Below are 68,534 nucleotides of genomic sequence, written 5' to 3' on the forward strand. Positions count from 1 at the left end.
ACTCCTTAGCTCTCTCACAAAGATTCCTACAACAGCCAAAAGCATAGCACTGTCATTTCCACAGAAATCATCAACGAGTGATCGAATTTCATCTTCGTCCAAATTGGAAAACAGAACCAGTCCACCAGACTCGACTAGAAAGCGATAAACCGTGACTCAGAACGTAAAACAGTGTCGCGCATGGACACACAATGGGATCTCATGCTACAGAAGGTAGAATAAAGGGTGGAGTCCGTTCGACTGATACAATGCTTCTTTTGTCGCGTGCACAATGCGTTTCCACGAAACTCTACTCGCTCGGACCTCGACAATGACATCGCGATTCCACTCCGTCCACGTGTTTCGTCGTCCATCGCAGACAGGTGAACATCGCGTGGAGGATTATCGTCGTTCTCCATTTTTTAAACGAAAGTTAGACATTTTCTCGTTATCGTTCTTTCTTCTTGATTTTCATCTTATTTTGGTATCATCCCTTAAAATATTTATTATCAGCAGGCAAACCCCAATACTATATAATATTTAGTAATTTATCCTACTAATTATCTTTCTATCTATTGAAACAGATAGTATTACGTATACTGAATTATGAATCAATATATCAAATATATAATCCATCATCCATAATATATTAATTCATAACAAGCACAAGTACTGAATTGCGTACAATATAAGTATGCAATTCAATATAAGTCTGTAGCATCGCTCAAGAAGATTGATTGATGGGCATATAACTTGAGAATGATAGCCTGTCTATATTAAATGCACTAAAAGTCAAAGGGATTATGGCGTAAAATTAGATTTCATCGGTTGTCACGTGGCGCAGAGCGGCATGCAAAACGGTCGTGTCCCGAATGTTTTGCGGGCGAGAATGAGAGAAATGGAACGAAGAGCTGGACGGTAGAAAGGGAAGGGGGAACATCGTGAAAAGAGGGAGCGAGAATGAAGCGTTGGTATGTCCGCCGTCCGATCGGAATCCTATATGAGCCAGACCGATCGTCGCTGCCGCGGCGTGATAAAGATGTCGATACTTCACGCCGGTTGAAACTAATCACGTACGACATGTTTTCTATGCACCAGGGCCCTGCTGGTCCGAACCGTGCATAAATAATTTCTTCAAATTAGAAATCGCCGCTGCTTTCGAAGCTCGACACCACGTTGACGTACATAACCATACCCCATAAACCGAAGAAAGGAGTCACAGGTGTCAACTTTACTCCAAACCATCAGTTCCGCTCCTTCAATTTTTCCAATTACTGAAAGTTTAAATTTCGATTCTGTTGTTGTCTTTAGTGCAATTTTTTAATCGATCTTGAGCTATTTTTGTTTCTTAAGGGTTTATCGAGAAGAGACAACGTGTGTAGGAGTATGATAGCGGAGAAGACAAAATGGACGAAGAGGAATTGCTACTTAGTAAATGAAAATCGAGGTCTATTGTAGGGTACAGAATTCCTTGGTGCTCGATAGTGTGAAGGTAAAGAATAGGAGTCCAGGACTGCCTAGAATAGTAAGCAGCTTCTGAGTGTTAGATGAAGAGCTGAGGAACAGAAAGCCTCTTCAGTGACGAGGTTCGACATCCTTTGAAAAGTTATACTATGCAAATGAAGGTCGTGAAGTATCTTGGGTTGAAAGCTTGTGGGTACTTGATGGCACGAAGATGAATTACAGAAAGTTGCCTAAGTAGTCCATCTTTCTTTAGGAGGATAATATGAAACAAATGAAATTTCAAATCCATCTAACATAACAGACTGTGCACTTATTTGTCACTTTAAAGAAAACTCCCAAAGCATTTTTGGTAGAAATAATTTATTAATACAGAACATAACGGAATAATTTACGTGGCGTATAAATATTAAACTAGCAGTCGAGTGCGAGCCTGAGGAATCCCTAAGGACTCTCCGGGCTCGTGAGATATGGCTTCCAGGTAGCCTGGATCCTGTCGTTCACCACAGATCGTTGAGTCGAGATCGTTGCCTTAGTGAGCCTCGTTCATGATAGGTGCCTGAGCAGCGTACGCCATCGAGTGAGCGTCCATCTTCTCGTCGAAGCTCCGCTTGTAGTATCCTTGGGATTGGGTCGCAGCAGAGGCTGGCCAAGGCTGGCTACCGCTGTCGAGCCACGCAGGGGCAGGCTGGGTGTTCTTGCTGAAGATGCTGGCGGCTCCCGAGCTGCCACTGCCGAACAGCCTCTGGAAAGCCAACACACCGGCTACCAGAAGGGCGATCTTGCCTACGAACAGAGCCTTCAGGACCAGGAGACCCAGACCTCCCAGAAGGATGGGCACCAGGGCGAAAATCTTGAGTGCTACTGCGGCGATTATGGGAAGAATCATCTTCTTCATCTTGCCGCGACCTGGAAAATAGAATTGGAATTAAAATTGGCTGTTGAATAGGTCTTGAAGGTGTTCGGTAGGTGATTATAGAAATTGGATGGAAAGGTTTGAGCTTGAGTAATTGGTACTGGTTGCATGAAGATTGAGATTTGTAGAGACTCTGGGTACTTGATGCAAAGGTGAAGATGCTACTGACCGTTGAATAGGTCCTGAAGGTGTTGGTAGGTGATTATAGAAATTGGATGGGAAGGTTTGAGCTTGGGTAATTGGTACTGGTTGCATGAGGACTGCAATTTGTAGAGACTCTGGGTACTTGATGTAAAGACGGGTGCTGCTACTGTGGTTTGCAATGCTTTGAAATTGAGCTGCTGCGTAAGAGATGACTGGAGACGTAGGTTGCATAAGGGAGCTTGGAGATTCTTGTCTTTAGAAATGATTGGTGATGCAGATCTAGTAATCAGGAATTGAATAAAGAGTCTCCAGTCGACATCTTTCGATCTCAAAACTAGGTTCTACTGTGATGAATCGAACATAAGAAACTTTATTCCAAGGCAAAAATAGGTAAATCCCACTTGAAGATGTATAAAAGTGATAGGTCTTCTAACTGAACTCTAGGAACTACTGACCTAGAACAGCCCATGAAATCCACTCAACAGATCTCTCGAAAAATCGGTGAAGCATCCTGGCTCTCTAGCAATCAGGATCAAGGCTACTTCCTACGCGAGCGTAAGATCGTAGTCGCAAGAATGTCAAGATTCGAGTAAACATTTCAAAGCAAATACCCCGGAGCATATTTGTTCACTCGCGCTGGCGAACTTGGTTCCCTAGCGAATGAACGCTATCAGGACCATAGATCCTTTTTCGTAGCCGAGTAAGACTCCAGGAGGAAAGGGAATCGGTGGTCGAGCGAGGAACAAGTTTACACGGGAACAGGTTGCCGCGGCGCGTATATCAAGAAGGTGAAAGGCTCGTTGAACAGTTTATTCGTTCACGCCGGTGACGCTGTGGATACGTGACGTTGGACGCGTCAGGGTATCCTCTGGCAAGGGAGGGATGCATTACGCAACGGGCGGCTCTATCATAGCTAAAGATGGAAAGTTACCTTCGCTGAGAGCGCGAGAAATTGATCCCTCGTCGGGCATGCTCAGCTTCAGGCTGTGGGACTTCATGAAGGACATCGCCGACTCGTAAAGCATGCTGACCAATTTCAAAGCTCTGTCGGAGGTGTCCCTGGGCAGCTCGTTCATGATGTCCATCTCAGTCTTCAGGTCTTTGCCGTTGCGTTCCACTGGAATTAGTAATGGTACACTTTGGTGAGCGGTGATAGGACGGACGTTAAAGTTTTTATAGCGCCAGGTTCCATCGAAATGAAGGAAAGGAGAAAGTCTGAGATTGCGCAATTTCGACGATTAGTAGGTTGCCTCTGAGGGATATGCTACACAAGTTTAGGGACTAGCATGTTTTTCAGAGGCAGACTAAGTTAAATTCAACTAGATGGTTGGTTAAAGTTTGTCGTGCTCCTCAGGTACTAATGATAGTGCTTCAGATAAGTAATTTCAAGGACGTCGGTCAACACTAAATCTTCACTCGAATGATTTTAATGGATTCAACCAGGGACAGTCCATCCCCCAGTGATTCTGAGGAATTCAATTAGTGGTAGTTCTTCAACTAATAATGCTACTTCATCAAGTGATTTTAAGAGATTCTGGCAATAATGCTACTTCACCAAGTGATTTTAAGGGACTCTGGCAATAATGCTACTCCATCCAAGTGATTTAAAAAGATTCTGTCATTAATGCTATTTCATCCTAGTGATTTTCAGAGATTCTGGCAACAATGCTACTTCACCAAGTGATTTTAAGGAACCCTAGTCAACAATACTTCTCCCAAGTGATTTTAGTGCCATCCTCGAATGCTCCTTCAACCCACCTACTCCTAACAATCCTGACAAATATCCAACTCACTAGGCGTATCCCGCACGAACTTGACGCCATCGATGATGTCGATGTCGCTGGACCTGGCAGCCCTGTCCAGCGTGCTGACGGTCTTGACGAAGACGCAACTGAACAGCGCGTTCTCTTGCTCCAAGCAATCGAGATCCCTGTTCACCTGCACGACGTTAGGGTCTGGCATGGGCACTGCCACCGCGGACGCCACCAAAAGTCCCAGAATCACCAACTTGTTCATCTTCCAAGGTATCCTCTCGAACTGGCGCGAACGAAACAGCGAAAGATCACGGTCGGAGACTGCGAGGTACGTTGCTCGGAAAATTTTCGGGGCAAAGTGTGATCTGACCCTGCGTACCGTCTATCTTTATAGGTGTGCACAAGCATGGGACCCTCCCCAATATCCCCACTCCGTTCGATGACGCGTACGACGACGACAAACGGCCGAAGGCTCGCCGGGCCGTCATCGGAGGCGACGCGTTTGCCCACCTCCCCGCGGACGGAGAACTTTCTTCGATAATTTTTTAAACAAACGGCCGACCGACTCTTTCGTGAGCCGACTGCGTCGGAGCTGGGCGGACCTAAGTCTAGGCGATCCCCGATATTGGTGGTCCGCGTGGGTCCTCGAGATTTGGGTCAGTAGGGGAGGTAGCTCTTCGACGCCTGGATCGTCCGGGATCTTGATGCATCGTTAAGTCGATGCACAGACCACGCGAAGAGAAGAGGTTCAGGGAAATGGTACATCTTGGGTCGTTTTGAAATGCTTTGTGCAACGTGGACGAGGTAAACGCAAAGGAAAGTTGTTTGTCGCATAAGTGAAATTGAAGCTTTAGGTTCTCGAGCGGGGTTCAATATCTTATCATAATCTTTCTTTTCAACGAAATTACAGATTCTTTGCGTTTTATCTGGAATGCGTAATCTTACCAATATTTAGATGAATTTTTATATCAGAATCATGTTGGAATATCGTCGATTAATTAAATATGATTTACTAATCATTAAAGAGCTTCGAACACGTGTCAAATACTATATCTACTTAAAGTAAAGCGTTTAGAACCGAGGTAGGTTGAGGACGTTCGCGGAGACTTCAATGCCTGAAACACGTGGCATCAAAGTCTCCACGCGTACTAGTTCAAAATCATTCCCCAATACTCTACCTCGGTAAATCTTGTACCGACGCCAATCCTGTGACCTAAATAGCACCAAAAAATTCGAAGGCATACATCTAACTCCACCTCGTCGTAGAATTAATTCCTAATCACCGAGAGGCTATCGACGATTCGTCTATCTTTAAAAATTCTCCACCCAGAAGCTTCTCAACGCCTGTCCCTCCGGCTTGAGAGTTGCGACGAATAATTAAATCGGGATTCATTCGCATTTAGTCACCCGAGAAATCAACAGGCTCGCTCTTTGGTATTCATACTTCGCATTCCAGGCTCCAGGTGTTGCGCGACCCGCTAGAAGAATTCGACGGAAGCGGACGCGTTTCACGAATCCCCGCAAACGTGTTTTACGAGCGGACAGGTAAACGCGAGACATTTGTCCACGACTTTAAAGCCAGAAAGCGGTGCCATCGCGACTTGACGTTGGGTAATGGTTATGGTCTCCTGAAAACGCTACGACAGCTGGAACGTATTTCAACGAGGCTTCTAGGAAGCGACACTTCTTGAAGTTTTTCGACGTCAGTGCACGTACCTCCTAGACGCTAGAATCGAAAATATTCCGTGGACCGGATCGGTGCATTCGGATACGTTCACGTGCAACTAGCTGTTCACCTTGACCCACAGACACTGGTCGTTTGAAAATACGGATTACATCGGCGATGGGGTCTCTGATATAACACCCAACAATTTCCCCTTTTTTGTAATGTTTCTGAGGATTCTCGTTAATTTTTGTGATTTATGAAGTTTAAGATTAACTCTGCTTTTTAAAAAATCTTAAATTTAAAGCATTTGGTATAGTCAACTTTATATATTTATAATGACTTTCCCGAATAATAATGAATGTTCCTAAATTAAACGACAAAATTAGTTGGCCATTGAATAATAAATAATTTATTTCAGAGGCCATTTTCATCGCATTTCTCGAATTTTTGTTTTATGGAGTTAATCGATTTGTGCAACAAACGAATACGTCTTATACACGCGAGAACTATAAATACATAATTGACTTTGCGAAGGTGTGGAATAATATTCTCAGTAAAGCATAATTTATTTCGCGATACGTGCCCTGTATTAATTGAAACACCCTACGCGAGAATAATTCAACAATCGCCGAGAAGTAGCCCAGAGGATGTCGTGCGCCTAACAAACAATGTACAACAATGCGTATCTCATCGGGGACATTTGTCGAACGGCAACCGCCTCGGAATGGCAACTGCCTTATTCGCGAGAGGCCGCTCCATTGTGTCGTTCCGGGGCTCTTTAAATATTTAACAGTCTCGCGGAACTTCGTCATCTCTCTGTGTAACGGTGTCGACTCTCGAAACCGCGGATTTTCGCGATTAATTTTCTAGGTTATACTTGGCGAACGAAATTCTCATCTGGATACAAAATTAGAATAAAAAACGAACAACTTCCAACGGTGCGTTTGTCCAGCACAAATTCCAATGGACAGAAATTTTTACTGGATTATTAGAATCGACGAAAAAAATATCCTAAGCAAAGGTACGGTCGTTTGCAGAGGGAGAGAGTGACGGACGGAAGAAGAAAGAGAAAAGGGGATCCAGAATGGTAATAGTAACCGTTAAACAGAGAAATTTTTTCGCGGCTACTCACGCTGCTTTCGACGATGATTCAATTTTGACGACTGTTGCGTCCGAATTACTTTCTTCCTGTTATCGCCTTCCTGCTCATACGAGCCTCAGTCGACATAATTTAGTTCCGATAGGATATATTAGGTAAACTGAAAAATTATTGTCGTTCCTTTTACATTAACTTTAAACAAATATTTAATAAGTTTCTATTTTTACTCAATTATCTAACCGCCCTTATTAACAACAGCTCCATGAGTGATAAACAAGTATTTAAAATTTCAAAAACGACGTTACTTTCCAGTCCACCTAATACAATGAATGTCGAAGCATAATTTTCATCGGGATTTACAATAACGTACGAAAATTCAGTGATAAATTCCACGGAAGAAAGCGAAAGGATACATTTCTTCTTAAATAATGTTATTTTATTTATAAAGATTGCCACGATGCTCGAGAACTTTCGAAAGGGGGGAAGATCGTCCGAAGTCGTTTGATCGAAGGGCGGATAATTTTCGAAGGTGTTCCACTACTAGTTAGGGTCCGAAGGATTAGGGTTACCGACCCGATAAACCAGTTCTATTTCACATTGGTCCATTATAGCTTTGTCTTTACTATTTCCTTGACCTACATTGCTGTAACACTTTTCTTATCTGTTCGTTTCGCGTTTCCTTCTTAGGAAGATGAATACGAGAATAAGAATTCAGTAAGTATCAATATAAAATGTTTTAAAAAAATGTTTATATATCACACAGATCATTTTTGACCCTTAGAATCATGATTTTCCAAATTAAATTAAAAAAAAAAAAAAAATAACAGTATATTTATTATTCGAACAATTTTGACAGCTGACGTTTATTTTTTTAACTTTTGTTCAAAACATACAGCCAAATATTAAAAACAAACCAATTGCAAGTGTACAATTCGATTAAAAAATTCGGTATCAAATTTGAAACTTAGGCCATTTAAGGGTTAATATAAATACAACCGGAACATTGCGAATTTTGGCTGAGACGAAAAGTTTATTCTACTTTTAACCAAAAATTTTAAGGATTGACTTTACTATTTAACAATGATGAGAGTAAGGTGTCTCTGGAAGTTCAAGGTCCGTGACCACGCGACCTCGCCACGCAGGTTCTCGATGTGGTTTATAATTCAAGGAATACGAAACGAACTTTCTCTCCGCGACGAAGTCACTTCGATTACGTAACTCGCAGTCGAAGTTGAGTCGATTAATTATACGCATTGTTCGCGCTCGTTTCCACGGAATCGAGTGACTCGCACAGGAAAGTAAGTCGCGTGTCGCTGATCGTAATTACTTTCTCCGCCTTTTGTTTGCACGCGATTCGCAGCCATGATTTTCGTCCATTTGTCGAAATGGTTAGCCGAATGCCAATTTCGTAGGCGATAATTGAAAAAGCAAAGTATGTTTGACAACCTAACGGCCAAAAATAGCTTCAAGCACGTTTGTCTTCGGGGAGAAAGTGAATAAATTAAGGTAGTCAATGAGACCTTTTCAATAAGATCTTCTTGGACGATTTTTACGCTAACCGGTTTTTCACTCAAATTCGATCGATTCTTATGGGAGAAATCTTCTTTCACGTGTCAATGTTTAAAGATCAAATCAGGCGATTGAGAAGAAGAGGAATCGAGGATAAGAATAAAACGAGAAAGACATTTTCAAAATAAATACAGATATCGTTTACTTTCTTTTACGTCGTTCTCTATAAAATTTATAAGGCTCCGACTCTGCAGTGTCGTCCGCCATTTCGAACACATCCTGCCTCCTGTATTTACCCAAGGGCACCACGTCGTAGCCGCCGCCTGAGTGGCTCTGGGCGACCTTCTTCAGGCCGACGATGGCTGCTAGGATCAGACTCATTAGACTGAGCACCACTGCTTTGCCACTCAGAATGGCTAGGGTCTTCAGTGCAATTGGTAGGAGGATCGACTTGATCAGCATGAACCCCACGATCAGGGGTATGAGGTATTTGTTCAACTTCATCTTCTTCTTCTTACGGGCTGCAACAAAGTAATCATCATTTCTCTCCTCTCAGTCATCTATAAATATTATTCTCTGATAAACATGGATTAATTTAAAAATGAGTAGAGAGCCCAAGCAATACTGCAATTGGTATCAGAGAATCTTATTTCGATACGTTTCATTCGATCCCAGCAAGATTAGGTTCTAACAGATTCACCTAAAGAAAACAAGGAGCTCCCACGAACAGTGGAGCCGATAAATTGAAAAGGACGTTAAACGAAACGTTTACCCTCGCTCCAGCCGAGATGATGGCTTTCTGGAGCGAGACCTGTCCTGTTAATTAGGCACGATGCAATAAAATTGCGTACCGTTGTTATGGGTTCGGCGATGCACCAGATAATATAGGACACCAGAAGCAAAAAGGAAGCGCTCGTTATTAGCGATGTTCGCGAAATGAACAAGGTAATAGAGTGAACTGGAGTGGAAACCACTTATGGTTTTTGTGTCGGACAGTCACGTGCCGTGAACGATCGTGTATCGTGTTATGACATGCATTAGACACCAGCAACAAGCTCGGCCAATTACACGCACATTTAGTAGCCTGCGATTAACGCTACAGCGTTATCTTTTTCACGATCCGATCATTCAGTATCGAATGAAGTTTACATAGCTTATGGCTTATGTAACTCGCGTAATTAATGATGGACGATTCAAGACTGGAGATGGTTGTCAGGTATCTCTTGTAATAGAAATGCAAGTCAAGATGGATGTTAATCGTTCGATAACGATGAGGCACGACTTCTTCAAACCTTAGATGATGTCCAAATTCCAATGAAGAAATAGTAATCAATGCTTTATCTCTAAGTCTTCGAGTTCAGTTTCATCTACCTTCCACAGAAGATCTGGACACAGGTAGAACAGTGTCGACGACGTTCAAAATCCCATCACCGATCCACTCTGCAGGACTCCTCGCGTCCTTCGATTGCAGCCTCCATCCGTCCTCCATCATGGTAGGCTGCGTGGTCTCCGTCGCCGTCAGCAGAGGCAGGAACAGCAGCAGGAACAGCAGCAACATCCTCCTGTCGCATCTGACACTGATCAGCGTCACGTCAGGGTATCAAAGATGACGTTCGAATCCTCTTGACTCTCCAACAAAAGCTCACGATAGTGGATCGAAAGGTCACTTGACCTGGAGATCGGTGGCTCAGAGTCAGAATTATCTAATTATACTATTGGCTTTCAGGGGAAGACTCGGAAACTCGAGAGATGTTGAATATTTGTGCAGAAATGCAGTTCAAGTGATTTTTATACCTTGGTTTCCTGGATATTCACGATGGTAGTACCCAGACTCACAATTTCTTTGAGCTTCGTAACTTTGACACCTTCGAACCTCAGAATAAATGATAGTTGCATTAAAATTTCACATGCACCACATTTCAACAATGATAAATTGTTTGTAAATATTCCCCTGTTACTACGGAAGTGATTTCGTCAGTATCAAACATCGTCAAACAAAACAGTTCAAGAGGCTCTGGCTCGTGAAACTAGATAATGAATTCATTTCGTATCGTAAACATTACAAACATATATGAGCCGTTCACTGCACAAATCGATTAACTCTACTTTTTGAAAAGTCATAAATTTAAGTGTCAAAGCACTTGGTGTAGTCGTAACTTTTTTCAATATTTATTTGAATTTATATTATAAAGTGAATTTTAAAAAAACAATGTACATTATTTCATTGCATTTCTCAACTTTTTGTTTTACGGAGTTAATCGATTTGTGCAATAAACGGGGTCGTACAGTGATCTAATATATTCTCCCGTCACTGACGGCGACTTCATAACAAAGCCATCTTGTGAACATCACAAGTAGCCCTTGACCTGTTTATATTTGACAAACATCTCACGCCAATAAAAACCACTTCAGAACCGAGCCAAGTCAATAATTATTTACACCCTCCTAACACTGAACCACCGAAATGACGTCAATTCCGCGACTCACAAGAGGAAAAGGAATCGAGTGGTATCCAGGAAGAGTACCACGCGGCAGTTCGAAGAGGAGTGCTCGTGGCTGGCACGGGATTGGCCCCGAGCTGGATGACACTGAGACAGATTCCACGGGCGACCAGCCTGCTCGGCAATTGAAATGTCAACTGACATTCGTCCTGGGCCGGACCATTAGTTTATATAGCTGGATGGCGAAAAGCCCAGGGAAGGAGACCATCTATGTTGGTACTGACGCGTGACGAAGGATTCAACGACCATCCCCGTCCACCTCCGTCCTCTGTTCTCACCGATCATTGGACGACGTCGTTAGCGGGGCAGCCCCCCCGAATATTTCCAGGTGGACGATGTTCCCGTGGAAACATCCTCGGTGTCTCGATCGCCGATCGAGGTTCGTTTCACACTCGAGCGACCCGCTGGATGGGTTCACGGCAGCAACCGTGGTCTGTTTACTACGATGAACTGCATATTGCCAGGGCGACACGGAGAGGGAAAGGGAACGCTCTGGGACTGTGGAAACACGAAACTGACAGTGTCTGGGGCTGACCGGGGATCGCTGTCTACTATCGAGGAAAGAGTCTTGGAATGTAACGTTTACAAAAATTCTTATTTATCAACTTTGGGAATTTTTAAACCTGAAAAGGATTAACGTACTCACATTTTGCATCAGATTTTTCTCGATACACCCAGCAGAACTTCAGAAACCATTGGACTCATTAACTTATAATTTTCACAATATACTCTTATATGTATTATGAATCTATAACGTAGAAAAAAAAATTTACAGATTTCACAACGAGCGTAAGAATCAGGTGATTGAAAATCAATACAGGAAAAGGACATGCGAAATCATTTTTGAGATTTATTCTATTCTAACATCTTTATTATCAAGCATACTGTCGACTGTTCTAAAAATCGATCGCCTTCCCTGACAACTCATCAAGCGTTACGTCAGTGTGACGTGACGTCAGATATGCACCCATACTATTTGCAAATGATTTTCAATCATAAAACAAAGTGAAAGGGTGAGGTCCAATAATTTGGTTCTTTGTAGCGTATACGATATAGCGTCAGTCTCATAAGTATTCATATCCTTTAATGTCTATTAAAGAAATTCGTCTAAATTAAATCATGAGTTTGATGTTTCCAAATAAATGTTTCATGGTGAATATTTACACGAACAAACTTTTCACATATAATTTAGATAAATGTCTTCGATAGACATAGGGAGTACGAATATTTATCGGACTGACTGTAAGTGGTACATAAAATTTGTCTCGATTGTTCACTTTCTCATCTTTCCAATAATTGATATAATTTCCGAATGCTCGAAATGGAGGAATCAGCACGCAGCCATCGCTTCCGTCGGTTTTGAGGAAAAAAATTATCGTCTTCTTGCTCGTGTTCTTTCTCTATACCGAGTAAATTGTCCCGCGAATAAAAAAGGGCGCCTAGCCATCCCGTTACTATGAAAGTCTCGCAAGAAACAGAGGGAATCTCACGATAAAAAGTTCACTAGGAATGCTTCAATTAGCATTCGAGGAACGTCCGCCTAATAACAGACGCACGCATAACTGGGACCACTCGTGAATCTTCAGGTCTATCGAACTACGCCTTTGAATAATTGCAGACAACAGCCGTTCAGGATGACACCATAATTTGACATTTTCTTCTAATTTTTAACAGAATTATTATTAATCGTTATTAATCAAATAAAACTCCTCGCGAAATTAATCCTAGAAGTCAACTGCTTCCGCCAAGAAAAAAGATTACCAATCAACGAGCACGCAATCAACAAGTTTCGCGGAAGTGTCAGCGCTCGTATTTGTGGCCATTTAAACGGTCAAGCCCTCACCGTTACCTTTCTTTGAAAATAAAATAGTAGCATCGATCATTACACAGTGGCATGCAACCAGCGCCGAAACAAAGGACGAAGGAGGTAATGATGATAGTGATTCAACCAGGCCTAGCCTTTTCGTTCGCCTCTTTTCTGCCCCCAAGGTGCCCTCTGTCCCGTTTCACGTGCAATTATTCCGTGGTCGCCCAGGAAGCAGCGAAATTGTCCTCCGTTTCCTCGAGCAGCGACACAATGCTCTTTCAGCTGGCACATGAATGAAACATCTGGGTTCCTCGCTTCATACGCGAAAGATTCAACTAATGCGAGCGTCATTCTCCTGGATGATCATTTCGAAAAAAAATTGAGACCCTGTTACCCGTGGCACTCTTTGCGCAAATGGCGGCAATCTCGATTCTTTCGGTTGTTGCTTGTCTGCTCGAACGAAATGTGAAATTTGATTATTCGAAATGTGAGATTTTAAGTGCCGCGAAACTACTACGATATGTTTTACTAAATCTATAATTATTTTGAAAGACTTTAACTAGAATAATGCAACGAATCTGGGAATAAAGGATGAAGAATTGTGGATGATACTTTATTATTTTCTAACGGTTCTGTCGATACCGCCGCCTAGAAATAATTAGCGCGTGGTTTATTGTCGCCTGACGCGAGCATATGGGTTTACGTGATATTTGTTTATAATTGCAGCCACTGAAGGGATTCGAGAAAGTTTTCTGCTGTTTGCAATAATCAAGAATGAACAGTGGAATGCGCTGTTTACGCTTAATTAATACAGAGGAAGCAATAAATGAGGAACACACAGGGTAGCAATAAATGACTAAGGGGAATTGGGTTAGTTTTGTGATTTTAGAAATTTAAAATTGAGTGGAAAGATCAATCATACGATTTTAATTTTAAATATGTATTGAATATAAATATAATTCGTTTTCAATTATGAAACACTTGCACTTTTTTTTAGCAGTAGAATCGGTTAGAAGAATATTGTATAAAAGGCTATTGGGCCTACTTAATCACGTGCTTCCTTCGAGTCGGCTGCGGTTGAAGACTTTGAGAAACACTGCACTAGAAGATAGAATTACTATAATCGACCTGACTTCTCCATACAGATTACTCAATCATCATATAACTCGCGATTTCCGGAGCAATTGACATAAATGCGGTAGCGAAAAATATGAGAAATTTTCTTGTGCTTGAACCCAATAATAAGTTCTATATTTGTGACAAATATATAAACTAGCACTACCTGGCTGAAATCTTCAATTTCATTTTGAGTTGAAATTTTGTCCTCGTTCCATACGCTTTGACATCAATTTCGTTGTAGAATCATGTCATAGCCACTCTAAGGCACCCCATTCTTCGAAACACAACTTAAGAAGATATTAGTAATTCCAAGAATCACCAATCCCTCTAAGGCCCACTTTTCACGTTTAGCATCTTCTCTACAAGATATTTCCCTTTCATAAATAAAAAAGGCAAAAGTCATCACCTACTTCCAGCCAACACAGCCCTGAAAACAAAATCCAAGGAGTTAATGACTGCATAAATCATCAACCCTTCAATTTCAGTTTTAGTAAAACTCAAGAAGATATTACTAATTCCACGAGTCACCAACCCCTCTAACACCCACTTTTCACCTCCAGCATTTTCTCTACAAGATATTTCCCTTTCACAAATAAAAAAGGCAAAAGTCATCACCTACTTCCAGCCACCATAATCCTGAAAACAAAATCCAAGAAGATAATAACTGTATAAATCCTCAACCCTTCAATCTCAGTTTTGCTACCATTCGTCTCCACACCCCTCTGTCATCGAATTTTCCGACACCAACACCTTCACACAGCTGATGATACACTATCGTTCTTTCCCCGAGCGACCCACCCACATTCGAGTAGCTGTCGATCCATCGACAGTTGACTTATCAGCGCCCCGGTTGCTTGCCTAGCGTAACTCAAAAATCAAAGTGGCCAATGACGGGCGCCTCCTACGTTATTACCTTCCCTCCTGGACCCCTTCGGGCCCCACCACGCCCCGCTTCCCCTCCCAACAACCCCTTCTATGGCACAGGGGAGCCCACGTCGACGAGTTGTACCGTTCGACAATATAACATGGCACATATATCGCTGGGGGAACAATTTGGATCATAGTACTTACCGCACACATATATTGCCGGCTCGTCGCGCGGTGCTCATTTTTCACGGACTGTCGATCTTCCTGGTAACTGAAGCGTGCCCGGCGTGGTACCCCTGCCAGCCCCCCTCGTATCGTCGTCGAGGAATCAAGAGCGCGTCAGTTAGTCCGCGGTCGCTCGCTGTTCAGTCGGTTCCAACGCCAGGCTATCCGTCATTTGCGTTTCTCGAACGAGTCTGGTGCAACCATTTCGGGATCTCTGGATCGATCGCTGCTGTTTGGAGTGATTCACGAGGCCCCGATATTGCCGGGGAGGGTTTGCAGGAGTGACTGGTTCCGGAGTCTGCATCGAGTCGTGAGTTGTGTTTGTTGACGTATTGGGGAGGTATTTCTGGTATTGGGGTCGTTTGGACACTCGAGTCTTCGAGTTGCTAGTCTGAGGTATTTTAGGTGTTGATATAGGCTTGGAGTGGTATTGCTAGAAGCTGCTAGGTCTTTAAGTGAGACTCTTTGGGGTTGGAGTGACGTAGAGTCTTGGTTCTACGAGTTGGAGTTGGTTTCAGTAGGTTTCTAATGGCGAGAGGAGCTTGGAACCTTAGGATTCGAAGCTATTGATTTTTCAAAATGGTGAATTTTATGTTGGGGTGACCTAGAGCCCTGACTCCTCGAGCTGGTCTTGGTTTAAGTAGACCTGTGATGATCGAAGCTTTGGTTCTCGAGGCTTCCGTTCGTTTGAGATACTTCTGCTGATAGGTGAACGAAATTTTCGAGAAACAAGGGCTCAGGATACCCTAGGAACCTGTTTCCGGTGTTGGCTCAACCTTAGAACATTGTCGTTGTAAAGTAATAGTTCTTTGAAATAGTTTTTCTTGTATTGAGGTTACCTAGAGCCTCGTGTCTTGCAGCCATTGTTCGCCTGAGTGAGTTTTGGTGATGGCAAAACCTTGAGACGTGACTGTTCTAAGCTGGTAGTTCTTCAAATTAGTTTTTCTAGTGTTGGGGCGATCTGGAGACTTGGTTCATAAAGCACTTTGTCCGAGTGACTCCTGAAGATAGTTTTAACTCTGCAAGTAGCATGTAGCATGCAATTCTATCGTTCAAAGTACGTTTTGAAATGCTTTGATGGTTTGACTAACGAAGGTATTCCTAGTTTGTATTAACTTGTCTGAAGTTGGTATAGCCTACAGTCTCGTTCCTCAAGATGTCTGACCCTTCAAGTACCTTTTAATCTTAATGGAGACCTAAAACCTTGTCCACCAAACGTGTTTCTCCCTAGAACCCCTGTTCTCAGAATTTCCCAGCCCCCAAAATCTTGTCTCTCAAAGTTACTACTTGCCCAAGTAATTCCTCACCCACCACCTTCCATCCTATCATCTGAGAATCTTCCCTTGCGCGTCAGACTTTATCAACCCCTAATACCAGCGTTCTCCACTCTTCCATGTTTCCAGGAACACCTGGAGCAAGTTTGGAAGAAGTCATGCTACCACCAGCACCGAGAAGACCGACCCTCTGACAATCATCAAAGGATCGAGCTAGCCAGCGAGGCGGATGCGTTTAGCGCTGGTAAATCCTGACGGGTGCTCCGTGACCTGGAGAACACGTGAGCGCCGCGAGGATGTAATTGGAAGTCGCCGGTAATCAACAGAAACCCAGAGCCAACCGAAGAGAAGATGAGATCGAGAGTGAATCTAGTCGCCATTCTGCTGACCCTTAGCTGCGTTGTTCGCGTGCTGGAGTCTGCTAGGTCGGACGATAAGGGCCACAAGGGGTACTCCGTGGGGAAGAAGGTCTTCAAGGAAGCGCACAGCAAGATCGCGCCGCAGAGTGCGATCTTCCTGCGGGCAGAGGACAAAACGAAGCTCGTCAAGACCCAGACGAGGCACAATGTTCTTCCGCTCTCCAAGGACTACCTGGGCGGTCCAGGTAATGTGGAACGAAGCTCGAAAAAATGGCCAGTGATGGCTCCATCTGTGACTTTTTTCTTTTTATAGGAATTGGTTGCTCGATTTAGGTTCATAGGTACTTTAACTACTTTGTTTAACTGCACTCGAGTTCAGGGAATAGGATTATTAATTCTTACGATTGCAAGAACTTGAGGAACTTATCTAATTTAATTCAGACATATTCGAACAATATTCATAAACAAATATATTTATCCCGCACGTTGAACTTCATCTATTACACGCTAAAAATTAATTAAACCATTTCATCCCCGTAAAAACTATTCCTTATCTTGATCGCAATTGAGAATTCTCGGCAGTAATATTAGCAGATTCGTTTATTGATCGAGAAGAAACACAGAAACAGACAATAATCATTCTCTTCCCACTTGCTTGCAGACCGTCCCCGTCGAAGGAAACGAAAAATGGACCGCACGATGATGGCGCTGCTAATGGCGTACAAGATGAAGTTCTTCGCCCTGATTCCGACCATGCTCGGAGGGCTGATCCTCCTCAAGGCCACCGCCCTTCTCGCTGGATTCTTCTTCGCCTTGTTCGCCGCCGTCCTCGGCCTGAAGGTGCGCTGACGGAGCCTCGACGAACAACGGATCCAAAGTGAGGCTGACAAACCACTTTATTTCGTAAACGGTTCGCGCAACGAGTAACGTTCGCTTGGACGCAACGACAACTGAGATACGCGTCGAGTGACATTAAAAAATCAATTTTGCGCAAGAATGTAACATGGAAATGTAGCGATACAACGAACGACAAAACCACGAAGAATCATTAAATCGTTCTGTTCCCGTCTGTTCGATTCCTCTTTCATCCGATCGGTCTTCGTCCGAAATGAGCTACGCGTAGGGTAAATCCGTGACAATAAATACATGGCGTTCGACGATAAATATCTTGCGTTTCGAGCTTACGTGTCTAGGTTAATAAATATTGGAGTGAACGATGATCGAGAGACGGCCGCAAAAAATATTGAACTCGAATTTTCTCTAGCGACTACCTCTAGATCCGGTAGGTACACCTAGTCGATCCCCTTTTGCATGCCGTTGTCGATCTCGAGCGCAGAAAACGCTTCTTCGGGGTCCCGTTAGAAACTCGCGTGCCTGGACGTCGTTGTGACGCTATTATCGCGTCGAATCGCCGCTTCCTAGTTGACGAGGAATGAAAATGAGTGACAGCTCGGGTGTCTGCCGCGTCGCTCGCGTGGCGCAGCCATCCTATTAGCGGCGTTTACGCGTCCAATTATGGTTGTTCCCGTTTGACGCATTCCCGGACGTCTCTTTCGTTCATTGGGAAAGCAACATCAATCCTTGTTTATCTGTTCTTGATCTACATTCAAGATCTCTTAACATAAACAGAAACTGGACTCCGAGCGATCCTCTTTCATAATTCACCTAGTTGATTTCGTAACGATCGAGTTGTAATAGGAAACGTACTATGAACATTTGAGGTTGAACTTAACCTGGGTGCCTTTAATGAATTGTACATATTTTCGTCTACGTAATAAAGACGCTATTGTTACTATTAACATCATCATTATTATTATTAATTATGACAGAAAGACTCGAATTGCTGTTATTGGAAGACTTTGAGTTGAAAATTAAACTTCAACGTCAGTTTGGTTTTAACCCCCTGTTGCATCATCTATTAGGGTTTGCGATGCTTTCTTAAGAAAACATTCGAGCAACAGCTACCGAGTATTAATTCATGGACATGTAAATAACCAGGAAATAAGTTCTCTTTTGAAAGATAAAAAGCAACAAGGGGTTAACATCTGAAGAACTGAAAGTGTGCTTATGAGATCTGGAGAGATCAGTCCCAGGGGATGATAGTATCGAGCATTCTAGCTCATTTGCAGCCTCGAAGGAGACCGACCGCAACCTCAATTCCCTCTAATTTCCCTCTGAACTGATCTTTCTAGATCCCTCGGAGTAGCAATAGCGAAAATGACAAGGATCTCGCAAGAACGGACCTGGAAGAATTACTCGAACCGCTTCCTGCCTAATTTCAAAGATGGAGAAGTAACTTCACCGATTCGGGAAACCAGGTCCACTCTCCTGAGCTACCGCAATCAACGATGCTACTCCCTTACATAAATTTCCACGAGAAGCTTTCAGTAACCAACGAACAAAGAACTAGCCTACTTTCTGACGAACAAAATGGTACGATCACTCGGGGATAAGAGTCCAAGTGATCGAAGACTGGTCCGTGGAAGCCACAGACGGCGTTTGCAAACGGAACCCGAAGACCCTTCTGTCGCCTCTTCTGTACTCTCAACATCAATGAAGATGTCGCGCAGAGTAGGCCAAGCTGTGCGCGTAGTTTTGCGCCGCCTCCGTCGTGGTAGTCTCGGTGGATCCAAGGGCACCCTTCAGACTCCTGTCCCATCCACCGCCGCTTTGCTGCCAACCGCCATGGTCGTGACTCTGCTTCTGACTGAGGAGCTTCTTCAGCCCGATGATCAGCGACAGGACCAGAGCGATCTTGCTGATAATCAGGGCCTTTCCAGCGAGCAGGAACAGCACTCCCAATGCTAGAGGTATCAGCGCCGCCATCTTCATGGCCATCCCCATCATCATCATGCCCATCATTTTCTTCATTTTACCGCGGCCCTCCTCCATGCCTCTCTTCAGCTCGCCAGGGCTCGTTTTAGGCAGACGAATCTGCACGTTGAAGCTGTTCAACAGCGAGGCGACCCGATCCAGCAGGATCTCCGTCAGGATCTCGTCTTTACTGCCAGCGTTTCTCCCCAGACTAGCCTCCAAGTCGGCGGTGGAGCTCTTCGGCGCCTCGTCGGTGATTCTGATCAGCTCGAAATTCTCCGACAGCGGCAGAGTACGCATTCTGCCCAGCCTCTCGAAGAACGATATCGCCTTTTTCTTCAGACACGGCGAGACGGCCATGTTGCGGTGCTGGCACTCCTCGTAGACGCGGTACATCGCTCGGAACCCCCTGTCGACGATACCGTCGTCGTCCTTTGTCGTCGTGGACGCGTAGACGAACGCACTGCACGCCAACAAGACGAACACACACTTGGACAGATCCATTTTCGACGTTCCGACCGGGTGCACGGGTGGGTAATCCTCGACGGAGACGACTCGTGAGCGAACGTTTCGGATGAACCGGGCACTGGAACGGGAGACCTTCACCGAGACGAGATCAGCGCACTTTACGCGGGCTTGAGGATCCTCGACTAGAGAGAACTGGCGCCAGGACCAGGCGTCTGGGCTGATATATACCATCGAGTGGTCGTCCTTCGCGGAACGGGGGTGAGAGCTGTCTCCCACGTCAACAACCCAACCAACACCGCGGATGTGCCCGCGACTAAGCGACTCCCCGCGTCCCCCCCATCGCTGGTCCACGGAAGCATCCAAACAAACGTTCTCCGCGCTCCGTCCTTCTCTTGTTTTCTTCCTTCTCCGACGCTCGGGAGGCAACGTAGGATTCTCTCGCAGAGCATGTGACCCATCCTGACACAGAGACCCACTCAAGCTCAAGAAGGTAGAACGCCCGTGCTCGGTCGTTGAGTTTCGCTGACTTCGGTCGGGATTCGCCCGTCAGCTGCCGGGGGAGGGATGAGGGGAAGGCAACGATGCACCAGGAAGCATCCCATTGGCGCGCCTGGCACCGTGACCCCTGTCGACCTTTCGGCTAGCGTCGTGACGCTTGGAAGTAGTTTTAGGTCGCGGACTGTCCGCGGCCTTACTCTCGCGCGTCTTCAGCCTCAAACCTCTCCGCAGGACGAGTTATTGCGATCTAGATTTGGTCGAGGGAAAATCGATCCCAGGTTCGATCGATGGCTGCGGTGGGATCACGTTTTACTGAATGTGTCGTAAACTTTAATCGAATTTCGAATTTGACTTGAGTGGAAATTCGATTTAATTTGAATGGAATAGTGATTGCGCTTGAATTGAGTCTTAACTGCATTCAAATTGAATTGAAAATGGCTGCGGTGGGATCATGGTTTACTGAATGTGTCGTAAACTTTAATTGAATTTCGAATTCTACTTGAGTGAATATCGAATTGAATTTTAATGGAATAGCGATTACGCTTGAATTGAGTTTTGATTTCAGTGGAATTGAATTTGAATTATGAGCTCGAATTGCATTAAAATTAATTCAAATAAAATACGAGTGGATTTGTACTTAATGGCATTTTTTTGATTAAAGATTGCTAGCATACTAAGAGGACGTCCACTATTTTCATTGAAATTTAAGAAACTGCAAGCTTTTTATTTTCTCCTTATCGCTACATTTAGAGAACCATTGTGTGGAGTGAAACTGAGTTGCTGCGTAAAAATATGAGAGTACAGAAAAAAGCGTAGTGAACACGTTAAAACTATCCAAGGTAAGTATGTCAGCGGTTGACAATTTAGTTCTTACGGGGTGATCGCATCAAATTCATAGTACCAGGTGGCTGATGTTCTTTTATGATCTCACAAAGATAAAATTTATGTATGCTACGTAATTACATCGTGTCTTCTACGAAAAGTACTAACATTTGGCCCTCTTTACAATCTGTAGTACATCTGTAACACTTTCGAGAGAATGATAAAAAATAGGTAAGTATCATTGAAGACAGTGCGAAGCAAAGTTTATATGTTTATATGTATGCCGTTCATGGAACCAGAAAGAATACTTAATTAAAATGAATTGCAAGTTCAATTAAAGTTCGACTCATGTTCAACTTAAGGCCAACCCGAATCAATTTAAAATAAAACTTTTCCTCGATCGTTTATTAATCTTAAGTACATTCAGTATAAGTCCTCGAAAGTTTGGCAACGACCGAAAGTTTCTCCGGATGTTTATCGATCCGGTTGCTTTGATATCTGTGCTGAAAATCGATTGTCCTCGTCCGCAAACCGTACATCGAGATTGATTCGATCCTTCAAGCGACGAGCACGGCGAAATCAACTTCTTCGGTTTGTCGTGTTTTTGAGACAGGAAACGCGGTGCACCGTGACCGATGATTGAAATTCCGCTGCAGCCGACGACGATCGAGGAGATCGCGGAGTCATGGTTCCGAATTCTCGTTAACTGCTCGAGTGATTTCGAGATGTAGTCGTTCGCAATGATACACGTAACGGAGAGAGGAGGATTACGCCTTGTTAAAAGCGAACAGCATCGGCTGTACCCTTTTTGCTCGTTGCACCACGCCGAAGAGCCTCACCTTCACTCGCAAACTTCTCCTTTTTCCGAAGCTCCTGGGCGTGTCCCGATGAAAACAAACGCCATTCTGTTAACTGGATTACTGAGTACACTGGACTCAAGTTGATTGAGCTATTTAGATGAAGCACGCCTTCTGAGAACTCAAGTTGAATGGAATTTGAATTGAACTTGGATTGAACTTGAATTGAGCTGGAGTTGGACTTGAATTCAAATTAAATAAGTATTCACAATAAAATTTTCTTGTGACATTAGGAAAATTCCTTTCAATATCGGCCCTGAAAATTGTTTAACATCTTAGTGAACGGACTGGTGATTCATAAACAAACTCGATGCCTTCAAACCTACCAATCATACCAATAAACTGTCCAGTTGACAATCGATAGGAGAGACAGTGGATGGAGATTCTCTTCAGAAAAAGTGCATCATGGGTGACGAATGAACCAGGTTACAATTTTCCCTCGGTTTCCAAAAGGCAAGAAAGCTACCTGTTATTTCTCGAAATGGAGCCATCGGATAGAATGTGTCACTGTGTCGATCTCACGCGTAACGCTGGCACATGGTCGATCGAGGTTAACGCATCTCTAATGCGACAACGATGCATCCTCCACGCTGGCTTACCTACTTCGCGTTATCCCATAGCAAAGGCCCGCCACGAATGGAGCCGAACAGTGTTAACGCGCGTGCCACATTCGCGGCACGCGAAACGAATTCGCACGAGCGCCGCGAGAAACGGATTCCGCGGTGAACAATACTCGTTTATTGCGTCGCAAAACCGAATCGTTCGAGCGCGCTAGCGCGTGATACGAGGTGAATGGTTCGGAACACTCTCGACGCGATGCTGGTACGCGTGAAGGTATGCGCTCACTTCGATTTCGAAAGAAATTTTGGATTATGAAAATTCATAAGTAATTTTTGGTTGCTTGGACGTATGCTTAAAAGGGGTTTGAGACGTAATAAGCGTAGAACGTTGTTTTGTTATTAATATTTTAGATTTAGATCGAGAATAGGCATGACGACTCTTGTGGTCTAAGGGAATTAATTCAATATTAACAAAAAAATTCATGAATTGATCAAATTACAGGTCATTGATAAATGTAACCTGATTCGAACTTAAATCAAGCTTGAGTTTTTGAATCGAGTTTGAATTGTACTCGAATGGAACGTGAGGATTTTCTAGCAATCCTTCCGTCGCCTTTCGTTTATCAACTCGTCCAAAGTTACTTTCGGTCTTCAGCTGGTTCGTATCGCCACTTAACGAGTTTACACAGCGCGCGTGCGACGCAGGTTAACGAGCCCGCGGAAAAGTGTTTTCACTTACGTAATTTGACACCGCGTGAATAATCACAGGCGACGTTTTCCAGAGCGATAGAAGTGAGGCAATGGGTTAAGCAGCCAGAAAGCGCGCGATTCTCCCCGGGAGATGCTTTATCGATAAGGAGCCGTTTCTCGTTTCTCTATGTTATTAGATTCAGGTCACCGATCCGCAACAGGTGGCCGTGTCCCCGCGTTAGCTTCTGACCTAGCTCATTACCACGGCTCTGAAGCCACGAATTTATATGCTTGTCGTCTCACCTAGCTACTGGTCGATTTCGCTCCAGGGATTTTCCCAGCACGACGTTGGATACTAAATAGATGAACATTGGTGCTCCCTGTGACGTCGATTTAATATTGATTGGTCACTATTAACCAGAAGGAAGACCTTACAGTTTGTAACAGGCCTCGATTCTGTTTAACAAGGCTTTCTTATTTTATTTCTTTTTGAGTTGTACAGACAAGTATATGGTGCACCAAAGTCAAACTTTGTGAGGTCTAGTTGATTTTTAATGGAATTCCAATGTAATTAAAATTGGGTTCGAAATGAATTATGGTCGAGATTGAATTGAATTCAAATTTTACTGTAGACTTGAACTGAATTCGAATTGGATTTCAATTCGCATCTAACTGTATACCTTCAATGGCCGAGGACTCTAATTATCAGGTTACAGAAGCGTAGTAATTGTCTTCTTCTCGCAGCTTCACCTTGCGTGTGGTCCCAGATCTTCGGAGGCTACAATCCTGCATACTTCTAAGCAGTGAATCGAGGATGCTCGATCGGCCCAGTGGCACACAAAGCCGTCGAGGAAAAAGAGTTAGCCTTTTAGACCTTGTTCTCTACTTCCCAAGCGTATGAAAAGCGGGGGAGGTTGAGTTAATTTCTACTTGGGAAGGAGCTAGGCATCTCGGTTCGGCGACAGTGTTTCATATAATAAGCAGAGGCTTCAAGTCTCTGTCAACACTTTTCATTCGTCGACACTGACGGCTGTCACGAGTTTTTATCTAAACATTCACGTATGCGACCTATTTTCTCGAACGCAAACAAAAATCGTATACTTCGAGAACTTGTATTTTTGAAACTATTCTGAAATCTGAAAAGTGATGACTTAAACCCCCTCTAATCTCATATTAACTCTGTTATATTTCAATATCAACAAAATTAGCCGAAAAAAGTGATCGATTGGAGCCCTTTCAATCTGGAATAATTCATTAACGAAAATTCCAGGATTCAGTATGCTGAAACTCCGAAATAAATTTGAAATTTTCAAAACGATGATTTGAACTCCCTCCGAATTTCCATGGACCACAACATACTCCAACGTCGCAAAAATCTCTCTGCTCGCGTCCATTGAATGAACGATTCGTCTCGGGATGACCACGTTCCGTCGTATTTCAATTTCACTGGGGTCTCCGTAATTCAGCGCAAAAACCACCGACTTGACACGGAACGATCGTTAACTCCTTCCACCGTTACTCCCTTCCAACGACCTGGTGCGCAGCTTCCTAGTCCCTCTCAATTAGCCCAATTCCTTTTGATTTCAGTTGCAGCAGAGGTCTGGGTTTTCACACTGCACGCGGAACGCAATTACCAGCGACCGTGGACCATGATTCAACCGTGGTTGGACGCAACTTACTCGCTATCGTATTGTTTTTAAACGCGTAGTTGCGTCTCGAATCGGTCAAACACGCCGCGATACCGATTCCGCGGAGCAGTTGCATTCACGCTCTGTATGGCGTAACCGCTAATTGCTTCTGAACCTATAAAAATGGGCGATCGTTGGGGCGGCCAGTCCGCGTTGAACATGCTTCGACGTATGTTCGCTGTTCTGCCTCTGTGGGGTATTATAGCACTCTGCAGCGCGTCTGCCGTCCGTCGGAATGTCGATCTTGGGGTGGCGAGTACGATCGATTGCGGGAAGGATGGGAATTCGACAGCTTGCGCGTCGAGGGTACAGGAAGTTGAGTCTGGGAGCAATAGGACGGTGTTCAGAGTGTCCAGGGGGCTCGATGGAGGATCTCTGGGATACGGAGACGGGGGAGTCGAAGAGGGTGAGTTCGTTGGAGGGTGAATTGGAGCTCTTGGGGACTGGGGTTGATTTTGGTGACGAGGCTCTGGACTGAGGCGTGATCTTGAAGTCCTTGTCTGTGAATAATATTTACGGTCAATCCCTTAAATAATCTGTTGAAGAAACTTGTTTAAATTAAATTGTACGTTCAATGTTTCGAAATAAATTTTTCATTATAAGTATATAAAAGTGTAAAGTATATTTATATACATGTTTATAGTGAAACAGTTATTTGAAATCATCAAATTCATCATTTAATTCATATAAATTTCTTCAATAGACATAGGGGGCATTATTTATGAGTATTGTCTGAAGCTGTTGTTTATGAACAATATTTTGCTAATATTAATGTTTTAAACATGTGTGTATAAAAACTGTGCCTAAACATCGAATCCTGGAGACTCGATGATAATGTTTTAAGGGGAATTGGAAGGTACGTGTCAAACATATCGCAATATATATGTACCTCATATATACTGAGTCCATTAATTGATTTTATAATATTTTACTACTAATAAAATGAATAAATTCATTCCAAATATTACATCTAAAATCCCTGGTTTTAGACATACCGGGTTCTAATAACGATATTTAAAATTATCAAAATTTCGAATCCAACTCACTGATAACTGATTCATTTCCATTTTAATCTCCATGCGAATTTTAATCCTATCTCGAAGACTTTCTTCCAACGGTCTCAGAAAATTGCTGACCATGATAATCAGCAGTGCTCGAATAATAAGTAACCCTTGCTGCATTATATTCAAGGAGAATAGTTTTGTTTAGGTCAGATTTCATGCGAGTGAGTTTTCCACGAGTTTGTCTAGAATCAGAATGATACAGTTCTTCCCAAGGAGCACGCTTCTGGAAAATCTGGGATACCGTTTCGTGGGAACGATTCTGCGTTGTTGCTCAGCGCTGGTTAATTATTTAATTACTCGATTAATGCCATAAGTTAACTCCACTTTCTGGTTTCCTTTTAGCGTAATCTTTGCAGACGATCGCTGGCAAACACGTAACTCTTTTTCCAACCGGAGAAGATTGTTTCCACGTGTTCATCGCGTGACAAGAAATCTCTTCAATCACTGTCTCCTTATACAGGGTGAGGCATTCAAGACAGTCCACCCGAAAAACTTATTTGTTTTTGCTTCTGCAGAAAAATACCTTCGACAAATCTTGCTTGGTTTCGAAGGACATAGGCCTTGGTGTCGGTACATTTTTCGTGGATGGTGTTGTGAATGAGATATGAAGATTAACATCTTTTTTTTTTTTTAACGGGAGAATGAATTTTCCATGGCAGAATTTGATAGAGTATTCGACTGTGAGTATATAAATATTCGTAACAATCATTAGTTTCCGAAATATTCAGCTGGTGATTATTATTTGACCTTCGTTGACCTTGAATTTTCAGGGCGTTGAACACGTTCTTCACTGAAGAGGATATTTTCTAAGATACGCAACTGCAACAGGAGCTTTAAGGCACTGTGTGGCTCATGCTTGACATTCGAGGCGATGAGACGTACACACGACATAGCACTACAAAGACTGCTATGATTCCAATAACTTTAAAGCAGAATATCTTGGAAATTTATGGAAAGTAAACATGAACCTATTTCTAAAAAAAAATAAGTTCATCTTCATAGGTCCTTGATACCGTCACATGACATAGACAATTATGTCAATCTTGAAAACAAGCAAGAAAACGCAAGATTTATTTGAAACAATTTCGTTTATTGTCAAGAATAAGTAAATTATTCAGGTGGTCAGTTTTAATTGCCTCATTTTACCCTGTTACAGCAAATGAAAAATAATTGTAATGAAAGAAATTCACCTTTTGGCTCGTCTATATATTTACAAGAGATAAATATATATTTATATATTTTAATTTAATTGATTGCGTTCGTTTTCTTCAGTCTCCTCGCGCAAGAAGAAGAACAGAGGGAACTGGAAGCTGTTGGTCTACTTTCTCGGAGCAGGGAAGCTGACGATGCTTTATATTCTCATTCATGCTGTCGCTGCGGTTGCTGGAAAAGCTCTGGTCGTTGGAAAAGTCGCCCTCGCCATTGCCACTGCGGTCTTGCTGAAAAAATCACTAGGTGAATCATTCTAAAATGATAGAATGTGTTATTACAAAATTATTTTTGTGCACGTAATAATAAAACTAAAAAGGGTTCTTATTACGATATCCAATTTTATTTCCAGAGCACAAGGAGAAAATTTTATACGAAATAGTCAAACATCCGCATTATAGCTACGAACACACGCACAGCTCGAGCGTGGACCTCGATCATAATGGTGGATATGGTGAACATGACTTTGGCCACAGAAAACGACGAAGAACTTACATAAAATGAAAAAAGATTGCATGTAACTGAAACGATATAAGAAATGATCTAAAAGTGTATTCTTAAAATTCAAATTTATTTCAATGGTATGAAATAGTATGACATTGTTAATAAACTAAATAAATAGCAAAACTGTGCAGACTGAATAAATAATAGAAATGATATAATCATATAAAATGAAATTGATCAAAATCAATAGTGAAATTATTATGAAACCTATGGAATAAATGGGATACTCTATTTAACAACCTTTATTTATCAGTCAAGATCAGCCACTTTTACACAATATACATACAAATCACTACAAGGTCACGTGTCACAAGTACAAATATCGTTAATTTGTTGTATCACCCACACAAAATAAATTAACATTTCACCACAGGTAACTATATTAAATACAATCGAGTTCGTTAATAAATAAAGCCTTGATACCTTTCGTCACATTCCACTTAACAAGTGTCTCATCAACGTCGATCACGACCATGGCAATTATGGTCGTACTTAAATTTTAATTTACACGTATATATAATCAGAACATGACTATTCTTCTTACGCGTTTGGGGGTCATTAACCCTGAAAAAGGGACAATCTAGTCTGCCAAACTTTTCATTTATTGCTCCTTATTTAGTCATAAATAAATATCAGTTCTTTCTTATGGTTGTCCTACGAATATTCTATTTAATTATTCGAATATAGTTATTGAAATTCATTTCAGTCTCAGGCCAAGCTCCATACAATATAACGTATATTAAGTTTTATTCATTTTTAGTAGAAAAATCTCGACGATAATAATAAAGTAGAATTAAGAAGAGGAATAAAATACTACCAATAAAGTTTTAACCAATGAACCCAAAAATGTTAGATACATTAATAAACATCATTACAATTTAAAGATTCATCTTTTTATTCCTCTCATCGATACTTCATAATTTTATTACTATCGTAAACATTCATTCGCCAAAGTCAAATATTATAAATACATAAAGCTTGTCCCAAAACAAAAATGAGTTTTAATATTTAAAAACCAGTCAATCAGTATCAGACATCAACACGTGCTTCAATTGGGGGTCTGTTCCCTTGGCCTACTTAAGGGTTAAATATCATACATTTCACGAGTCATCGTACCATAATTACTCAGAACCGCCATTTAATAGAACTAAAATAACACGAAATAAATTAAGAGTTTTTGTAACTGGATTCAAGTGGGTGAAACACCATCCAGTGCCCTTTGCCAGCCTCCGCCGTATCCACCGCCGCCTCCACCGCCTCCATAGCTTCCATGGTGCTCCGAGCCAGTCGCATAGATCACTTCGTGACCTCCACCACCTTGACTGGACACCAGCTTCTTCAGACCAACGATAGCGCTCAGGACCAAGGCTATCTTCGCAGTCAGCAACGCCGTACCCGCGATGAAGGCGATTTTGCCATAAGCCAGCTGCGCCATCATTGCTGCAAAATCCATTTTCCATTAGAATACCTTCTATGGAATCCTAAAAACTAACGAAACGCTGGTCGCTCACCTCCCACTGCCAGGGCTCCCATCATTATCGCTCCGTAACCCTTGTTCTTCTTCCTGCGACCTGGGAGAAAATAGACAGAGGTACGATTAGGAAATGAAATCGATGCCGAGGTACCATAGGCACGCAGAGATATATTATTTGTTGTTTGGCATGTTAAAATTGGGAGCTACAGAATCTACACTCTGGTGAACAATTTATTATTTATATAAACATAGATTGTCTACGTTTTAAGTTAGGAGAAATGGGATATTGAGATGGACGATTTTGAGGTATAGGAATGAAGGAGTAGATACTTCTTCAACAAGACCTTCACCGTGGCCCAGAACGTCTCTTAACATAACAAACCTTCGTTTCTCTACTAGGTACTCTCACAACCCCACCAGGATAACACAATTTCCCTCAACACCCTTATGAGAGAGTCCCAATGCTAACCAGAGGAAATTGAGATCTACAAAATAGTCCAAAATCCGTACCTTCGAAAGTGTCCCCAGGGATGGTGAGTTGAATGCTCCTAGACGCAACGTATTCGTGAAACTTGTTGTCCAGCTTCTGGTCTAGGGTTAACTCCGTCCCATTCTCGTCCTTGAGCGACCTATCGGTGCCTCTGGCACCAGATGAGGGGTCCCTGGTAATGGTCACGTAGTCGTTCAGCACGTACACCGAATTGTCCGTGATGGCGGAGTCCAGGATCTCCAAGGCCCTCTGCTTCAGGCAGTCGAAGGCGTTCTTCTCGCGTGCGCATCGGTCAAACAGCTTCGTGTACTCGTTTTTGCTAACCGCCAGGTGGAGGAGCAGCGTCAGATGAAGGACGAAAATAATTCCCGCGGCCTTGGGCCCCGTCATCGTGACCTGAGGAGTGTAGGATCCTCTGTTCGCAAGGTGGACTCGCGGTAGCCAGCACAGATCTATCGGGCCGCTAGCTGACCGCTTGAAAAATGTCGAGAACTAATTCGAGCTGCTCCGAGTTGGCTCTTTTATAAGGGTATCACAGGTTCTCCTACCAGTGTCCGGTGGTGGTCGTCCTTACGGAGGCTCACACCTGATCCACGCGCTGTTTAACGCCTCCTCCTTTGAGAGGAGGGACTCCTGAACCAAAACAAAGCCGTACAGCCCCGTAAGTAAGTATCCCTCTGACCCGGTTGCCAAGTGAAGCCGAAACCACCGCGGAACGGGCCAGCGAATGGGAATCGAAGTCCAGCGCTACGAAGGATCGGAAGTCCGCGCTTAGGAAATTTCTTCTTCTGGTTTTTCCACGGGAAAAATGGGATCCGCCTCGAAACGGAATTTGGATCACTCGTAACGCAGCTGAAGAAGTCTGCACTAGCGAGTGATTTCGGCATGTTAATGAAATTATGCATTTGGGGCCTTGTTACGTCGGATGGAGAAGTGCGATACGTCTGGGACGAGAGTTTGTATCATTCGTGGAATGATTGAAGAAGTGGAAATGAGTATTATGGATGATTTGGGTCCGTTTTAGGCCTTATTGCGTGGGTCTCGTATCAAAATTTTAATGACTTGTAGTGTAATCAATGGAAATGAAAGTAGTGGATGGTTTGAGTGTCTTGAGCTAGGTTTGAAATTGGGCCTTATTCGATCGTGCATCGAACTTCGAGTTTACAATTGGACCACTTTAAGTCAATCACGGGCTATGAATGCCTCGCAACAGGATTTGAATCGTTTGACGTATAATTAACTGTAAATGAATCTAGAGGATCGTTCGAAGACAATGGAATAGGCTCGAAATTGGGCCTCATTAAATCGAACAACGAACTGTGACACGCCTCAAACCGGAATTTGAAACATTTCTCTTGTAATTGGAGATTCGTAAACGATAATTATGAACGATCTGGATTTGATAAAATATGTATATAAATGGACCTTATTAAATCGGACAAAGGATTGTGTCAGAATTTAGAAACGAAATCATATGTTATATGACTGAGGGGCACAAAAGATAAGAGCCTTACCGAATCGACAGCATTTTCAATCGTCATATTTTTAATCCAACGAATGGACATCCACGGAAGTCAAAGACACTTTGTTGGCCAGCGAAAGTTGGCGTCTGCATAAGTTAAGAGCGATCTTCATGCGCGTGGTCAATGTTCTCCATCGCGGGCCATCACCACTCACGTAGACTTGTGCAATAAATCGCCGCTGGTGTGAATTAATTAATTCCACGAGGATACTGTTAATCTGACACGGATTATGTACCGTGACGCGCCACATTCGACAAATGACCGGAGCAATTACGCGCACACGAATTTTTATTAAATATGTCCACCTCTCGCGGTCAGCCGGGACTCCGTCGACAAAATCCAGGACACACTCTTCTCTGCGTTTATCGTTCCTGTGAACAGACAGTGATCACAATTACCCTACTTTGCCCGGAATAAAATGCGTCTTAACAACATTGTTACACCGTACCCACACAAGTGTGTTCGAGGTTAACAAGGCTAGGCAATTTTAAAATAAAGTTAAATCCACACAATTTCCAATAACTCTTCCACCCCGAAACTCACCCTTCTCAGCCTCGCGTCATAAACTCAGGCACGCCATTTGCACGTAAAATTCAACGCGCATGCAAATTGCAAGAAAAAGGAGATTTTGCACCGTTACATTGTAATAAATCGTACGTCACGCGTGTATCGAGCGTGCGTCGGGAGGGGACGAGTGCAGGAACTTGCGGAGTCGAGCGCAGTCGGTTTCGTGCCTGCGCAGGGGCCGTGAAACGGTGGCGGAAAACAAGGAACTTTTACGGTCGACTGTCTCCCCAACCGTAATATATGCTCCACCTTGATTGTTACACTTGACATAAGTACTCACAAGCACGTGGCGTTGTACGGAGGTTCACGGGAGCGTGGCGACTCCGCTGCCCATTACCATTTACGAGCAAAAGCATTTCCCGGACGCGTTCTTACGTTGCCCGGTGTTCCACCTTCTTCCGAGACGGAGGAACAGTTAGGCGACCGAAAGAGAGGGCGACGCGATAATGGACTGCGACTAATGGATCCGCGGAGTGAAAACGGACAGAATCCGTGGATCCTTGGCCTCGTGGAACGTGAAAACGACAGTGAGGAGGCGACGTGAGTTGCTTGTAGAGAGGGCTTGATCGATAAGGGGGATTTTCGAATCTGAACATTCTAAACATGTTCAAACTTGTCACGAAGTTGGGAAAGTAAACGCTTCACGAAGTTATCTCCTTTGTTTCAGGAACTGAAAAACATTTGTAACATGCTTTTGTATTGGGATTGAATAGCGTTAAGGCCATCCCAAGTTTCAGCAACTTTGCAGTTTCCTGGTTCGATAACCTAGTTAGTGGAAATCTAGTTCTATTATTTAATTCAAATCAGATCGTTGTGATTTTATTTACCTCGGATCTACGCCAAATTACACGCCTTGCAATCTAGGTCAGGAATGCGAGTAAAACAATTCAAGGTAAGAGTAAAAGTGATAAATGGGAATTATCGATTCGCTTGAAAATTCTCTACGAGAATTTCAAGGTTTGTCGTTTATCGTACAAATTAATTAGATCATATACTCTGTCCCGCAGCATGACACAAAAGGAAAGGAGGCTAGTGTAATAGAGATGGGAACGAGTGATGAGGGAAAGTCAAAGTACATATGGTTGCGCGCTGACTCGAACGACTTCCTTGAATTTCAGCTTTATTCGGAAACGTTTCATTAACTATCGAAGACTACAACTAATATCTAGAGAAACACGTCTCTCTATATTACTTAAGAATGTAATACCGAATAGACATGCGTTACTAATTTCTACAAACAGTAATACTTTACATATCGTTAACCTACAATACACCTTTGGACAGTGGACGATCACTGACGAATCCATCTAAACGCTAATGTCTTGGTTGCTATAGTGGCATCTTCAAGGCATGCCATTTAAATGCAAATGGTGCTACGCTGAAATCCAATGGGTGCCTGAGAGTGTAATCTCCATAGATATTTTTTATTTCGCCGACCAAAATGAATTTATTAAGTTTAGTATGAATTATAGAAAATGCCGGAAGCAACGTCTACGAAAAGTGTGATAAAATCCTACACAGCTACAGTTCACGAGAGTTATCGCATTGATCAATCACAGTTCGAGAATACATCAAGAGTCATTAAAATCTCAGCTGCCCTTGACCCAAACGAAATTCTTTCCGCTTCGTTTATTCTTCATCTCTTCGGCATTATCGTAAACGTCGACCACCTCTCTGATCACGTGCTGACTGTATGGGTTCAGGTCGGTAATTCGGTAGCCTCCGTAGGGTCGATGTTGGTAATTCTGATGATCGTGATAAGGGAATCCTCCTCCTGGTGCCTCCTGAAGGTACGCGGGGAACTTGTTGAATCCGGCTCCTGGATAGGGCGCTGCAGCACTGGAGAACAACGAGTTCCATCCTAGCAGACCACTCACGAAGAGGGCTATCTTGGTCAGCAGCAGTGCTTTCTTCGTGATTATCAGCAGGAACCCAAAGAGAAGTGGAATCAGGGAGGCCAGGTTGAACTTGAATCCTAGAAGGAAGGGTAGCAGCAGGTGTCTCATCATTTGCCTTCCTGAAAAGAAAATGTTACGTCATTGAGTTTAGGTTTCGAAAGCAACGCTTTTCTTTAAGTAATCATCGAGTCACTATACAATGCTATCAATGGCTTGCAATAATGATACAAATTGCCAACTGAGAAGTAGATCTATCCTACACGAGGCTCGCGACTAAGGCCAGATGTCTCATCATATGTCTTCCTGAGAAGAAACGATGAAAAGAAGTCATTTGCAGATGATCCAGTTCATTCCACTCATTTCCAATTCAAATTGCTTAGCTCGGAGTATGAAGATATTAACTTCCTCGAAATAAAAATAGGGTCAATACAATACTGATACAAATTGCTAACAGAGAACTAGATCAAACCTCATCTACATGACAAGTCTTTAGAGAGCATAGCTTCAATAGCATAGCTTCATAGCTATTCAGGCATTCTAAAGCCCCGCCAGCTAGTCTCGGATGCTCATATTGCTCATCGCGAATGGCCTTGACCGTGCTGCCTGCTGGAGGTGGTTCCATAAAGCAACTGGCGCCTCAGTGAAGATGCGAACCCTGGCGAACGATGGGTTCGTTTCCAAGCTGATGCCACGGACTCAGGTCCCCTCTCGACCGCTAGCCTCGATTTCACGAGTGGAGCGGCTTTGGAGTACTCCTCTTCCCAAGGCCAGGCGATTTTAACGCCAACCAATGATCCACCGAAGAGATTCTCAACCACTGAACCGCGAAGACATTGTGCTCTGAATATTTAGCTGATGATTTAATAAAGACAGAGACCACGGAGATAAGAAATATTCAGAAAGGGGTAGAAACTACAAAACGCTGAGAATCACTGCTACTAAGTCACAAAAGGTTGAAAACCTCTGATGCAAGATGATCTCCCGCTTGGCCCAGAATAATTCTTAAACGATTTAATACAGTTTCTTTTAGACTTAAAAATTCTAGTGTAGGAACGACAAAGGGGTTGACTATCAAATTGGAGTCTTTAATTAATGAAGAGCAAAGATGTCGTTTAGGACAATCGGTGAGGTGAAGTATCCAGTTGAAGAGGAATCTCTGTCCGTCTAGTTTTTCGTTCATTCGCTCTAGAATTGTTGCTACCCTCACATCCATTATAAAGGATTTAGGTGTTTTTCTTCTAAACTGCACAGTGAGCTCAAAAGAATTCAGAATAAATTAAATAATGAACTCGTGAAGAATAGAGGTTGATTGATCTACTAGATACATTCAACCCTAACTACCAGAATACACGAACAACTCCTGTCCACGTCTCCGCTAACAAATTAAGGTTCACTTAGCAGAGCACTCCTTCATAACAGCCCTGACACTCACCTGTTCCCGTCTGCCTATCGCCAAAGGTCGTTGCCCTTTCATTCAACACGAACTCTAGCACCCCGTTTCCATTCAGCATGGGTCCAGCACGCAACTGGAGTCCCGGATACAAACTATCAAGACTCCACTTGAGGCTTCTGCGTTCCATCAACCTGGTAGCTGCGGTGACGATATTCCCAAAGTCCTTGGGGTCGTAGTCCCAGTCCAGGAGCTCCCTACCGTATCCGTCGGCTCTCTCGAGGTGAACGTCTCCAAAGTCCAGATCGTCCTTGTGATTTAGGGACTGAAGAGTACTTAAGGCGCCGCGATTCACGCACTCCAGAGTGCCGAACTCTTTTCTGGACAGACAAGAGCTAAAGGCTTCGTTGAAAGTGGCTGGGTCCTCGTTGGTGAGGATCGGCTCCTCCGTCGGCTCCATTATCACCGTGACGCCTGTGGATATGAGAACCAGAAGGCACAGGCTGCCAAGCCCTCGCTTCATGGCGATCGCACAGGGCGTCGACCTCGTAGGATGAAAACAATCTTCAGGAAGACCGTCAAGAAAGTCGATAGGGTCTCGTGTGAACTGCGCGATGAAAGTTCAGGGAAATGCGCGATTACAATGATCGCACGGCTCTGGGAAAAGATAATAGACTGAATGATTCAGGCTTGGGTGCGAGTAGAACGGTCGTAATCAGCGTGGAAGATCAATTTCTCTTGGATGGGGTAGAGGGAGGCTATCTGTTTTCAATTTTGGAGGACTGGAATAAAGTATTTTGATTGATATGATGAAGTGAGGTTGCTGAGGACGACAGAAGATAAAAGTGGCTGTAATGATTAAACTGAGATACTTTAAACTACCCCCATAAACTGAAATATTATTTCTCGATTTCCTAATATTTAGCTAGAATTAACACCAAGTGCCCTGGTAGTTAACGCTTTTGAGTCCATTCTTAAATTAAGATACCCTAAACCACTACTATTCCCCAACAACCTAAATATCTTGGAACCACTACCCTCAACCACCGCCACATTTTCCATTTCCCTTGCACTCCCAGGTCACCAACTTCGTCCAACTGCACCCCAAATCCTCACCTAACAACCCTTCGTCATTCTCGCACTCCGCGACACCCACGATTGAAATCATCCACTCCAGCACTAAATCTACACTCAACAAATATCCCTCGCGAGAACTATAAAGGAAAAGAAGTAGCAGAGGTCGGGATCCGAAACAATACTGTTGATCCAGCACCGTGGATCAGCCCGCTATATAGGCGTTCGCACACGAGGGAACAATCGGTTTCACTCGACGGATTCTACAACCAGCGAAAGTCCACCTCGCCTGTATTTCGTGCGATCTGCATGGGCCCCTTCGATACACCGGATGCACCCGGCATGAGCGATTCGCCGTCAAAACGTCCGGGCCACGTCTCTGTAACGAAGAGAAATTTCTAGCGTGAACGGGTCTCGACGAATAAAAAAAAAAAAAAAAAAGAAAGATAATGAAGACGAACGAGGAAGAGTCGGGTTGCTTGCCTACGCAGAGACGTCTCCGGCGACGGTCAACAGACTCGTGGACGTTAGCCAACTTGGACAAACATTGGCTAGCGTTAACGTGATTATGATCAATTAACAGGTTCCAGGAGTCACGCACAATGGCTGAGGTACGCGCTGATTACTTTGCTCGGTCAGGGTCACTTTCCTATTCATCAGTTTGTCTACGTGTTACACTCCGCCATTTTTGAGTGCTTGCTTCGTCGTGCGGAAGGAAAGAATAATTTCTTGTTGTTTATTTCGGGACAGTCAGCGTGGAAATCGTAGGGTATAGGTTCTTGGATATAGAGTCGATGCCTTAAATAATATATTCGTAGCCTCTATGTCTATTGAAGAAGGTTTACTAAATTAAATAATAGTTTTGGTATTACCAAATGAATTTTTTTTTAAAGTATGGATATGAATTAGCTTGTACATGTAATTATTTATATATACATCGACATATTTATACAAGCATACACTACCATTTAATTTAAACAAATTTCTTCAATAGAAATAGAGAGTACGAATATTTATGGGACTGACTGTAACTGTTTCAATGTTGATGTTTTTTAATATAGAAATTTGTGAGTGTTCCTCAGGAGTGGATAATTGTATGGTAGAAATTGTAGGTTAAATTAGTTTGTGGTTTCTTCAGGAAATTCATGAGTATTATTCGTTTTTCATATGGGGCATATAAGTGGATGCTAAAATAATAATTGGATCGTTCGAAAAGTTATGGGGCTTTGTTAGCGTAATTATCTAGTAAGGGGATTTAAGAGATGTTCTTTTAATGGGGACAGGTGGGTCCACAAAAAATTCGTTTCGACCTGATTTCCGCGGAACAGCGCCTAATTTAACAGGGCCCTCAATTACGGAGTTCCTATTTCCGGAAGCAATCATAACTGTACCTTTCTTCACTTGGTGATGGTTCGTATTTGAGTCGGAATAAGACTTTCTCTATGAGTATAATCTAGGAAAAATATTATTAAGTTACTCATGTATTATTATATTTTTTTATACTTTATTATGTAATACTATGAACGATAGGGATCACAGAAACAAGAAATATTCAGAAAGGGGTAGAAACTACAAAACGTTGAGAATAACTGCTACAGAGTCACGAAAGGTTGTAAACCTCTTATCCAAAATGATCTCTCGCTTATCCCGAAATAATTCTTTCAAATTTATTCTGCGTCATTTGAATTTTGATCAGATCTTGCTCCTACTAGCCAAGCTTGATATCCCCGAATTCAAAGCTGATCTATGCTACGCGCGAGGAATAGTAATCTCTTCCTTCCTAGGCCTGGCATACAACCTGTTAAAAACGTAAAGCTCCTTCTCGTAACTGGTCAAGTCCGTAGCAATCGATATTCTCTGCTTAGGGCCCCAAAGAATCGTGCCGATCGCACAGACTTATCTAAAGTACATTAGTGAGAGGATGACATGGCGGGTCGTTACGTATAAAATTAGGATTTATTTATAAATAATGCGATAAGTTACATGGCAACCCCATTTGGGGGGGCGTTATATAAATAATCATTGGATAAATCTGGTGGACCTGTGCAGGTACTGACTACGAGTCCCAGCGCGTCCCAACCCGGGATCTCTGGACGTAGGCGTCCACGCCTGAGGGAATGCCGCACTGAGTGGTCGAGGGTGCGCGACTTCCACCATTCACTGTTAAGAGTCTGTTAAATAGAGTCTGTGTTCAACGTCTCAATGTGCTGTCTCGATCACCGCGGCAATCGCAATCGATCGCGTCGAATCGTCCACAGTACACAGTACTAGTCCAAGATGAAACGTGTCCGTCCAATAGTCGGTTAAGTCACAGTTCGTCGTGTCACTTGGGTCACGTAAAGCTCAACAAGTTGGGTCCTCGTCCGAATACACGGGATAGGCATACAGTAGCAGAGTTAGGTTAAATAGACTACAGTAGAGCTGAACAGCGATCACTTCGCCATCCTTCCATAGTTTCCTTTCTGCCGACCTGGATTGGGTGACACCTAGCTAGGCTATCTCAGAGTTGGGCAGCGACTACTCTCGCACCAATCACTCACAATTATCGGATTAGCTCGATCGTGAGGCGTCGATCCCAATTGCTGACGTTGCCTTCTGCGTGACATCCTCCTACCTCGTGGATATCGTCCAACTTATCGAGCTGCACGATTGGCAAGTCCTAGGTTCAAGTCGCGGGAAGTCCAGTCGATGGTCTAGAGGGCAAGACATGACCGCGCACTCGACGCGCGCAGGTCCTCGAGGGATCGAGCCGAGCGGCCCTCAGGGTGATCGCCAGCGGCTCTGATCACTTTGGCGACTGAAGGTAGAGAATTGGTGATGTTTCGGTGAAACGTCCGATTATTCGGACGGCTTGTACGCGTTGTACGCGAGGTCGGAGCCGGCAGACCTCGCCCAGCCGTGGTGGTCGTGGTGTTCTTCGTGGCCGTAAGAGTGGACAGGGTGGGCGACGACCTCGTAGCTCTGGTGCTTGTTGGCGAAGAGCTTCTGCAGGGCGATGATGGCGCTGATCACCAGCGCGATCTTGCCGATTACGAGAGCCTTCAGGGCTAGGAGGGCCAAGGCACCGAGTGCGATGGGGATGAGGGCGGCGGCTTTCAGCTTCAGCAGCAGGAGGATCGGAAGCAGGGATTTCACTATCTTCTTCTTTTTGCCACGGGCTGAAAGGGGACAATGACATCGTTACGTTGCTTCGATCACCTTGCTATTTTTAGATAGACGGGGAAAGTTTGTTCTCTAAAGTTGGACTATGATATACTGGTAATCGCTTATTTATAGGTGAAGGACTTTCGGAGACTTCAAGGTCACTCAGACGTAGGACAAAGCAGCGAAACGGTAGCTCTTACGTCGCAAACAATGCCCTAAATGGTATCTACATCGACGCAACACTGCGATGTAATAGAATGAAAGTGATAAGTGCCCAGGCTTCAACCGTTAGATGATTGCAGTGTTGTAAACAGACACCATTCGGAGCACTTTTAGTTACGTAAGAGTCGCTGTTTCAGTGAAAACTCTTTAATCTTTAATGGCCTTCTACCTTGCACCATTAATGCAAATTACGTTGGGCTTGGGATCTCTGAAAATCCCCCACTTGAGGAAGAATTACAACCGGGGAACGATTACGACTAATTAGTGGCGTGTTACGACTACGTCGTCGAGTTCGCTGCCCTCGTAAGTAGGAACGAGCGTCACACGTCTTGGATATTTATAAGCTTTTTATATCCTGATTCATCCGTATGGATCATGGACTCGTAATGAAGAATCGTCCTGGACCCACGCGTGACTCAGGGGAAAGTGAATGTGTCGATACTGTTAATATAATCTTAATATGATTAACGCGTTGATTGCTAGACTGATTCACACGGAAAGGTCTGCAGGACTAAAATTTTGTCTTGAGACAATTGAACCTAACATTTGTCATATTACTTATTTTTGTATTTTCAAAGTTTACGTATTCTCTCCCGGATTCGTTTGAATTAATATTTCGCTCTTAAAATTAATTATTGAAGTTTCTTGTTAATAATGGTACCTTCTTCGAACGATCGCGAGACTTCTTCGGGGAGACTCAACTCCACGGTATGGGTAGAAAGGAACTTGGCGGTCCTGTCGAGGAGGGCATCGTTGATGGCAGCCTCCTTGGCCTCGACCTCGGTTGGCAGGCTACTTTCGATGTCGTTTAACGACCTGGCGTTGTCAGCTCGACTGAAAAGTAAAATCCACGCGTGAATCACAACATTTGCAATTAGATCAGTCGACTGCGCTAAGTTCATGCACTATCGTGACATAACGAGTCGGGACTCGAGGGGTCCAGACCACTGCTCGAGTTTTATATAGTTCTGGTACCCCTAGGCTAGGAGGATTGATCGATAGGATGAGTATTCGTCATGTAACTGGTAAATGATGAGATGAAGCCCTAGAGGATATAAATAAGAGTACCTCAGGGCTGTGGAGATTGACTCTGGAAGGTGTTCAGGTAAGAGATTGTCTTCTCATCAACACGAGGCAATCTTTCCAGCACAATGAGTTCGCGAACTCTCGCGATACCTTATGGATGGGAAGATGAAATCCCAAAGGACCCCGGCTACTGCTTACATTGTACGTGACTCTGATACCCCTGAGATCTTATCTCCTTTATCGAGGAATTCTGATCACTAAATCCCAACTGAAAAGGCAATTCCTCTAACTCTAAAAAATCTTTAACCTAAAGTCTCATCTTTCCTGACGATCAACTGCGATACACCGAATGTGTGTTTACAGCAACTCAACCTTTTCCAAATGAATCTGCTCACTGAATTCGAATCCCATCCAAAGTCAATCTTTGTCACCCAACCCCAACACCCCTCGCAGTAGCCACGTCTCTCAAAGGACAATTTCACTAGTAAATCCTTATGGAATCACTGTCCCCTTACCTGCTCTTAGCCTCGTCAGTCTGCACGATCTTGAACCCGTCGACGACGTCGATGTCCGCCGTCCGTGCCGCCCTGTCCACGAAGCGGAGGGCCTTCAGTTTCAAGCACACCGCGAGACTCTCCTCGCTGGAGCACGACGCGTAGACGTCCAGAGCCTCCTCGAGGATCGAGGGCTGGACGGACGGATCCTGGGACGCGGGGGCGGCGAGAACGGACCCGGCGAGGAGCGCAGCTAATACCACGTACTTGAACATCTTCGTTTCTGTTACACCAACGAAAAGTAGGGGGGGGGGGCAACGGTTTGGTGATGTACTCTCTCGACTTTCTCGCGGACTCCCTTCGAACGGAATCGGCCTTGCGCACCGTGAACTCGAACAACTGCGGCGATCGTATCGACACTGACCGAAAGAATCACGATTGCTGCCTTTTATCCTCGTCGCGAAAGGGGCCCGCGTACGTTTTTGAAATTTTGATGGCCCCCACCGACCCGTGGGCCCCCCTCTGCCCCCTCCCAGCCGCTGGGTTACAACCCGTGGAGAGCTATTGGCTCTCCTCCACCTGGCCGAGTCGTCACCGTGTTTCTCTGTCGCGCGCTCGTCTCTCCCGTTGACGCGCCTTCGCACGCTCGCGTCGCTGGTCCTCCGTTTCTCTCCTCTCCTTTGGGGCCCGAGAGCGGGCCCGTGGGCCCGAACCAGCCCTCTCCGTGCGCGCGGCCACGCTCACGACTGGACATCGTCTCGGAACGACCGCTAAGGGGGAGGGAGAGTGGGAAATCGGTAGAAGATGCGCTCCCGTCGCCACGGTGGTCTGAAGAGCGGTATTTCGTGGCTAAAATACAATTTTTCAAATTGAATATTTAAACATATATATATTTTTTTTTTTTTTTTTTTTTAACGGAAAGAAAACCCTTGAAAACTTCGAAATCCAAATATATTCGGCCGTCTTCGGCATCCACGGAGACCCGTCGCCACGGTTCGAAGCCTTCGTGGATCGTTGGAACACGGATTCCTGATTCACACGTTTCCGATAAGAGTGGGCCTCGCGTGGATCTCAGCTAGAGGAGATTAGATCGGCGTTTCCTCGGCGCTCTTAGTCGTCGAACAGTCTTCGAGTCTTTATACGAGTACAGAAATGATACTAATTGGCGAAAATGTGTGATTAGACGTTTGCATATTTGTGCCGAGTTGGGTAATTTATGAATGAAAAGGTGAGAACTCGGGAGACCTAACTCACTAATCTAAGTTAATGATGAAGTAACCATTACACGAGGGATTCGTTATAAATACGTACATAAATAGACTTCACACATGTACATATTTATAATAAAGAATTAATTTGGAAACATCAAACCTATCAATTAATTTAGACAAATGTCTTCGATAGACGTAAAAGGTACGAGTACTTATAGGATTGACCGTAGTGTCAATATTTTATTGTGCTACTTTTCTTTCCATGCCCCTCTTTTCCTCTTTTCCCCAAATACACGACAGTAACAAACACAAAACTAAATACACTGAATAACAGCCCTGCAAATATCCCAAGCGTACAGCATAATTTCCACGTCCAAAATGGTTTCGCAAAACCTTCCAAGTCCCCTTCCCGTCTTCCAAATTTGCATTAAAAGGCACTCGATCGATCTCGCGTTTCATCTGGAAACTTCGTCGGGAAATCAGCGCGGAATTCCGCGGAAAGTCTCGGCGATGCCACGCAAGGATGTCTGGTTTCGCTTTCAACAAGCCGTATAATGCCTCGCATTATGTAGAAGAGACTTCAATCTCACGCCTCCGCAACTTTCCTTGTCGCGCGGCCGCCATCAAACAGGATTTCGCGCTTTTCGCGGCACACATACTCGAAATTCCTGTCGTTCGTTTGAATACACCTCCACCGCGGCCCATCTAGACGAATCCAGTCGCACGATCTTTCGAAACGGTTCGAGGACTTTTCACAGTAACTGTAACCCCATGTTCGAGACCTTCGCGCCATTCTCGATCAGGGTCCCACCTCATTTACATTTCTTCAGCCTCCCATTCATGCGAATCGAATTCCAGCGCGGGTCGAGGTCGTCTTCCTTGACTCTTCTTTGAAATTGAGACACGTGCTTTTTCGGTGTACTTTTATATAGGTATTTCTTGTATTAATGTTGCGATTCGATTCGTGATAAGAAGGAAAATGTGCAGAAACGATGACGAGGAGGATTTAATTATTAATTCGAATCATGTGAGGATTCAATGTAGTACTCGAGGTAAATACATATCCACTTATGCATCGCTTTGTCTGTAATTACATATTTAATACATTTCATTAAGCTTTCATCCACCATTGATTCATTAAAAATTGGAGATCGTTAACTCAATCGTGCAATAACCACATTCCTGGACCTAGGGATGCTAAATAAAGAAAATTTGTTGGAATTTGGACATCAGCGGAGGTCTATCGTAACTCAGGAAGTTGGAGCCAAATTGAGACGTAAAGGGGAACGACAACGAAAGATCGTGGAATTCAAGGTAACTTCGTGTTACCATCTTCGACCGCGGAGAAAGTCGCGCGATCATTCCTTCCCCACGACGATCGGAAACGACTCTGCGGCGGTAGTCCTGCCCTCTCATCTGTTTCTTTTTTCTTTCTCCGTATTTTTCTAGGCGAAGACTTCTTCGGGGTCACGCCGAGGCGCGGCTCGGTCCGCCGCGAAGAGGTCTGGCGCGGACCCAACTCGTCCGCAGTGACATTCCATGAAAAACCGTTAAACCACGACGCGCTCAGGCATACATTAATCCCGACAAATTGGTAATATTTGTCATCTTCAGATCCTAGGTAATCCTCGAAAAATCAGTGAGCCCTGTACAGTTTTATTTACGTAGCGTGCGTATAAATTTTTGCAACACCGATAATTATATTCTTAAACACTTTTCAAGAGGAAAAATAACGATTAAACAATCTCGTGACATAATGCGACACGTTTGAAATATAGTAGACAATTTGTCAAAAAAACATAAGATATAGTTGAATAAAGAGAGTATTCTAAAAAATTGAATTATTCATCGGTGACTTTAACGCTCGAGTAGGATACGAGCTTGTCGCGCGTTGAAATCATCGAACCACCGTCTATATTAATCACGTATAATTTCCTCGGTCAACTTTGTTCCAATTACTTTTATTGCACACTTACTGGATCGCATTACGTGCAATAGGATTAATATTCTTGTAATTGTATACACTTGAAGCACAGCCAGATAGTTTAATGGCTTAATTGGACGAATCTTCATGGCTGACTGCTTCCCAACAAGCTGAACAAGAGTTACAATGTATCTACCGTGCAAGAACACTTCGCAGACCAAAAGAAAATCACCGCAAACGAGTTCTATAAAATCACCTACGCGATAAAACGAAAGTGTCTGCAAGCTCCTGGCGGACGCGAAACGAAAAAAAAAAGACGCGAAGAGAATCGCAGACGTTACATCCCACTGAGGACTTTCACTTTATCTCCATTGGTGGCAACCGACGAATGTCAATTTTGATTCCTGGCACTTTAGGGTAGAATTTTATTCGACCGATTCCTTGTTCTCTTCTTACACTACGCTTTCTTGACATTAATTTTTTGAAAAATACAAATCCTCTCGTGGCTCTCTTGAAACCTGTTGCAACCACTTTTCTAAATCATTGTGGATCATTTTTCAAGTACTGCAAAAAGTAAAATCTTGAATTGGAAAGATTATATTTAGTCTTGCAAAGACTACAAGTATTTCATACGTAATAAAAGAAGAATGTAGGTCTTGTTCATTTATATTTTCATTTTGAGTGACTTTAGGTAGAAATGTGTCAAAAGTGAGTTTATTGAATTTTTCTATTTAATCGAAAAAAAATTGCTTTCTGCTGCTGTCAACGAGGTAGATTCCTAGTAGATCGACGAACCGATCGTCGAACCGTGTCACGAGCACGTGTGCAACACGTGACACTGCGACGGGATCACGAGGAGCTATTCTGGTGGACCAAAACGCTAATCCCGCAGCGAGGAAGGTACGAGCTGCTGGTAATGGAACACTTTCCTCTCGACGACGCCGGCGAGAGTGAACTCGTCAGAGGATCGAGGTCAGGTCAAGGCCCCCACGAAGCAGAACCCTGGTGGAGCCCCTCAGTCTTCTCTCTTGTTCCCTCCGTCCCGTTTCTTCTCGTTCGATGATTTCTCGCGCGATTCATCGACGAGTCTGTTCGAACATTTTCTCGATACCTAGATAAAAATTTGGTACCAATAATACAAATTAAAATAGAAATTATATTGCATGGTACATACGAATCTCTTTAATTTTATTTTTTAATATTCATTCATCAAAGGAAATTCTGTAATGCTAATTTACGATCGTTTCGCTCGATCTCTTGCTTATTAGTCATCGAATTCCATTCACAGCTATATCTGGCCACCGCTGAAACGTTCCTCGAACCTGTACATGGCTGACGAAATTTTCACTCGACGAAATTCATTCCTGCTCGTTGATCCCCGTCGTGGAATTTCGTGTAACTTTGGGAAAGGAACTGGTCGGAAGTAGGTCTTCCGAGATTTACCTGCGAACAGGTGCACAGATTCGCGGTAGTCGGTGATTGGTCATTTAGGATCATAAACGAACGTTATTTTAAATTGGTCTAAATATAGCCTAACCTACTTCAAATCATAAATGGATGTTTTATTCAAAACATTGTTCCGAATGCTTAATCCAAAAAATATTATTTCTAATATCTAATTTAATTAATATAATATTATCGTATAAATTGTTTTATTTATTTAATGTAACAATATCATACATTCCTTAGCGTTTTGTGAAATTTATTCAAAATTACTATTTTGTATTAAAAAGTACTGTAAAAGTTCGCGTACATCAAAATACGTAGACTTAAGGAGATTAATAAACGAACACGCTGCGCCTCGACAAAGAGCGAGACAGACCACGCAACTTTCCATATACGTCCACGGCATGAATGAATGATACTCCGTTCATTTTTTTCTTTCCACATCGTTTTATTCTTCAACGTTTCCCTCTTATTCACGCGAGTAGCCCGTGGCGTGTGCAATTAATCCTCGAGTTCACGCAACCATGATTGAAGCAACAATCCATGCCATTAACAAAAAAGGAGTCCAGTAAAATAGAAGAACACGAGAAAAAGATACACTACACCTCTCAAAACTCTGGAGCATACTTTACTTAAAATTAAAATGAATTTAATTCAATTTATCACCAGCTAGGTTTGTCATTAAGCATTGCTAGGGTACCAAAATGGCTGCAACTTGGGAACAAGACCAAATAGGATCTGCTTTCATAGTTTTCGTGTGCTTAACCGACAACTGAAGTGAGATCCACGTATTAGACTACACTCCGAATATATTAGGAGGAGCAAAAAGTGATAAAAATTTTATGAATATTAATTTATTAAAGAAATCTTAAATACTAATCAACAAAATAATTTCCATAATTTTCTAACACTTCTTCCCAGCGTAAAGACAGTTGTTCGATTCCCTTTTTAAAAAAGTCCATCGATTTTTCATTAAAAAGCTTTTCCACGTTGAAGACATTTTGATTACATTTCGGTCCCCGTAATATTTCCACGCGCACGTAATGGAGACGTTTAATAATAATAATGACACTGGCTCGGCGCGTGTCAATTTCCCACAGAACTACGAAAAGAAAGCGGGGTACGTCGACGGGAGCGTATTTTCATCGGGGCGATAATTACCACTAAGCTTGTCCCACATGCGACCGCCTCTGACCCGCTTTCAATCAATTTCGAATAACAGAATTTGATAGTCTCCACGCAGTATGAACGAATATCGGTATATGCACGATAGATTAGACTCTGAGGAATCTAGAAATGCCATGAACGTGACCAACACGTGGTGTTACTAAAATATTTAAAGAACGAAACGTTCGAAGTCTTACTGCCAGGGACCAGGACGCCATTTTCTCCAAACCTACACAACTTGAGCAACTAAGATTCTTAATATTATATGGATACAAACTTGAACCCCTAATATTCGAAACATCTAACCAAAAATACCCGACGTTTCATTCTGCGATAACAAAAATACGCGCTGAAGTAGCTAGTTGCTAACTTCTCTCTCACAAAATCGCCCAAAAAAGCATTCCAAGTGACCCCGACGAAGAATCACGTCCAACCAAATTTTTGTTCCCACCAACCCGAGGCGGCGTTCCTTCCGCTGAGAAAGAGTGTCGCGTAGGAAGCACGCGCGGCGCGAGGTTCCAGCGAAAAGAAAAAGGAGGTGAAGGATTCGAGGATTCGAGGGGGAGACGACTTTCGGAAGCCTAGAAGGGCCCGAGAACGACGGGCATCTTCGGAACGGGACCACCTGACCCGAGGATCGATGAACCTCCCAGCGAGACGGCGGTAGGGAGATCGATCGACGAAAGGGGGGGCCGTGGGGAACGCGAAAAAGGAAGACGCTTTTTCTCCGGGACGGTAGAGAGTGTTAGGCGCACCTTGGAAACGCTCGGCGCGGATGCTGGCCCGGACGAGGCTCTGCTCGGCCTGGTTTACTTACTGGTACGTCGCCAGACGTGTGTGCCCTCGTAAGAGGCGCACACGCGCGCACCGCGGGCCCACCGGGTCCCCGCAGTGCGTAAGGTGCTCGCGCGTTTCCAGTATGTAGGTAACTCTGCCTCTTTTCGTCTCCTCTGGCCATGTCGCTGCGCAGAACACGGAAGCGCGCTCTCTTGGCCTGCATCCGCCGCGATCAACCCACCAGACGAACTATATCGACTTTTCCAATTGCGCGCTGGGAGCGTTACTTTCGATGGAGGGATCGTGGTTGAGCCCTGCCACTCTAATCGATTACGGTACTCCGGTGGGCTTCGGTCGTTTTCTTGGTTTGGAGAAGTATATGTGATACGACGGATACGAAAGACGATATTAACGACCTGAGGCTACCAGTAAATCATTTGACTTCTATATCTGAGGATTGGAAAATGGTTGACTCGAGTCTTACACGTGGATGTTACGTCCTCTATGAGGGGACATCGTAAGTCTAGCAAATTTTGTTAGTGGTTATGTAGAATACATTTATGCTAGGGTAAATTTTTAAAAAATCCTTGTTTCCTTGATGTTTTCTTATTGAAATTGCACGAGAAATCGAGACCAAAATATGGTGTACGACTTTGTATATGTGTACAGAAATTTAGAGAAAAATATATGAGAAGGCGATACGTGGAACGGGTACGAATTAAAGGGTCTTATAAAAGAGGCTTCAGTAGTGGACACTTTCAATTATGTTTAATTACAAGCATGTGCACTTGATTTAAAAAATACCAATTGAACGGATTCAATATATATATCATAGAATGTATTGAATATATTAAAAAACAAAATTCTGAAGTCTCTTTTGAAAGATGTAAGAATCTAAGAATTCATAATCAAATCTAACAATACCAAAAAGGACACGTTTCCAAAGCGATTATGGACTATTTCATACAATGCGATCCCGTTCACACATTTTGCAACGAGTTGACGCAGAGTGCAAAGGGTTAAACTTGCCCCCAATGGTGCCCGCTGATGGAGTCTCGTCAATACCTCAACCACTCTGGTAAATATACAAATTGCCAACAGTTTGAGAGCTTTCCACGTAGATACCAAGCGATAAAGTTTCTTATATGGTACTCACGTTTCTCTCCTGTACCTATATGGTACTCACGAAGACTACCATCTGAGAATTCGGGAGCGGTGGAAGAACAAGGCGTAAGTCGCTGATACGAACATCGATCTTAATATATTTTCATATCTATAAATATACATGGCTGACGCGTCAGCAATAAATACTGAGGATGATCGAATGAGCGATTGGAGGTTTAGGATGGAGGCGATCTAGAAATCGAAAATGGGAGAAAGGGAGTAGAGCGTGGCGAAGTTCGAAGTCACGAAGTGGAGAGGACGCGAACGATCGAGGAGGAAAGTACCGGCTGGGGAAAGCGAAGTGAGATTGAAAAGAGGACTGCTCGACGCCCCGGAGCCATTGTTTCCCTAGGTGGACGACGGCTTGTAGGCGGAGTAGGCGAGGTCGTGGCTCGATCTCGCCCATCCGCTGGACCCGTGCCCGCCGCTTGCCACTTGGACGACCTCGTGCCCGTGGTCACCGCCACCGGACACCAGCTTCTTCAGCCCGATGATGGACGCCAGCACCAGCGCCAGCTTGCTGACGATCAGAGCTTTGCCCGCCAGCAGGGCCAGTGCTCCCAGGGCCAAGGGCACCAGGGTTCCACCGATCAACAGTGGAATCGCCAGGAGGCCCATATTCTTCTTCTTCTTGCGACCTACGACGGCGGGAAGACTGTTACGGGAGCGCACTTAATTCGATTAGATCAGCGACGCGTGAATATTGGAGTAATTATTGTATAGGATGCTCTAGTTGGGACGAGTAATTGTTTCCCCCAGACGTGACGATGCGATGTTTCACGCGTAACTCGAGTGACCTTAAAGGGCTGTGTTGCGAGGAAGATGGGCTTTGAGATATTGAGCTCGCGAGGATGTTCTTGTTCACGGTTTGCACTTATGTATTGGTATTGAGGTGTGAATTTAGAGTTTGTACTAATGTGGTTCTATAATTTGAGCTGACGAGGCTCATGTTCATGGTTTAAATATTCGTACCCTCTATGTCTATTAAAGAAATTTGTTTTAATAAAAAGGTAGATTTGACGTCTCCGAGTGATTTTTTCGTTATAAATATGTATATGAATAAGCTTATATGTGTATATATTTATACAAACATATACCAATTAATTTAAACAAATTTTCTTCAATAGACGTAAGGAGTACAAATACTCATGGGACTGACTGTATGTGTTGGTGTTGAAATGTGAATTTAGAGTTTACACTAATGTGGTTCTATAATTTGATACTATTATTGCAGGGTCATGTATAGTCATAGATTCTGACATGAAATTCCGAACCATCTTCTAGACCATCGATATAATGTCAAAAGTAACGAAATACAATGACTTTGAGAGCTCAAATGACTACCATCGAAAAGCATTTTCCATTTTCACTTAATCCTAAAAGAAACCTTCCACAAAGCGTGCTTCGCTTCATTACAACTGAAGGCAGTAATTAGCTGATCCACTTCAACCAGGTCAGCCCGTATACAAACAAAGAGTGGGCCATACGGTCTACTGAACCGGGAAATCGAAACTGGAACTTCTTTTCGGATCACTGCATCGACTCAGACCTTTCCCTTCTCTAGCTTTCCTATACCCTAGCTTCCTCTGCGATAAACCCCAGGTTCTCACCTTCCTCCACGAGACTGCGTTGGAGTTCCTCGACATTGGGAAGTTTCAGTTTCAGCGTGTGGCTCTGGAAGAACTTCACGATCTTGTCGTAGATCATGTTATTCAACGCGTCCTCCTTGTCATCCAACGCTCTGGGCAGGCTAGCCTCGATCTCCTGGAGGGATTTGACAGGATCTTCTTCGGCAATTGCGGGGTCGTCGCGAATGAAGGTGACCCCGTCTGCTACGTTCAACTGAATGCTCCTGTACATCCTGTCTACCGCGGAGAGGAGCCTCATTTTCAGGCACGGACTGAGCTCCTGGTCAGCGCACTCTTTGTAGATTTGGTACACCTGCCTCAGGTCCGCGAAGACGTTGCTGCTGCTCGACCTTGCGCTCTGCTCGTCGATGGAGTTGATGGTAGGGCTGGTGTCCGCCGACCTTGCCGAGGCTGACGCCAGCAGGAAGGCCAGGTACACGTAACGGTGCCCGAAGTGTCTCATCTTCTATAGGTTGGAGGGCCTGGAAATGGAAAAATGACGCGTTAAACAAGGTATCGTTGTCACGTTGCCGTGAAATCGTACTATCCAGCTGGGTTCTAATCTATGGCGCCCATAAGTCAGTTTCTAGGTCACCATAATTACGAGAGGAATGTCTGCTTCATAACCCAGATTGTACGATATCTATGAGGAATTCTTTAGGCGAAGACAGCTATTGAAAGACTATCTACCACTTGACCCAGATTCCATTCGTACGGTGATCTATTCTGCACTGTCCCTACGTCACTCTCTAGGTCACCTCGCCGAAAGAGTGTCTGACATGTACCGCATATTCGATTCAGGCCTGACTTTGGTATTTTCCATGTCGCACTGAAGACTGATTAATCGTACCTACTGGTTAACGTAGTGTAAGCTACGCTATTTCTAACTCCCGTTCTAAGATACCTGCGGGACTACCACCAGATGCATATCGAATTCAGATAGTGACCTATTCTGTATCCTCTCAAAATGAAGTTTAGTTTTACCAGTCTCGCTAAAGTAATATCTATACATAACCCAGATCTATCCTACGCAATTTCTAAACTCCTCTCTAGCTGATGAACATCTATCTATCACCAGATACATATTTAGTTCACATACGACTTCGACCTACCTCAACGATTCAGATCTAGCCCTAACCTGTCCTATATCGTTTCCAAGTTACCAGCCTCACTGAAGGAATATCTATATGTATTATATCCATATATAACCCAGATCTATCCCACGCGATTTCTAAGTCCCTCTCTAGCTGATGAACATCTATCTACCACCAGATCCATATTCAGTTCAAATACGACTATGACCTACCTCAACAATTCAGATTTACCGCTAATCTGTTTCATATCGTTTCCAAGTCACTCTCTGCTTTATAAACTACCTTCCGAGTCTCTCTCGAAGCGGCACCTGCCCACGGCGTAGCATCTAATCCAGATACAACCGCGACCTATCCCAATCCCCGTATCACTACCCTAGGTCACGATACCTACCGGCACGAGCGTCTGCCACGCGATTCGACGCGAATCAGTACAACGTAGACTCCTCTGTCCTTGTCTCTCCCGATCGGCGTTGCAACCGATGATCCGCTGACGTCTAACCACCACAACTCGTTGTTAGCCCACGCCGCGAGATGCGTGCGTACAGAGAGCACTGTAACTGGACTGTCCGCAACGGAAGCCCTGCCCTAGCTCTATATATCTGGTCAGGTGTACCTCCGTAGCTGGCGATGTTCATCCCCACCCATGGCCGCGTACGTACAGAACCATTGTGGGAGCATTTTCATTGCCAAGGATCCCCGAGAGCGGATCGCGTCTCGCCAACCACCCGGGGGACGGAGAGCAGAGGCAGAGTAGACGAGCCAGCAGCCAGGACGCTCCCTGTCCCGCCTCCTCCCAGCATCCCACCAGCGTCCAGACGCGCCGATTCAGGCGAATCGTTTCGCTACTCCCGCGTTCTCGCCCTGGTACCTCGATCTCGTTCGACCACGACCGGTTTAACCAGATCACAATGAACGTCTCCGCCTAGCCGCGGTGCAGCCACGTGCTCGATGTTCTCCCTGGATGCGCGCGCGAGTCCTTTTGTTGCTATTTCACCCGCGTTATCGGCGAATCTCGATAATCCTGAAATCGAAAGGATGCGTCGCGCTGAGTCGCGTCCTCCTCGAGCTGCGCGATCGACCCTGAGACGGGGGAAACGGAAGTCCGGGGAATTGGGTCTTAATAATAAGGGCAGGCCTTGGACGAGCGAAAATGGTAAGGTAACGACACCCGAACGATCTTGACGTGTTGTATGAGCCGATGCCCCGGAAAATATCTGACATCGGAGGCCTTGCGTTTAGGACTTAGCAGACGATCCTAGCTAAGAATAAGAACGTTGAAAATGCAAATAGATCCAGACTGCTTGACGATCCCACACCTGATGCATCGCTTCAGTCCGCGGGACACCTGATGTCAAGATAGCTGCCTGTATCGTGCCATTATGCTTACATAGTCACTCATACCGGAGGACGGATTCGCATCAGGCATGACAGCGTGCAAATCACACTAGGATGAAGTAATCCCGATACACAGTCTCGGAGTCGGAATAAAGCTGATGTCGGTTAATCAGATTGCGTCTTATAATTAGATTCGAAGCGGAACAAGAACGCGATAGCTGGTTAATCAGAGTCAGATGAAATGATCTCCAGATACGTCGCCTAATCCGACGGTTCAAGAAACATTTGACGTCGTAAACAGACTGTATCTCGCAGTTACACCTGAACAGACGATCGAGCTGAAAGCAGATTAATGGAGAATGAAAATAGAAACACGGTGGCTCGCTAATCCGACTATACCGTTAGACACTATCAACCGGCCCGGTTAGCCGCGTTCTTTCTCGCTGTCCTGCAGTACCTGGCATCCTTGCCATTTTCGTCCTGTTCGATATCGCGCTGGTGTAGGTAACTGGGTCGCGCCAAGTGAAAACACGTTACAGGTTGATACGCGTAGGTCTGGCTAATAGGGGTGGGGGGTATCGTTCATTTAATGCTCGGGTTCGCGAACGCAGTCAAGCATCGGAAACCACCGAGGCAAGACAGAAATTTTCGGGGGGGAGCTGGCCCTGTTCCGGCCCGATTTCTTGGCCCTCTTTCGCGATAGCCTCCGCTGGCCACCGCTATCGTCTGAATAGTGGTGAATCAGCGATTCGCCAAATTCTGTCCGATCTAACGAGGTTAGCTCGGTACGGTTGGAACTCTGGAGCCAGAGCCTGATGTGTGATATTTGGGCCAGGTGCTTTTAAACGGGTCCAAAGAAAGTATTTTTTAATTGTACCTTTAGTAAACCTTTACTTAAATTATAGTTAAATTCAATCTTCGGTGGACCTTTCGTACGAATCTGAGTAGAAATATTTTCTATTGGATCAAATTGATCTTTATTGGGCCCTTTATTAATCATTTCAGTAAAATAGACCCAACTTACTATGAACCTCGATAATCGATAGTATCCTCAATCGGTCAATGTAAAGAATGTTTGAAATACAATCAATGTTTCCAAGTAGGCCTCATAACCGACATAACACGAAAATGATCGTAAAATTCAGCCCGTAATTCCCGTTGAAATATGTCGAATATCTTTCTATAAATAGATCTTTTAATCGAAATACCTCGCCTAGATGAGAATCATGGCACACTCGAGGTGTCGCGGTACCGATATCTCGGGCCACGTAAGTGCCCGTGAAAATGATCTGGCCGACGCGGCGAAAGCGACAAGATCTGGCGCGAACGAACGAACCTTCTGTCCGAGTCTTCCATTTCCGGTTCGACGATCCTGGACGCCCGGTCATTTTCTGCATCACGATCGCCGTTGATGGGGCCCCGCGTCACGCGTCGCTTCGCCGCTGATAGAACACGTCGTTGTTCCTCTCATCGAGCAACGTTATTTCTGGTATGCAGGTTACCAGTAATCTATGCGTAATGAGGGTGCCGCGCGGAACAGAATGAGTCCCGACTTTTACGAGCCATTAAGTGACCACTGGATGAAGCTGGGTCAGTAGTGGCATCGAGGAGGGACGTTAGGCTTTACGACGCCGCTCGGTCGACCGTGAATGGCCTGCAGCGGGCACGGGCGAAATTACCATCCTCGTAAAAACTTCGAATTATGAATAAAAAAATGCACGTGGTTTTATAACTGTACGGTCAAGTAAAAATTAATACTGGAGTTCCAGAATGAGGTTAGATTTGAAAACGGCACTCCAGATGCTCCCTAATTACTCTTACTGTATCAAATTCCTTTATAAAATTAAGACGTTAAATAAATAAACGAATGGAACACCTTACGGTAATAACAATGACTCGACTAATCGAGTGAAATTTCACCTATCCGCAGCAGCGAAAGACGTCGAGTAAACGATCTTATAATGTCTTCAGAGATACTTCCTCGGTGGATCGAGTTTTCGAAAAAGACAGCCACGAACTTGCGCGGTTACCCGTGTACTTTCTATCGTGATCACGCTCGTCGTGTCTTATCTGGTTCGGGTATCAATGGATGCACCGCATCCTACGCTACTTTCACTGCGTTTTCATAAACAGCAGCCGATGCGGATTGGAATTACACGAGGCGGTGGGTGTCCGCCATTTTTTTTTTTTTTTTTTTTTTGGAGGGGGGAGCCTTGATCTACTGGATTTCACTTCGCTTTGCTTTTTTTTCTTTGGGACAAGACGCCAGCGCGCCGTTCGCCATCACTTTATTACAAAGAACAACGGAGGCAGTAACAATAGCACACGCGGGATGTCGTGTAATGAAAATAAATACTAGGTTAGGCGCAACGAATAAATAACAAGGCTCGCGTAACGCTATACATGGGAACGAGTATCTCGCGGAGGTACTGGTCCGTTGCCTGGGGAAAGGGGATAACAGAATGATAGCAGGATGATAGAACGAGAGGGGAAAGGATCTTGGAGTGTCTTAAAGCTAGGAACAATAAATATACATAGCGAATAGAGGGCAGGAGATGATAGGAAGAAACAGAGAGAAAGAGAGAGAGAGAGAAAGAGAGGAAGAAGTGGAAACGAAAGGGAAGAGTCGAAAGTGAGGTTGAGATATTTCTAGTGGAAGCTTCATGATTGCGGCTGTGGTTGATGGGCGCGATAGGCCAATTCGTGTGAGTCCTGGGGCAGACTCCTGGCCCATCCGTGACCACTGCCACCGGAGTAACCGCCGCCGCCATAGTCTGCGCCACCGCCTCCGTAGCCGCCACCTCCGTGACCCTCGTCGTGACTGACTACGTGACTGCTGCTGTGATGAGGATGAGAGACAACCTCGTAGGTCACGTGCTTCCCGCTGGAGCTGAGGAGCTTCTTCAGGCCTATGATCGCCGAGATCACTAAGGCTATCTTGCCCACGAGGAGGGCCTTGCCGGCGATGGCGGCGATGGCACCGAGGGCCAGGGGCAACAGGGCTGCAGCCTTCAGCGCCAGGGCCATCATCAGCGGGCCAAGGATCTTCTGGGCTTTCTCTGGAAGATTTCAATCGCAGGAGTTAGTAGCATAGAGGGTAGTGAGATCTTTCGTTTTAGTTGACTTCGTTTTTGGGGAGACTTTTCTAGGTGCTACAGGAGAAAGAATTTTTGTCAAGGTTCTGAATAGCTGATTAATCGAACAGAAATAAAGGGATGATGGAAACTTGAAGGAAAGGAACGAAAGACTTTTAGACTTCGTTAATGGATAGAATAGTTAATACTTTTATGTATTAGGACAGCATATTCAACCCTGGGACTCAAGGGAGAAGAAGAACTTCATTCTAGATTCATTAAAGGGATTGATTCTAGATTTATTAATTCTAGACTTTATTAAAGGGTAGGAAAGATAATACGTTTATATACTAGGATAGTATACAACCCTGGAACTCAAGAAAGAAGAACTTAGGCTTCATTCTAGATTCATTAAAGGGATATGCAGTCAATCTCATAAATATACCATCTAAGTCTATTGAAGAAGTTTCACTAAATTGAATAATAGTTCTGATAATACCAAATGAATTTTTCATTATAAATATGTATACGAATGTACTCATATAAAAGGATAGACATCTACCTGTACATATTTATATATACATCAATATATTTACACAAATACACACTTCGACACATCAAATCTACCATTTAATTTAAACAAATTTCTTCAATGGATATAAAAGGTAGGCATATTTATGGGACTGACTGTATTCTAGATTCATTCATTCCAGATCCTTTAAACGGTGGAAAGGATACTTTGATATACTAGAAGGGTATCTTCAACCCTGATACCAATGTCCACCAATGTTCACAGTTCCTACTTCCTCGATTTCTATCAGAGCTGGGGTCTAAACGAAATAAAAAAATACAGGTGGACGCGTAACTTTCCTGTCACTCGCGTGTCATCATTCCCATCAGCTTCTCGGACCAAAGTCCAGATGCCTCACGGTCTAATTTACCGCTCAGCTGCGCAGAGGTTCACCGTACCGTGGCCACAGTTTCCCACCGATTACGATCTTTGCTCTCAAAGCGGCATTTCCCCGCGGAACAATGTCCGAATGCGGGACGTTTCCCACGAAAGCGGCTAGCAGCGCGCTCGCCAGAAACGCGACTCGACCTTTCTCAGGACACAGCTCGGAGGAGCAAGGAGATCTCGAAGTGGAATAGGCGAAGGTCAAGGCGATGTACCCCGTGCCGGCGAAGAAAGTATGTCAAAAATCTCGCGCGGCGAGATCTCGAGAGATCCGTCCGTCCCTCCCCCCTCGCGTGATCGAGCGTAACCCTCTCCTCCTGGCCCGAGGTGTTTCAAGGGGAAGCGGAACCAGTTCCTCAGTGGGTCAACGTCTCCGTGGCCAGCTTCCCCGTCGACGGTGACGTTCAATGGAGCCGAGACGCGTCGAAGGAACCCGTGCAACGCGGTATGACATCGACAAAACGAATCCCGGTTATCCGCCACCTAGGTTAATTACTGGGGTTGAGAACCGACTCGTTGATCAATGGGTTTATTATTATCGAAACGGTGCGATCCGGTATCTCGTCATCGATGTTTTCTAAAGGTAATGAAGGTACAGATCGTGCGAACAATTTTTAGTATTAATTTGCTGGTATTACGGGGGTCGTTTGACGTTAATTAAGTGTGAAATATGTCAAATTTAATGGTCGCGAGCAGTTTATGTAAGAATCTGAAGTAGTTTATTTTTAATCTGTATATTATGATTGGATACTTTATTATATTTTTATTTTTTTTTTTTTTTTGTATTACGAGTTCACTTGTGTATTTAAATGTATAATAAAATAAAGGCTGCTCGTGAAAATTGTAAATATATGTTTCTTTTTACATAAATTGTATTCCATTTCATTGAATCATATGTAAATGAATCTGTTTAATATCAGACTTAACATTCTGAAGAGACATTTCCTTGTAAATCGAGAGTGTTAATTGCAACGAACGCTTTGGAGCCTGTCTCCCTACTTTTATTGGGACCACGAGTTTCGATGGCGACCTGCTGTCTTTGCCACGTAATTAACTACGGGTAGGGAAGAACTCGTTGGCGCGAAGTAATTAAGTTTCTCAGGATTGAAGTAGATAGCAGAAATTGGTATCAAAGTGATTGTTTGCTAAGAGTACACCTGGGAAGTCGAACTAATTAATCTCACTGTATGTAAATCACTCAACTACCGCTTATTAGCTTAAATTACTTTGCCCTTGCAAGTTTGAATTTATTGTTCTATTTTTGTTAGTAGTAGTTACAGCTTCAGGATTTATTCGATGCTCTGGATTTATTTAATGTTTTAAGTTTAAACTAGAGGGTGAATCAGTCACAGAGCAATTCATGAAAACTAATACTATTAGTTGAGCTTATAAATGAAACTCATCTAGCAAATATTTCCTCGTACTTGACACTGTTACACCTTCAAACAATCTATTAAACTAAACATGTTTTGATAAAGTATTCAACGATTGAAAATACTTCACAAACAATAGCGTCACCTTTAGACAGAATCTATTACATAACCATTACTGATGTGTTCGACTATGAGATATAAGCATGAAACACTGCAATATTGCTCTGTATACCATAAATATTACTAATTACATAAAATGGAAGTTCTAAAGAATTCCAGGTATCCCTGGCTTTCTGAGAAACTCCAAGTTAATAGTACCAATAAGGATTCTCCCCTATATTCCTGTATGCTTCCCAACATTCATGAATACCTGGTGCATTCTACATTAGCAATAGTTTATACTCACTCTTCTTGCCACGGCTTTCGACAGCATTATCAGTGAAGTCCTCGAAGCTGCGTCCAGCGGATTCGATGGCCCCAAGGATGTCCGTGCCCTTCAGATCAACCTTAACAGTGTGAGTCCTGAGGAACCTCCCCAATCGGTCGAACAGCAGCGTCTCCAGGTCGCTGGACTCGATGGATCTGTGAAAACACCGTAGGACATTAGCATAATCATAAAGGACGCACCTGCTTAAACAATACAAAATACTCTACCAATCGTCCGAACAACGGGACTCGCACCACTTCGTCCTAGATCTGTCAGAGAACTAATCAACGAGACTTTTCTAGCACATCTGATGCAGAATCCGCTAGAACAGCCTTGCCGACGTGTCCCTCTGACGGATGTAGAACGAAACGCCCTGTCCGCTGCTCGAATAACCGAAGAACTTCGCGTTAAAACTTGACGTCAACTCAAGCGGACTGATAAAATTTCTTCGAATAATAAAGCCGAAGTCTGATCTCAGTCCACGAGGTCTTCGAGACAACCAAAACCGACCTAGGAGCTCCTTCCTCGGCGTTGGAAGTCTTGACGACTGTGATCCCGTCCGTGAGCGTGATATCCTCCTTATCGGCCAGCATCTTGTCCACGTAGGAGAATACTTTGTACTTCATGCAGTGCGCCGACTCCTTCTTCAAACAATCGTTGTATATGGTCGCCATCAGGTCGTTGTCGCTTCCAGGCTTGTCGTTGGCGGGCAACGCCAGCGCCAGCACCGGAAGTAGCCACAGCACGGTCACCGAGTATTTGCTCATGTTTACTAGGCGTGAATCGCCCCACGGTTCAGCGGTGAACGTTGCGAGATCGGTGACTCGTTCGTTATCCAAGGTTTCGTCGTCGATGTGCCCTGCGCGTCTCGTCTGTTGCGGCTCGGTGAACGTGGACGCCAAGGATGCGTCGATCGAACCTCGTGTGTTACATCCAAAAGAGGTTGCATTGCTTTTATACCGAAGTATCGCACGAGGGGAGACCTCGTGAGCCTCACGGGCCACCGAGAGTTCGCGTTCGCTTGGTGCGCGCGCGCTCTTTCTCTTCGGGGGACTCTCCCCTCTACGTCCCTCAGATTGGTATCCACGCTACTCCGCCGTGTCCCCCACCGGCTCCCCTGTTTCTCGCGGAACGTCGCGGTGCACGCTAGGCTCTCCTCTCCCTTTCGGGGCATCCCTCTCCCCGCGAGTGATTTCGGCAGGGCAGAAAAGAATCGCGGTCTACGCCAAGGGAGCTGGAGCAGAGGGAAATAGGAGAGGGACCCACTTGCATTTTCTTCACTCGGTTCTCTTCGTCGGCTGCCAGTGGCGACCGCCTCGTTTCCTTCTTCTTGCCGCCTGCAGCAGACCTACTTCGGGCACCATTAAGGTCCCATAGTAGAAGGGAGTCTTCCCCACCTTTCGATCCTGCGGATGGGACTCAATGAGGGAGATACACCGGAGTCGGGGAAGGGTACCCGTGTCGGCTCCCTTGTGATTTCTCGCACGGCTTCGCGTGTCTTCTCGATGATTTCCTGACTGACTATTACGCGCCGCAGGAAGACATCCCTGGTGGGAAATGGATAGTGATAGTTGAGTCGAGATTGTGGATAACCCAAGAGTGATTTAAAGGGAAAGGGTAGTCTCGAGAGGACTACGACTAGTAGCTCTGCAGGTTTTGTAGTTTATCGTTTGATTTCATGTGGAGTCGTATATTAGATCAGGTTGTTCATCTATTTTATTGGTTAGTTTGGTGTGAGAACGACAATTAATTAGCTTTGCAGATCCAGCTATTTACAGGTCAGTTTGATGTGATAATCACTTCTTGGTAGGTTTTTGATATAAAGTCCTAGGTGTGAAATAAAATAGGTTGGTTTGAAATGAAAGCTCTAGTAGCTCATCACTCTCAGCCTCTTATCATTTACTATGTCCTACAATAATTCTAAAATAATTACTGAACACATAAGTACCCCAGAAATAATTCTCCTTCAGTATCTCTGGTAGGTTTGGCATAAAGTCCTAGATGTGAAACAAAACAGCTTCTTTTGAAATAAAAGCTCAATTATCTCTTCATTCTCAGCCCCTTATCATTTACTATGCCCTAAAATAATTCTAAAATAATTTCTGAACGCACAAGTACCCCAAAAATAGTTCTCTATCGTCATCTCCAAACGCTGTAAAGGAATTTCCTAGCACATCTAATACAGAATCCTCCAACTAAACAAAGAATACCAAACGCAAAGATTTCAGTCACGTTGCTCCTCAGACCCTGAAATGTTTCAGACAGGATTTGTCACCAACAGTTAGCCGTGATTCCAACGCTCACCCCGAGGATCCCTTCGACATTCATCGGGCGTACTCGCGGCAGTAAATTCGCCCGGTTGACAAGACAGCACACGAATCGTGACCAGGGACGACTTTTCTCCGACGACTGCTGCACGTTTTCTCCTGGAGCGGAAAAATCGAGGAGCATCCTCGAGAGTAGCATCCGTAACCTATAAACCGGGGATTGGAGAGCGTATAAGGTGCGTAAACGGCGGAGGATCGGCGATTTTTGGAATTTGGAATTGAAAGAATGCGAACGATCCGAGTAGAGTCGTCTTAATGTGACTGAAAAGTTGTCTTCGAGCAGGTTGACGCTGTTCCAGAATCATCTTCGTGCTAGACCGGTCCCATGTCGCGTACAGTTACCCGCGATACAGTATCGTTAAATTCTTTCCGCGCGGAAGACAGTCGATGCTGATGTTTTTCGGGCCACTTCTGGCTTTCTAGCTGTGTTTCATTTTAGAACGTGCTGACGGTGTCGTTAAATTTTTTTAATATGACTAAAAATGTCCTGACAGTCCTGAGGGAGGTGAGGTTGCACGAGCTTTGTTTAATTATCCTTATATTTTGTTATTATTGAAATTTTCGAAAAGGATTAATAGTTTAAAAATTGAATATTTAATGCAAAATAATATAAGAAATTAATTAATTCAAGGTCTGCGTAGATATTGAATGCCTAGGGCTCGGAAGATGGTTCTTACCATGCATCGAAGTCACCCAAATCGAGTAACTTCAACGCCTGTGGACTTGCGCTAGGTTCCAAACTCCCTCAAATTCAACATCACAATTGTGCAAGGACGTATATAAGAATGCCGAGATTATTACATTCATTTTGTACTTCTACATGCACAAAAGACACACGAAAGTCCCCTAAAGTTCTGTTTCTAAACCTAGCCTCGACCATATCAGCTCTTCATTAAAACGGTGAACAGGGCCCATCCTGGACCGTTAATTGTCGCACACGTCGTCGGAAACTTCATCGGGAGATGATGGACGCGAGATATTATCTCTGGAACGGGGTCACTCACCCATTTACAACTGGGTCGAGCGTCGGGCGTTCAATTTCGGCTGGTCTGTCTCTCTCCTCCACCTGTCTCCCATCTCGCCTCGATCCGTTCGCTTTTTTTCATCTCGCGTCTCCTTCCAGCCAGGCTTTCGTGACCCGTTCTCCGTTTCGGGGATCAAGATCGCCGGTCCACGAGAGCGAACGTCGCTCCGGGCGAAATCATCCACCTGACGCTCCGCCTGTGTCCCAGGCTTATGTACGACCGTGCGCACACGAACAAAAGGGAAACGTGTTCGTGCATTGTCGACTGTGCGATGTGCATCCAATAATAGCGATGGGTCTGATAACGTATCGATACTGTAGATACCAGGAGAGCCAGAAATTTATCAAGAGGGTTGCAACTCTGAGAATTGGCAGGAGACGAGGAGGTCGCAATTCTTCCTGCCACTTCGCAGATGTTTATTAGAGGAGGGAGAGGGAAAGTTCTTTAAGGGGCATTTTAAATAAATTTGGTGAAAAAGGACATCCGAGACTACAGAAGGTGGTTACAATCTCTGAAAGGTTGATCAGATCTTGGCGTGCCAATACAAAACTTTGAATTCTTACAAAAGGGAACTCAATCCTCTGAAGGCATTCATCATTGAGATATCACTTAATGGCGAAATTAAACATTAACCCTTTTCACTCGACAACAGTTTCATTACAGAGAGCGAACAATGTATACAACTAAACCCCTCTTCTACCAGTCGTGGAAATAAAGTATCATACTACTACTTCATAGTGTTCAACGAAAGCATTAAACGAAATCTACGATAAACAAAGACTGTCGCTTCTAAGTCGCCCCTCGAGTGCAATGCGTTAATCTTATTTTACTAAACCTTTCATCCTAGATTTACAAGTACGAATAAAAATTGAGAATGGAACACGTATCACATCGTTTCCATCGCTACCCAAGGGGTCGTGCCTGTTCGGACAGGCTACAGTTTCTCGACTATCGGGGACGTTATAGTTAGAGAACGCTGGAATCAAAGGTTAACAGCTCGCGCGAGAGAAGCAGACGCGGCAGCACACTTTCGGCCGATCAAGAAAGTCGCCGAAAGTCGAAATGCTCATCGAAAGTACAGGGACGCACGTGTGCCACGAGAGAGATCGACGACGTTTAACGTGTTACAGGGTAAAACTCTTCTCTGCAGTGTCCATTAAACGCCGATCTGCGATTAGAGAATAGCTGAAACCTGTGAGAAAGAATAACGGTCGACCGAGGATTGTTGTTTTGAAACTGTCGGTGAAGTTCAAAGTACGCACCTGAGGCATGCATGATCGCAGGGACAATGACGCCGCGTGTGAGTCACAGGTAGTAGTGCTACACCGTGAAGCTTGACACTTCGAACGGGATTTGTATTAAAATCATCTTGAGAATGTACGAACGTTCCAATACGATTTTAGAAACTAAGACTTAAGTGGAAATTAGTGAAATTAATGTGCAGTGTTTAATAAAATTACCCATTCCCAGGCATTTTCACAGAGTATAATGTAGCATAACTAACTCCATTCAAGTATTTACACTCAATGCACAAGACGTATGATCTGACTGACTTGTATGCACTTTTAAAATGTTTCATGAATCATTTTAACCCATTCTCTCGAAGCAGTGGCGTGCATTGAATATTCCTATTAGCTCTCTCTGCAAGGATAGGGGAACAACTGGTGCGACTGAAAGAAGGTCAGATGAGACGAACATTTCTTTGAACAGATGAATATTTATTTTCGTTATTCTTGTGTATCCTCGCCGTTACCGATCAGAACAATTTCTAAACGACCGTTCCAAATCAATAGCGCGCTTCGCGTCAGGCCCTGGACATGGTAGCAAAGTATAAATCGTTCCCGGAGTTCCTCCGTGCTTGTTCTACAGGGTATCGCGATTCGAATCGCAGCGGCCACGCACGGAAGGCTCTGTCGATGTCCGTCGACGTTAACAACCATCGAGCTGACCGGTATGCGGCTAATAAGGCACTAGGAAATCCAACGGGGAATCCAGTAACCCAGTGACGCATGAGAAACTGCCGGCACTAATCGTGACGTGAGAACCGTACCGAGATTCAGATAGAAGCGCTAGTTCGGCCCCCCTGGGACTTTAGTTTACGACTCTCTAATAACGAGATAGAGGCGCGCGTTACGAGCACGGTGAAATTCCGCTTTTGTGAATCCAAAGAAAGCACCTATTCATCCGTTTGCAGATCCGTGACGACGAAACGCGGCGCCAATTTTCAATGGCGGCTTGCTTTTTCTCCGTCCCCACCTCTCTTCTGTTTACATCACGTTCCGTTCTGCTCCGATGATTTTCATGGGTTCGTTCCAATTTTTCTTGCTTATTTTCGAAATTGTCCGATGATTTATGCGCCCGATGACCCGAAACATCGCTGATTTATTTCGATTTTATTCGGTCGACTTACAAAAGTATTGTTCTCGTTGTACGTTGCGTCTACTTGAAAATATAAGTAAGCAAGGCGATCGACAATTATTTTAATACATGCGTATAATACTCGAAGGATTGCTGCATCGATAAATATGACACTATATTAATCCTTAAGACAGTAGGTATCCCTCTTCTGCTTTCTAAATAAATTCAAAAGATAATCAGTAAATTTGATGTATTAATTTGTCTGGAAAGTCCATGCCTATTTTTGGTAGGTGGTACAGGTCTGAGTATATCGGAATGGCTGAAAACGTACAAATTGAACAAATAACATGTGTGCATCCCTTAAATGGTGGAAAGGTTGTGTCTCTAAATTTATTGAAGAAATGTGTCTAATTTAAATGAATAATTCATGTTTCCAAATAAATTTTTAACTGTAAATATATACATGTCGTATATTCATATATTAGGGGGCCGAAAAGTAATCAAAATTTTATTTGCTTGCGAAAAACATTTATCTATTAAAAATATCTTAAATACTAATCAACAAAATAATTCCCATCATTTTTTAACATTTGTTGCCAGTGTAAAGGCAATTGTTCGATTTCCTTATACTTTTCCATGAAGCCTATCATTTAAATCAGAAAAATTTTTTCAATATATATAGAGAGTACGAATACTTATGGGACCGACTGTATATAATTCAATAAATACAAATCAAAATGTGTCTTGAATTTTTCTAATTTTTCTTAATTTTTCTTAATTTTTCTTCTGCCACGAACTTCCTGGACAGCCCAATAATCTTCTTTGCGAATAATACTATTTTATCTTCTTGAGCCCAGAGAAAGGTGCAGAGTTTCAGCGCGTAAATCTCGGTTCTGGAAATAAAAGCTGAGAAACGACAGGCTGGTTGAACGCCTCGATTAATGCACCGTGTCTCTCCCCGCGTGGCTTCGCCACTAACGAAAGTCTCCTCTTCCTTTCAAAATAATTCCCCATCTTTTTTCCCCGGGGATCCCTCGCGATCCTGTCGCGGTACAGGCGGACGTAACGAGCCGTGACACTCGCAATCTTCCTCTCTCGAGTCGTTTCACCTTCGTTCTATCGAGTAATACCATCTTCCGTCGTTAATAAACATTCATGCAAATTGCAACCCCGGCTTCGTTGCGCCGTCGATCGCTCTCGACTTTCGAGAAGAAATCACTGACGTCATCCTCTTGTATTCCTCGCGAGCGTCGATCAAAATTTTTCGCCACGGATTTTCGTTTATTTTTATACAAAAAGAAAGAAATATATTGTTTGTATGAAATTCTTTATGTTTTTATATTATAATCTGAACGAAAATTGATATCTAGAGCCTTCTAACATTATTCAAAGTATTACTTAGTGTTCAATTTCATCTAACGGTGCGATTATTGTTACGTCTGCCTTAATTAAGCGAGACACGAAATGTAAATGGGTTATACGGTACAAACCACTTGATCAGCGTAACAGCGTGACGCATTAAATCGCCGCGAGGCGTCACGACGCGGATGAGTAACACACGCTATCGACTCATCGCCGATTCGTTCCTGTTTCGTGCTCGCTAATCCAGCGATTCCTCGAGCAAACCTGTTCCTTTCCCCCCCAATTGCGTCTAATAAATAATTTGATCAACGACTGTAAGCCGTGCCACGACCCCGACGATATTAAAAATCTGCTTGTAAATCGCGGCAGGAGTTAAAAACGTTCAACGTCCATTGGACTAATCAGCTTTCTGGGACGAACGATTTTTAGCGGCGGTCCCCCCAGCAACCTCCCCGCGGCGGACGAAAAGAAACGGCAATTTTGCGTCAACCTCCTTTTCAGACGCTCATTTTCCTCCTATCTGGGACTTAAAGACATCGGTCGCGGAAGATTTAGTAGAATGTCCGTCCTCTCGACCCGATTAAGAATGACGAACGCGAGCCACGGTGTCTCGACCTCCGAAGGTGCGCACGCGCGCGTCAGCCCGTTCGACCGGATGTGCACCTTGCCGGTGCACTTTCCCCGCGGTTTGCATTTCCATCTCGACGTTCGCCCGATACCGCGAGAGATCCTCTCCGTGGGCCGGTTTCGAGGCCGCGCACTTGAAATTTCGCCGGCGAAACAGCGAAAAAAGAAACCGTTTCGGAGGTTCCTGGAAGGTTGGAAAGTTGGCGTGATTTCTCTTTTCGCCGAGGATCCGGGAGGATTTTCGGCCTTGCTTCCTTCGCGATTTCAGTCCAGTCGGAACGTGGACTGCGTACGTTCCACGCCCAATCTACCACTTTATTGGGCAAAAATTGCCGAAAGGATCTTTCTCAAACGCTTACGTTTCACCTTTGTTCATTGCTCGGATTTCGGACGAAAGTATTCGTCGATTTTTTTGAATGAATCGTTAATTAAAGTCTAGAGAACTGATTGAGTTCGCTGTTTAAAGATTTATAGATTTGAATTTGTTGCTATTTACGATACAATCATATCTAAGTTAAGAAACTAATTTGATATCGTAAGATTGGAACGCTGAGGAGTCGATTAATAGCCCTGGTAAGCCTCATACTCTGTTTATAAATTTCCGAGATTTTTAAATATTTTCATCTCCGTTAATTGTTGAGATGAGGTTCCGATATTTTTACATTCCAAAGGGGCTGACTCCTAGATAACGCCATAAAAATTTCAGATCGATCGGGATGCTGGTCTCCGTGCAATGAAATCACAAATGCTAGTCGGTTGAACAAGCGCTCCGGTGACTTCAACGGGCGATTATGCGGGCTCTATCTCTGTGATTTCTATCGACCGAACTATTTAACGCGTCCATCGCCATGTCATCCACATGACAGGGCATTTTACTATGGAACTAAATAAGATCATTTTGAAGGTAAGATGTTAAAGACAATAAACCTGGTTAGGATTCATTCATGAATTATATTCATGAATTTCGATAACGTTATAAAAATAAACACTACGACAAACGTTACATTGTACAGATCTCAATTGTCCCAAAACAAAATTTTGATCATCACAGAAAGGTTTACAAATATTCACGTGGCGATCAACGCGTTAACATCTCGGAAACTATGTCAAACTCAAACTTTGAAAAATTAATATATAAAATATGAATGAAAACTATAAACTCGTTCAAGTAATCACATCGAAAATTTATACTTAACATAATTTACCCTGAGATAATCAGATACTTGATGATCGTTCTTCGACTCGAAAATTTAATCAATGACCACAATTAGTGAAAAATCGGTTAAATAACCACTAATCATGGTTAACAATCAACGAATACTCAAACACAGCGCTGCAAATTACAAATCAACTCTACGATAGTTAATTACTCCTAGAATTGTGAGTAATCATTACAGAGGCAATTACTGCCATACTCACCACACGGATCGAACTGTCCTCAAGATGGAAACGTCCTCGATGCCTAGCGTCACCTATCCTAGGAAGCGCAGGGAAGTGGTCAATGAAGCGCAGTACCTTTCGTCTTTATAAAAAGTTGTATTTAACTGTTGAAACTCGGTGTTACAAAGGTTCAGTGAGCATTTCGAAGGAGTTTAAGTCGTACTGGACTAGATGGTCTTCAGCTGCGATTGAGGTGTTAGGGCGGGGATTGACGTTGTACCATGGTGCGTGCGCCGTAAGCCGCGGCAACTATTGCCGCGCTTGACTAGCCTCTATGTTTTGATTTCCGACGTCGTTTGCTTGTTCCATACTATTCGTACACGCATACCTCGGCGATTACCGTATTATTTACATCGGGCAGCGGGATCGCCCGCTTACTATCAAAGGAGTGATAAATAAACAATAAATACGCCCTTCCAGTTGCGGGCGCGGGAACGTCTAGGGAAATATCTCCATCGATCTACATGTTATCGAAGCATGTTTAAACAGAAACGGGCAAAATTTCATTGGAACAATAAATAACGAATGCGACCAAAGTATAATAGTGTATACGTGGCGTTCAGTCGATCGAAAAATTCGCATTTGCTTGCTGTGAAGTGTTTCATTGCAGAGTTCGAATTCAAAAATATTTTATATATTAAAATTTTTAAATAGTTTTTTCCCC

General features: G+C 43.9%; 10 protein-coding genes across 11 annotated transcripts; 2 read left to right on the forward strand and 8 right to left on the reverse strand.

Annotated features, from left to right (window-relative positions):
* Positions 1-1,972: 1,972 nt before the first annotated feature.
* LOC128889218 (uncharacterized) lies at positions 1,973-4,516 on the reverse strand. The gene is made up of 3 exons (XM_054146671.1): positions 4,294-4,516; positions 3,432-3,617; positions 1,973-2,349 (listed from the first exon to the last, which is right to left on the reverse strand). Exons 1-3 carry the CDS (start codon positions 4,514-4,516, stop codon positions 1,973-1,975), a joined length of 786 nt encoding a protein of 261 aa, XP_054002646.1.
* A 4,213-nt stretch (positions 4,517-8,729) lies between these two features.
* On the reverse strand, positions 8,730-11,132 carry LOC128889276 (uncharacterized). Of its 2 annotated transcripts, none has more exons than XM_054146748.1 (3): positions 11,016-11,132; positions 9,900-10,155; positions 8,730-9,049 (listed from the first exon to the last, which is right to left on the reverse strand). In XM_054146748.1, the coding sequence occupies exons 2-3, from the start codon at positions 10,084-10,086 to the stop codon at positions 8,730-8,732; spliced, it is 507 nt and encodes a 168-aa protein (XP_054002723.1). In that variant the 5' UTR covers positions 10,087-10,155; positions 11,016-11,132. The 2 variants fall into 2 exon arrangements, with proteins under 2 accessions (XP_054002723.1, XP_054002719.1); XM_054146744.1 differs by lacking the exon at positions 11,016-11,132 and adding an exon at positions 10,323-10,398 and having other exon boundaries at positions 9,900-10,200.
* A 3,964-nt stretch (positions 11,133-15,096) lies between these two features.
* Positions 15,097-18,416, forward strand: LOC128889286 (uncharacterized). The gene is made up of 3 exons (XM_054146764.1): positions 15,097-15,357; positions 16,451-16,925; positions 17,342-18,416. Exons 2-3 carry the CDS (start codon positions 16,673-16,675, stop codon positions 17,527-17,529), a joined length of 441 nt encoding a protein of 146 aa, XP_054002739.1. The 5' UTR covers positions 15,097-15,357; positions 16,451-16,672; the 3' UTR covers positions 17,530-18,416.
* Positions 18,417-19,230: 814 nt separating this feature from the next.
* LOC128889148 (uncharacterized) lies at positions 19,231-20,344 on the reverse strand. Its single transcript, XM_054146544.1, has one exon. The coding sequence runs from the start codon at positions 20,191-20,193 to the stop codon at positions 19,231-19,233; it is 963 nt and encodes a 320-aa protein (XP_054002519.1). The 5' UTR covers positions 20,194-20,344.
* A 4,676-nt stretch (positions 20,345-25,020) lies between these two features.
* Positions 25,021-28,089, forward strand: LOC128889262 (uncharacterized). The gene is made up of 3 exons (XM_054146718.1): positions 25,021-25,483; positions 27,414-27,596; positions 27,703-28,089. Exons 1-3 carry the CDS (start codon positions 25,201-25,203, stop codon positions 27,852-27,854), a joined length of 618 nt encoding a protein of 205 aa, XP_054002693.1. The 5' UTR covers positions 25,021-25,200; the 3' UTR covers positions 27,855-28,089.
* A 954-nt stretch (positions 28,090-29,043) lies between these two features.
* Positions 29,044-30,208, reverse strand: LOC128891785 (uncharacterized). The gene is made up of 3 exons (XM_054151576.1): positions 29,839-30,208; positions 29,366-29,425; positions 29,044-29,294 (listed from the first exon to the last, which is right to left on the reverse strand). Exons 1-3 carry the CDS (start codon positions 30,206-30,208, stop codon positions 29,044-29,046), a joined length of 681 nt encoding a protein of 226 aa, XP_054007551.1.
* Positions 30,209-33,028: 2,820 nt separating this feature from the next.
* Positions 33,029-37,008, reverse strand: LOC128889173 (uncharacterized). The gene is made up of 3 exons (XM_054146561.1): positions 36,313-37,008; positions 35,239-35,853; positions 33,029-33,925 (listed from the first exon to the last, which is right to left on the reverse strand). Exons 2-3 carry the CDS (start codon positions 35,717-35,719, stop codon positions 33,498-33,500), a joined length of 909 nt encoding a protein of 302 aa, XP_054002536.1. The 5' UTR covers positions 35,720-35,853; positions 36,313-37,008; the 3' UTR covers positions 33,029-33,497.
* A 2,100-nt stretch (positions 37,009-39,108) lies between these two features.
* LOC128889243 (uncharacterized) lies at positions 39,109-42,622 on the reverse strand. Its single transcript, XM_054146699.1, has 3 exons — positions 41,178-42,622; positions 40,298-40,470; positions 39,109-39,428 (listed from the first exon to the last, which is right to left on the reverse strand). Exons 1-3 carry the CDS (start codon positions 41,429-41,431, stop codon positions 39,109-39,111), a joined length of 747 nt encoding a protein of 248 aa, XP_054002674.1. The 5' UTR covers positions 41,432-42,622.
* Positions 42,623-49,107: 6,485 nt separating this feature from the next.
* On the reverse strand, positions 49,108-52,085 carry LOC128889210 (uncharacterized). Its single transcript, XM_054146657.1, has 3 exons — positions 51,959-52,085; positions 50,456-50,955; positions 49,108-49,483 (listed from the first exon to the last, which is right to left on the reverse strand). Exons 2-3 carry the CDS (start codon positions 50,934-50,936, stop codon positions 49,194-49,196), a joined length of 771 nt encoding a protein of 256 aa, XP_054002632.1. The 5' UTR covers positions 50,937-50,955; positions 51,959-52,085; the 3' UTR covers positions 49,108-49,193.
* A 2,959-nt stretch (positions 52,086-55,044) lies between these two features.
* Positions 55,045-59,646, reverse strand: LOC128889190 (uncharacterized). The gene is made up of 3 exons (XM_054146602.1): positions 59,242-59,646; positions 58,711-58,886; positions 55,045-55,961 (listed from the first exon to the last, which is right to left on the reverse strand). The coding sequence occupies exons 1-3, from the start codon at positions 59,496-59,498 to the stop codon at positions 55,564-55,566; spliced, it is 831 nt and encodes a 276-aa protein (XP_054002577.1). The 5' UTR covers positions 59,499-59,646; the 3' UTR covers positions 55,045-55,563.
* Positions 59,647-68,534: the final 8,888 nt, after the last annotated feature.

The sequence above is a fragment of the Hylaeus anthracinus genome, unplaced genomic scaffold, assembly GCF_026225885.1.
Source record: "Hylaeus anthracinus isolate JK02 unplaced genomic scaffold, UHH_iyHylAnth1.0_haploid 0, whole genome shotgun sequence".
Taxonomy (NCBI): domain Eukaryota; kingdom Metazoa; phylum Arthropoda; class Insecta; order Hymenoptera; family Colletidae; genus Hylaeus; species Hylaeus anthracinus.

Bases quoted from the DNA above. Each gene is read 5' to 3' on its own strand.
- LOC128889210 (XM_054146657.1), bottom strand. From the start codon at position 50,936: ATGAGACACTTCGGGCACCGTTACGTGTACCTGGCCTTCCTGCTGGCG. The intron at 49,484-50,455 runs GTGAGAACCTGG...CCGCCGTCGTAG, and splicing joins ACGCAGTCTCGTGGAGGAAG to GTCGCAAGAAGAAGAAGAAT.
- LOC128891785 (XM_054151576.1), bottom strand. From the start codon at position 30,208: ATGACGGGGCCCAAGGCCGCGGGAATTATTTTCGTCCTTCATCTGACG. The intron at 29,426-29,838 runs GTACGGATTTTG...ATTTTCTCCCAG, and splicing joins CCCTGGGGACACTTTCGAAG to GTCGCAGGAAGAAGAACAAG. The intron at 29,295-29,365 runs GTGAGCGACCAG...TGGATTTTGCAG, and splicing joins GGGAGCCCTGGCAGTGGGAG to CAATGATGGCGCAGCTGGCT.
- LOC128889243 (XM_054146699.1), bottom strand. From the start codon at position 41,431: ATGTTCAAGTACGTGGTATTAGCTGCGCTCCTCGCCGGGTCCGTTCTC. The intron at 40,471-41,177 runs GTAAGGGGACAG...TTTACTTTTCAG, and splicing joins ACTGACGAGGCTAAGAGCAG to TCGAGCTGACAACGCCAGGT. The intron at 39,429-40,297 runs GTACCATTATTA...GTCCCCTTTCAG, and splicing joins CTCGCGATCGTTCGAAGAAG to CCCGTGGCAAAAAGAAGAAG.
- LOC128889286 (XM_054146764.1), top strand. From the start codon at position 16,673: ATGAGATCGAGAGTGAATCTAGTCGCCATTCTGCTGACCCTTAGCTGC. The intron at 16,926-17,341 runs GTAATGTGGAAC...ACTTGCTTGCAG, and splicing joins GGACTACCTGGGCGGTCCAG to ACCGTCCCCGTCGAAGGAAA.
- LOC128889218 (XM_054146671.1), bottom strand. From the start codon at position 4,516: ATGAACAAGTTGGTGATTCTGGGACTTTTGGTGGCGTCCGCGGTGGCA. The intron at 3,618-4,293 runs GTGAGTTGGATA...TACTAATTCCAG, and splicing joins GTTCGTGCGGGATACGCCTA to TGGAACGCAACGGCAAAGAC. The intron at 2,350-3,431 runs GTAACTTTCCAT...TCTATTTTCCAG, and splicing joins TTCTCGCGCTCTCAGCGAAG to GTCGCGGCAAGATGAAGAAG.
- LOC128889262 (XM_054146718.1), top strand. From the start codon at position 25,201: ATGGGCGATCGTTGGGGCGGCCAGTCCGCGTTGAACATGCTTCGACGT. The intron at 25,484-27,413 runs GTGAGTTCGTTG...CGTTTTCTTCAG, and splicing joins AGACGGGGGAGTCGAAGAGG to TCTCCTCGCGCAAGAAGAAG. The intron at 27,597-27,702 runs GTGAATCATTCT...TTTTATTTCCAG, and splicing joins CTTGCTGAAAAAATCACTAG to AGCACAAGGAGAAAATTTTA.
- LOC128889148 (XM_054146544.1), bottom strand. From the start codon at position 20,193: ATGGTATATATCAGCCCAGACGCCTGGTCCTGGCGCCAGTTCTCTCTA.
- LOC128889276 (XM_054146748.1), bottom strand. From the start codon at position 10,086: ATGTTGCTGCTGTTCCTGCTGCTGTTCCTGCCTCTGCTGACGGCGACG. The intron at 9,050-9,899 runs GTAGATGAAACT...ACTTTGTTGCAG, and splicing joins GTCCAGATCTTCTGTGGAAG to CCCGTAAGAAGAAGAAGATG.
- LOC128889173 (XM_054146561.1), bottom strand. From the start codon at position 35,719: ATGAAGCGAGGGCTTGGCAGCCTGTGCCTTCTGGTTCTCATATCCACA. The intron at 33,926-35,238 runs GTGAGTGTCAGG...TTTTCTTTTCAG, and splicing joins CGATAGGCAGACGGGAACAG to GAAGGCAAATGATGAGACAC.
- LOC128889190 (XM_054146602.1), bottom strand. From the start codon at position 59,498: ATGAGCAAATACTCGGTGACCGTGCTGTGGCTACTTCCGGTGCTGGCG. The intron at 58,887-59,241 runs GTCGGTTTTGGT...GTGTTTTCACAG, and splicing joins GCCGAGGAAGGAGCTCCTAG to ATCCATCGAGTCCAGCGACC. The intron at 55,962-58,710 runs GTGAGTATAAAC...GAAATCTTCCAG, and splicing joins CGAAAGCCGTGGCAAGAAGA to AGAAAGCCCAGAAGATCCTT.